Source organism: the organism of the source record quoted next, unplaced genomic scaffold (assembly GCF_019419815.1).
Source record: "Pyrus x bretschneideri cultivar Hongxiangsu unplaced genomic scaffold, Pyrus_bretschneideri_v1 Contig7, whole genome shotgun sequence".
In the NCBI taxonomy this organism is placed as follows: Eukaryota; Viridiplantae; Streptophyta; class Magnoliopsida; order Rosales; family Rosaceae; genus Pyrus; species Pyrus x bretschneideri.
In genome coordinates this window covers 3275284-3347372 of record NW_025999809.1, presented here as the reverse complement: position 1 = coordinate 3347372, position 72089 = coordinate 3275284, and the positions used below count along the sequence as shown (strand labels likewise).

At 37.5% G+C, this 72089-nt stretch overlaps 4 protein-coding genes and 5 pseudogenes across 4 annotated transcripts; 6 read left to right on the top strand and 3 right to left on the bottom strand.

Moving 5' to 3' along the window:
• Positions 1-850: 850 nt before the first annotated feature.
• LOC125472455 lies at positions 851-1619 on the top strand (annotated as a pseudogene).
• Positions 1620-1900: 281 nt separating this feature from the next.
• LOC125472426 lies at positions 1901-8666 on the bottom strand (annotated as a pseudogene).
• A 12186-nt stretch (positions 8667-20852) lies between these two features.
• LOC103934388 (probably inactive leucine-rich repeat receptor-like protein kinase At5g48380) lies at positions 20853-21967 on the top strand. Its single transcript, XM_009344132.2, has one exon. The coding sequence runs from the start codon at positions 20963-20965 to the stop codon at positions 21812-21814; it is 852 nt and encodes a 283-aa protein (XP_009342407.2). The 5' UTR covers positions 20853-20962; the 3' UTR covers positions 21815-21967.
• Positions 21968-26463: 4496 nt separating this feature from the next.
• LOC125472428 lies at positions 26464-30207 on the top strand (annotated as a pseudogene).
• Positions 30208-35649: 5442 nt separating this feature from the next.
• Positions 35650-36186, bottom strand: LOC125472454. Its single transcript, XM_048573926.1, has one exon. The coding sequence runs from the start codon at positions 36184-36186 to the stop codon at positions 35650-35652; it is 537 nt and encodes a 178-aa protein (XP_048429883.1).
• A 1099-nt stretch (positions 36187-37285) lies between these two features.
• LOC103934384 lies at positions 37286-38140 on the top strand (annotated as a pseudogene).
• Positions 38141-43675: 5535 nt separating this feature from the next.
• Positions 43676-45770, bottom strand: LOC125472344 (annotated as a pseudogene).
• An 8185-nt stretch (positions 45771-53955) lies between these two features.
• LOC125472453 (uncharacterized mitochondrial protein AtMg00810-like) lies at positions 53956-55947 on the top strand. The gene is made up of 3 exons (XM_048573925.1): positions 53956-54241; positions 55537-55634; positions 55822-55947. The coding sequence occupies exons 1-3, from the start codon at positions 53956-53958 to the stop codon at positions 55945-55947; spliced, it is 510 nt and encodes a 169-aa protein (XP_048429882.1).
• A 2796-nt stretch (positions 55948-58743) lies between these two features.
• On the top strand, positions 58744-59859 carry LOC103949619 (disease resistance protein At4g27190-like). Its single transcript, XM_048573924.1, has one exon. It carries the CDS (start codon positions 58744-58746, stop codon positions 59857-59859), a length of 1116 nt encoding a protein of 371 aa, XP_048429881.1.
• Positions 59860-72089: the final 12230 nt, after the last annotated feature.

Below are 72089 nucleotides of genomic sequence, written 5' to 3'. Positions count from 1 at the left end.
GAATTGGATGAGGACCCTAGTTGGAATCCGAAGAGTATCCAAAGTTGGAATTCATTGCAAACTTGAATTGAAAGAGATTGAATTGAATAGATTGAATTCAAAGTTGTGTGAATTATAGCCCAATATCCACCATATTTATTGCAAAAAAAATTCAAATCAAACGGCTGGCTGACATCACTGAGCCGTTGGATTTGAATTTAAGTTGTTGTTTTTAAATAACAAATTATGTTTGGCCCTCCGTTGGAGATGGAGGCAAATATGGCCATGTACTGTTCATTAAAATATAAATATCTTGGAAGGCCAGAGGGCTAAAATGAGTCATCTGGTCAGCCGTTAGTTAGAGATGGCCTAAGAGGGTGTAGTCAAACTAGGATTTGAGAGGATTTTAAAAGACTTAAAAATCCTAGTATAGTCAATTAAAAGATTTTAAAGGATTTTAGAATCCATTCAAATCTTGGTATAGTCAATTAAAAGATTTTAAAGGATTTTAGAATTCATCCAAATCTAAGTGTATTAAAAAAATTAAGATTTTGGAGGATTTCAATAAGTTGTGGATTTTGTGGGATTTGAGAGCAAAAAGTAGATATAACCAAGATTAAAAAGAATCCAACCTCACCCTCTAAGATTTCAAATCTTTCCACCACAATCCATTCAAATTCTTTAAAATCCATATGAATTTTGTAGGAGTCTTAAATTCTCTTAAATTCTATCAAATCTATCACTTTTAAAATCCTTCTGTCCGGACACTATAGATCAATAGTAACACAAAACTGGATTATATATAATATTACAATTCTTTTCTATTTTTATAAAAAAAATTCTCTTTGATATGGTAGTCGAGAAAAAAAACATGAACGTACAACCGCTCTTGCATTTAACTTATGTCTTGACCATATGGACATTAATTTTCTGGTTGAACTTTCTTTCCGAGTCAAATTTCTGGGATTTTAGCAACACCACCGAAGGCTTCATCTGCAAATTTCTTGGAATCGAGTGCTGGCACCCAAACGAGAACAAAGTTTTGAACATCAGGCTTTCGGATTTGGGACTAAAAGGTCAGTTTCCTCGGGGCTTATCTAACTGCTCAAGCTTAACTGGCCTAGATCTTTCCGGCAACAAGCTCAGTGGACCTCTTCCTGAAGATATTGGCAGAATCCTTGCGTTTATTAGGACTCTTGATCTCTCATCGAACAGCTTCTCGGGGAAAATCCCCCCAGAGTCTTTCGAATTGTAGCCATCTGAATGTGCTTAAGCTTGAAAACAATGAGTTCTCGGGTGAAATTCCTGCACAACTTGCCCAGCTCAAAAGGCTCTAAACATTTAGTGTGGCCAACAATAGTCTTTCCGGTCCAGTCCCAAATTTCGACGGTCCTGTTTCATTCGGACCGGAAAGCTATGCCGGCAACTCCGGACTCTGTGGAGGCCCGTTGAAGCCTTGCCAGTAGAAGCGTGGTACTATGGTCAAAGTTTGGAAGTCGAATGATGTAGTTATGGCAGCAGCTGGTTTTGGTTTTCCCCTTTTTTTTCTGTTTTTCCCTGCGAGCTGCTAGCAGTGTGCTGTATTTCATGGTGTCTCACGAGGATTTAAGTCGAAATAAATCTGATCAGTAATTCGTATCCAATCGTGTATGCAAAAAATCTTGTACTTGAAAATGAGAAATTTTTCGGCGTGACTTGAAAACTATGCACATGATTAATTATTGATCTCGTAAACTTTGCACATTTTACAAAACATAGATTGTGTTTTTATTTTTTATTTTTTGTTGGAAAAAAATCCATTGCCGGACTACAAGTTCATTGAATTGCACAAAAAAGGTAACCGGATAAATTAAAGAACATCCATTTGTATACCCAAAGACATGAAACGCGTCCTCTTATTTTTCAAACACCAAAAGTAAACCTAGTTGTATACTAGTTTTGCAATGAACTCATCGATGTGTTTATCAGAACTTCCACCTTCATCCACTGCCGTTGTAGCCAACCTTTTCCACTTCAAAGCGTTCATTCGAATTTCCGTCCCTCTATCCCCTTCCAATATTTCCTTCACACAACGTGCGATTTCTTCTTGTCTCACTATTCCATTCTCATCAGCTGAAGCTGTAAGCCCCATTTTCCACACATCCATAATAAACCTGGCATTGGTGCTTTGGTTAGTCCACTGCGGCACTGCCACCATTGGAACACCCAAACTCAAAGCCTCCAATGTAGAATTCCAACCACAATGTGTCATAAAGCATCCCACAGCCTCATGTGCTAAATAAACCTCCAATAGGGGGCGCCACGAGACCACGAAACCCTTCTCCGATGCCTCCTCTACAAATCCTTTTGGTAGCTTAGCCGCTTCTTTTTCTCTAACCACCCACAAGAAGTAGCTTTTGCTCCTCTTCAAACCCCGACTTAGTTCCTCCATTTGCTCAGCTCCAAGTTCTGCTAAGCTGCCAAAGGACACACATAAGCTACAGACTCTTTTGGCTTTGCATTTAGCCATTTCATACAGGCATCAGTGTTTGGATTAAAAAGACTAAAGCCATATTCTGTGTCATCTTCCCGCCGCTTATCCAAGTACTTTGATGGTATGGTTGGTCTGATCGTCCTCGATGGCCAAAACTTTGCCATCCAATCCACCACCTATATATGCACAAACAAATCAAAACACCAAATATAAGCTTGGAATTAAATTTAATGTTCGTAAGCTCAATTACTCTCTTTTTACATGAATTCAGTTTCATTTCGTTCGGAAAACGCTCTCTTTTTCTTAACAATGTCTTTGTCATTTGATCCAATAACGAACTTCCATGAGATAGGAACAACTTTGATAAATACTGATAACTCTCAGTTTGAGTAGAATGAAAAGAAAATCCATTAGATGATGAACTATTGGTTTTGTGCCATCTTTGCGATGAATCAACAATTCAAAGCACCTATCGTACATATTCCTGATTGTTTTGTACTTAAGAAAAAAGTTAAACTACTTAGTATATCTATCCTCTCCAGGAATGAATTTGGAAAAGAAAAACCATGAAAATCGTTCAATTTAATCATGATGTTGCACATCACTACTAAAAATCATTTAATTTGTCAAAAAGTTGTCACGCTAGAGGTTACATGTTTCTCTTTGCACGGTTCCTGTGATCAATACTGTGTTTGTGTCAATTATTTGCTGCATTGGGCACAATACATAGTGCCTTATATTGAATGGATACTGCTTCACCCTATTAGTGTTTAATGTTGTTTAACGAGACGCAAACTTCTCATTTGCGTCCTTAATTTTGTAATTAAAGCCCAATTTTTTGGTAGTGTATATGCACAATCCCAACATGTTTATTGATCAATTACCTCTTCTTCCAGCTCATAAAATGTGTTGCAGAGGATCCAATCAGCTTTGTCAACATTAGAGAATTGATCATCCACAACCATCTTGTTAGACAAATAAGGAATATGGTTGGAATCCTTGTGTAATTGTATATAATATTAGTATTGGAAGAATAAGCCGTCCTACAGCCGTCAAGCCATCCTAGCTTGTCTCCTAGCCGTCCTAGCTTGTCACTAGCCGTCCTAGCTTGTCACTAGCCGTCCTAGCTTGTCTCCTAGCCGTCCTAGCTTGTCTACTAGCCGTCCTACCTTGTCCTACCTACACATTTGTATCATGTATATATATCCTTGTAATCTTGTAGAGAAAGATAATGAAAAAATAAGCATTCTCTTCCATTTGCATTCTCTTCCATTTTTCCACATTCATGTATCAATAACAAATATAATTTTTAGCCTACATACCTTTTTCTACATGGTATACAGAGCAGGTTTATAACCCTAGCCCTAATTTTTTTTTCGGCAGCTTTCTCTGCCGTTCCCATGGCTGTTCGTGGCCCGTCCCGTCCCTCCTCTGCTCGTCCTCCCCTCCACTGCACCTACTGCAATTTTGATTATAATACCCGAGACACCTGCCATAAACTTCATGGCTATCCCGTTGGCCATCCCCTCCATGGCCAACCGTGGCGACCACCGCGCCGTGCCACTGCTTCCAGTTCTTCCCGCAGCCATGCACCTTCCAGTCCTCCCCAGCAGCCACGGTTTTCTGCTTCCCGGCCCCATAATTTCACCCAGGCCCATCACGTGCAAGGCACCCAGGCCCCCGCCTCCTCTTCTACTCCAGCGACCCACCAAGTGCACGGGACCCAGCCCACTTTGCATGACTTGCAGCTTGCCATGCCTGACCTCTCTGCCGAGCAGCACTCCCGTGTTCTAGCTGCTCTACGTGACACCACCACCCCTCCTCAGGCCAATGCCGTGCTCACTACTGATTTTGCCCAAGGTTTGTTACCTGTCACCTCTCGTCATGGTCAATGGATTCTTGACAGTGGTGCTACGGATCATATTACTTCTTCCGCTTCATGTTTGGTTAATCGTTCTCCTTCACATTTGCCGCCTGTTTCTTTGCCTAGTGGTGCTTCCGCTCCCATTACTTTTACCGGCACTCTTCCTTTAAATTCCTCAGTTACTTTGAAGGATGTTTTATGTGTCCCTAATTTCCGAGTGGACCTTTTATCGGTTGGTAAACTTACAGATGGATTATCCTGTTCCATAACCTTCTTTCCTTCTTGGTGTGTTTTGCAGGACTTGGTTTCGAAGGCGATGATTGGTGTGGGTAAGCGACGTGGCGATCTGTATTACCTTGTGGCCCTTACCTCTTCTCTCCCTACCCATCAACCTCTCTGCAACATCATTACCATCCCCTCCTCCCTCTGGCATAGGCGTCTTGGTCACCCCTCCTCCACTCGTTTGCAAGCTTTAGCATCTAGCTCTCTTAATTGCACTTTTGATTCTAGTCATATTTGTGATGTTTGTCCGTTGGCAAAACAAACTCGTCAACCTTTTCCTTTGAGTTCAATTTCATCAACTTTCCCTTTTGCTTTAATTCATTGTGATATTTGGGGCCCGAATCGTCAATCTTCTCTTTCTGGTGCTAATTATTTCTTATCCATTGTGGATGATTTTTCTCGATTTACATGGGTCTTCCTCATGAAACATAAATCCGACACTCAATAATTAATTAAGGATTTTTTTGCTTATGTCACTACCCAATTCCGCACTACCATCCAATGCATTCGTACTGACAATGGTGGTGAATTTTTATCTCTTCGTAGTTTTTTCTCTGATCATGGGGTGCTTTTACAAACTTCTTGTGTTTATACCCCCCAACAAAATGGCGTTGTTGAAAGAAAACATCGTCATCTTCTTGAAACCGCTCGCGCCCTTCGTTTTCAATCCCATCTTCCTATCAAGTTTTGGGGGGAATGTGTTCTTACCGCTACTTATCTCATCAATCGTCTCCCTACCCGTCTTCTCCATCATAAATCCCCATTTGAGGTTCTCTTTTCGAAAACCCCATCTTATGACCACTTCCGCGTCTTTGGTTGTCTGGCATATGCCACCTCTGTCACTCCCACCACCAAATTTTCCCCTCGGGCTCATCGTTGCATTTTTCTCGGTTATCCTCATGGACAAAAGGCCTATACCCTTTACGATCTCGACAATCACCGCATTTTCACTAGTCGAGACGTCATCTTTCACGAAAGTACTTTCCCTTATGCCGTTTCTCACCCTCCTATCACATCCTCTTCGCCTACCCTACCCATCCCACCCCCTCTGGACTTTACATATAACCCACCCCTTCCTACCCCGACGCCTCACCCTCCTCCACCTTCCTCCCCTTCCACACCTCCCACAGATTCCCTTGCTGCCCCATTACCCGTTCCTCCCCATGCCCCTGCCCTCTCGGCATCCCCTCATTCCCCCCCCGCTACTTCCTTACCTTTCACCCTTTTACCCACGGACATCCCTACCCCCCCACTACCTACCAATCCTCCCCTTCCCCGCACCTCTTCCCGTGCCCATAAACCTCCATCCTATTTAAAAGACTACGTTTGCTCGCAGGTGATTCTGCCATCCCACCCATCTTCGACTTCGCAACCCGGTTCTACACAAGGTACGCGATATCCACTTTGTAATTTTCTCTCTTATCACCGTTACTCTCCCCGGCATTTTTCTTACATTAACTCTGTCAGTCGGACTGTGGAGCCTTCCTCCTTTGTCGAGGCTGCCACTGACCCCAATTGGCAACGTGCTATGACTGAGGAGCTTCAAGCTTTACATGCTAATGGTACTTGGACTTTAACTTCCTTGCCCCCTGGCAAAATTCCCATTGGTTGTAAGTGGGTGTACAAACTCAAGCACAATTCCGACGGCTCTATTGACCGCTACAAAGCTCGTTTGGTTGCTAAAGGCTTCACTCAGGCTGAAGGTATTGATTATCATGACACTTTTTCTCCTACTGCTAAGATGATTACGGTGCGTTGTCTTCTTGCTCTTGCTGCTAGTCAGTCTTGGTCTCTTCATCAGCTTGATGTTAATAATGCTTTCTTACATGGTGACTTACATGAAGAAATCTATATGTCTCCTCCTCCTGGTCTTCGGCGACAGGGTGAGAATCTTGTGTGTCGCCTTCACAAGTCACTTTATGGTCTTAAGCAGGCTTCTCGCCAATGGTTTGCCAAATTCACTAGTGCCATCATTTCTGCCGGTTTTCAACAATCCAAAGCTGACTATTCATTGTTCACTAAAAAGTCTGGTATTTCTTTCACAGCTTTGCTCATTTATGTGGATGATATTGTGATTACAGGTAATGATGCTAGTGCCATTAATTCTCTGAAGTCTTTTCTCCGTGATCATTTTCGGATAAAAGACCTTGGTGATTTAAAATATTTTTTGGATATTGAGGTTTCTCGTTCCAAACAAGGGATTTATATTTCTCAACGCAAGTATGCATTAGAGATTCTTAAGGACTATGGTTTTTTGGGAGCACGACCCATTGCTTTTCCTATGGATGACACAAAATTATCTGATAAAGGAGAACTTCTCAAGGATCCTGAAAAGTATCGACGATTAGTAGGTCGGTTAATATATCTCACTATCACTCGGCCGGATATCACCTATTCTGTGCATGTTCTAAGCCGTTTTATGCACGAGCCAAGGATATCTCATATGGATGCTGCGCTTCGTATTGTTCGTTATTTGAAGGCTACTCCAGGTCAAGGTTTATTATTTCGTTCTGACAACCAGACCAAGTTAACTGCGTTTTGTGATTCTGATTGGGCAGGTTGCCCTATCACTCGCCGTTCGACTACTGGGTATTGTGTATTCTTGGGCGGTTCTTTGATTTCTTGGCGGACGAAACGACAGAAAACCGTTTCGCTCTCTTCAGCAGAGGCGGAATATAGGGCCATGGCAGGTGCTTGTTGCGAGATAGTTTGGCTTCATTTTTTGTTGAAGGATTTGAACATTCCTTTGGATGGTCCTTCCATTTTATTTTGTGATAATCAAGCAGCGTTACATATAGCTGCCAATCCTGTTTTTCATGAACGAACTCGTCACATTGAGATGGATTGTCACTTTATACGAGATAAGATTGTAGATGGCACAATAGAGACCAAGCATGTGGGTACGGCACAACAGTTGGCAGACTTGTTTACCAAACCTCTTGGGAAAGAAAAGTTTTCGGGTATGTTACGCAAGTTGGGAGTTCTTGACATCCACTCTCCAACTTGAGGGGGAGTGTTAGACAAATAAGGAATATGGTTGGAATCCTTGTGTAATTGTATATAATATTAGTATTGGAAGAATAAGCCGTCCTACAGCCGTCAAGCCGTCCTAGCTTGTCTCCTAGCCGTCCTAGCTTGTCACTAGCCGTCCTAGCTTGTCACTAGCCGTCCTAGCTTGTCACTAGCCATCCTAGCTTGTCTCCTAGCCGTCCTAGCTTGTCTACTAGCCGTCCTACCTTGTCCTACCTACACATTTGTATCATGTATATATATCCTTGTAATCTTGTAGAGAAAGATAATGAAAAAATAAGCATTCTCTTCCATTTGCATTCTCTTCCATAAGCATTCTCTTCCATTTGCATTCTCTTCCATTTTTCCACATTCATGTATCAATAACAAATATAATTTTTAGCCTACATACCTTTTTCTACACATCTTGAAGAAAGCCGGGTACGACCCAAAAGCATGGATGAAAGAAGGTATGTCTGAGGGCTGAAGTGGTGGCAATCCAGGAAGCAGAATTTCACAGTCAGGAGGCAGATGAAGTTTGAGCAGTCCTTGTTGGACATGGTAGTAAATGTTGTCCACTGCACAAGACTGAGTGAGAAAAACTGCCCCAACAATTCCAAACTTTTTAGCAACATCAAGAGGCCAAGGCATGAATGCATCATAAACAATACAATCAACGGGGTTCCCTGAGCACGAAAGCTTTTCGAGAAGCTCGATCAATGTATTTGTCCCTACCTTCTGAAAGCTGTCCAAATAGGCTTCAGTGGTTTCAGCTTGGAGAATCCCACCTTCGTCGTAGCTGTCGGAAATGGTTTCGAATGCAATGGAGGTGAATGGTGATCTATGCATGGTGCTGTTGAAACGGTGAGTAGTGACGAGGGTGATTTTTAGTCCTTTGTGTTGTAGAACCTTGGAGAATTGGAGCATGGGATTTATGTGGCCTTGGGATGGATAGGGCAACGCCAAGCAGTGAGCCTTGTCATCTCTCTCTTTCTTTTCCTCTGTTTTTTCTATGTTTTTTGCTAGCCAACAGGATCCTCTCCGAATCCTCTTTGTGGGATCCGAGGATCCGTGAATCGTGTTTGTTCATTGTACATCGTGCAGTCAATTTTCGTTCGATACTGTTTGTATTCAATTTTAAATAAAAAAATTTTAAATTACTTCTAACTGCATGATGTACAATGAACGGATACGATTCACTGATTCTCGAGATTCTCACAAAAAGGATCCGGATTCTTTTGCTAGGGTTTTCAATTCTTTGCTGTACTCAGCAAGTTATACATACTCGGTATTAATTGTATGCCTCAGTTACCAATGTTCAGTCAAAATACCAGTATGCGTTTATATTCCGTCTAAAAGTTGAACGTTAGGTCATCACATGCAAGAGCAAAAGTACACATGAAATGACATACTGTCATGCATGAGAGCTAGAAGTCCAACTTTTCAATAAAACTTGGGCTATATACTTTTATTGAGATTGGTAATAGAATCCACTATATGTGTATTTTTTAACAAAATATATACATGAAGGCGCAAAAATACACATGAAATGACGTATTTTTACCATGCATGAGAGCTACCTGTCCAATTTTCAAACAAAACATGGGCATCAATCTCGAAATTTGACTGTGATTGGTAATAAAAACCACCACAAGTATCATTAATTGTTTCTTATTTCATATGAGAGCTGGGGGTGATTTGTGCGATTTTCCTGTCAAAATGTTTAAAGAACCGTGCCCTGCACTGGGTTGCAAAACTCCGAGTGTCAAATATTTGTGTGACGATGACCACACAGATTGGATTGATGAATCTCAATCTTAGGATAAGGGATAGTAAGAAGCAACAGAACCTTGTATGAGAGAAATTAGTAAGGAAGAGGGAGAGAGAGAGAATAAATCCAAAAATTGCCGTCACAAATGGAAAATATTGGTCAGTGGACAGGAAGGTAGTGAATGATGAGTTCGTAGCAAAACGGACTACGTGATAGTTTTGAGTCGGTTGTAGTCAATGTTCATCAGGTTCAAGCTGTGATGTTTTGGTAGATATCTGAAAATTTTCATATTAGAAGTAACTAGAAATTGATGCCCGCGCGTTGCTGTGGGATTAAAAGAATTATAAGTCATAGTTTTATCTCTATCTTTCCAAAAGCATTTAAATTGAATTTCTATCAACAATCTGAAACAACACAATCGTAAACATAAAGTTAGATGATCTAATGGTTAAAAACTATGTAAACCACCTAGTAAACATCAAAAAATAAAATGTACATGAAAATTAAGGACTCGATTTACCTCAGAGTTCATAGGATTAACTTAAGTAAATCTCCCCCTAAGATCCTTAGATGTTATTTCTGCTATGTATACAAGTATGTTAGAGCAGTTATGTTTTTATTTAAATATTTAAATATATTTATGTTTTGTTTTATTACCAATATTAAAAGTCAATTAATTTTGGTTTAAGGAGTTATCTCCCCTAAATATGAAACATGCAATTGAACCGTTTTAGTTTTAATTTTCAGTTTGAATTGATTTTTGTTTTGTCCCGTTGTGGTTTTTATCCGTTTTGATTTCAATTGCCATTATTCCTTGTGGTTTTGATTTCAATTGCTTTGATTGATTACAGATTGCAATCTCAACGTATTTTTTTATATTATAATATATATTTATATACACACACACCAACATATATAAAAAGATAGAAAGATACAATTCATGCAGATGCAAACAGGCTAAGAGAGAAAGAAAAAATAGTTTTACATATTGATTTAATAGCAACATATCGAAAGGGTGTAAGTTTGAAAGTTCTTCCGTTGTGCAAGGAAGAACCTTATCGGAAGAAGAAGGTTCTGAGTTGTTTTATCCTGGAAATGACGTGGTGTTTGTGAACTACTTGCACACTTTGGGCAGAGCTGCGAAACGTCTTAAAGAGAGCGACTTAGTCCGCGACTCATCCCAAGAATCATTCACCACTCAAGGCTTCTACATTTTTGGGGTAACTTCGTTCCTTTCTATTTCAGTTTACAACAATTTTAAGACGGATTCAATCTGCCATGCTTTATAAGGAAAACTCTGCTTCTTAGGAAAATCTTTTTGAAGAGCAACTGATTGCAATGACATCAGAAATCAACGTAGTTGATGGATCCGAGGGATGGTGGGTGAACACTGGCACGTCTCGCCATGTTTGCTACGATTGTTCCTTTTTCAAGACCTATTCTGTGGCTGAGGGAAGGAAGGTCTTGTTGGGTGATTCGCACTCAACTGATATTGCTGGTATTGGAAAGGTGGAGTTGAAGTTCACCTCTGGAAAAACCATGATACTAAAAGATGTGATGGACGCTCCAGCGATAAGGAAGAATCTTGTCTCGGGCTTTCTTCTCAACAAGGCTGGATTCACTCAAACGTTTGGAGTAAATATGTATAATCTTACTAAAAATGGGGTGTTTGTGGGAAAAGGATATGCTATTGATTGAATGTTTAAATTGAATATTGATAAAATGTCTACTTCTGCTTACATGTTGTCTTCTTTTAATACTTGGCATGCTAGACTTTGTCATGTGAACAAACGCTTGGTTAAGACCATGAGTAACTTAGACTTTTTACCCAACTTATCATTGAATGATTTTGAAAAATGTGAATTTTGTAGTCAAGCTAAAATCACTAGAACTTCGCATAAATCTGTCAATAGAGAATCTGAACCACTTGACTTAATTCATTCTGATATATGTGAATTTGATAGAGTGTTAATTAGAAATGAAAAAAATTATTTAATTACCTTTATTGATGATTGTTCGAATTATTGTTTTGTCTATCTTATGCAAAATAAATGTGAAGCTATTGACATGTTCAAAACTTTCTTGACTGAAGTTGAAAATCAATTTAATCGTAAGATTAAAAGATTTCGTAGTGATAGAGGACAAGAATATGATTCCACTGAATTTGTTAATTTGTTTAAGTCTCATGGAATTATTCATGAAACTGCTGCTCCTTATTCTCCTGAAATGAATGGTAAAGCAGAAAGAAAAAATCAAACTCTTTGTGAATTGACCGTTGCTACTTTGCTTAGTTCTGGAGCTGCTTCTTATTGGTGGGGTGAAATTGTGTTGATTGTTTGTTATGTGTTAAATAGAATCCCTAACTCAAAAACAAATATTTCTCCTTACGAAATTTGGAAAAATAAGAAACCAAATGTGTTGTATTTCAGAACTTGGGGTTGCTTAGCTTATGTTCGTAAAGCTGATCCAAAAAGATCAAAATTGGCTAGTAGAGCATATAAATGTGTTTTTATTGGTTATGCATGTAATAGCAAAGCATACAGATTTTATGATTTGAAAAATCATGTCATAATTGAGTCACTTGATGCTGATTTTTATGAGAATAAATTTCCTTTTAATATTTGAAATAGTGGGGGTTCTCTTCTTCTAAAATTTATGAACCTACTATTGTAGGACATAGCAAATCTGCATTAGAACCGAGGAAAAGTAAAAAAGCTCGAATAGCTAAAGATTTTGGGCCTGATTTTCATGTGTATAACTTACAAGAAGATCCTAATACAATTCAAGAAGCTTTGACTTCCTTAGATGTAGATTTGTGGCAAGAAGCTATAAATGATGAAATCGACTCCCTAGAGTCAAATCAAACTTGGCACTTGGTGGATCTTTCACCTGGTTGCAAAACAATAGGTTGCAAATGGATTCTTAAAAGAAAATTAATACCTAACGGATTAGTTGAAAAATTTAAAGCCCGACTTGTTGCCAAATGCTATAGACGAAGAGAAAATATTGATTTCTTTGATACTTATTCACCTGTGACTAGAATAACTTCTATTTGTGTATTGTTTGCTTTAGCTTCTATTCATGATCTTGTTGTGCACCAAATGGATGTTAAAACAATTTTCTTAAATGGTGAATTAGACGAAGAAATATATATGGATCAACCAGAGGGTTTTATTATTCCAGGACAAGAAAATAAAGTTTGCAAGTTAGATAAGTCACTTTATGGATTGAAACCAGCTCCTAAACAATGGCATGCAAAATTTGATAGTTTGGTTACTTCAAATGGTTTTAAAATAAATGAGAGTGACAAATGCATCTATTATAAGTTTGAAAGTAATATATGCACTATAATATGCCTATATGTGGATGATTTGCTTATTTTTTGTTCGAATATTCATGTTGTGAATAATGTCAAATCTTTGTTATGTGCTAATTTTGATATGAAAGACTTGGGTGAAGCTAGTGTAATACTTGGTTTGAAAATAACTAGGTCTGAACATGGGTTTTCTTTAGATCAATCTCACTACATAGAAATTTTTTTAAGAAAGTATAATTATTTTGATTGTAAACCAGCATATACTCCTTATGATCCTAGTGTAAAATTGTTCAAGAACACTGGTAACAGTGTTAAACAATCTGAGTATGCTAGTATTATTAGTAGCCTTCGTTATGCTACTGATTGCACTAGGCCTGATATATCTTATGTTGTAGGAGTTTTATGCAGGTTTACTAGCAGACCTAGTTTGGAGCATTGGCATGCTATAGAAAGGCTTATGAGATACCTTAAAAGAACGATGAATTTCAGATTACACGATGAGAAGTTTCCCGCTGTCCTAGAAGGTTACAGCGACGCTAATTGGAATACTCTTTCAGATGACTCTAAAGCCATTAGTGGATATATTTTTAGTATTGGTGGTGGGGCTGTGTCATGGAAGTCTAAGAAACAGACTATCTTGGCGCAGTCTACTATGGAGTCAGAATTAATAGCGCTAGCTACGGCAAGCGAAGAAGCAGGATGGTTGAGAAACCTATTGTCAGATACCCCTTTATGGGAGAAACCGATTCCAGCAATTTTGATCCATTGTGATAGCACATCGGCAATAGCTAAAGTGCAAAATCGTTATTATAACGGGAAAAGGCGACAAATACGTCATAAGCACAACACTGTAAGAGATTATCTCTCTAATGGAGCTGTAAGAGTGGATCATATATGGTATGAAGAAAACTTGGCTGATCATTTGACGAAAGGACTAGCACGAGAAAAGGTTTGGAAAACCTCGAAAAGGATGAGACTAAAGCCCGTAGAAAATTGAGTCATTTGTGATAGCAACCCAACCTATAGACTGGAGATCCCAAGATATAGGTTCAAAGGGTAATAACAAGTCATAAGCGATATGAGTGAAGTCTTGCTAATTTTAATTTGGAATATTATTCCATGTCCATCCCTAAGAAGCATGACATCCTGAAGCGTTTTTAGGTTGAAATTTTTTTTCTCTTAGTAAGGTCTATACTCTATGTTGAGTGGGATATCTAGCCATAGGAATATCCTTGATAGTCTTACCTAAGTGAATGTGGAAGTGAGGCCACTTCCTATGAAATCTTGGGCAAGTTTCTAGAACGTTCACAATACTGGGATATAAGCACAAGGCCGTAAGTGCTGGCTTTTTAAACTCCACCTTAATAAAGTTATGTGTGTGGTGTTGTCAGAGATAGAGTTCAAAACTATAAGTTACTCTAGTAGACTCTGGATCACTAACACTATGTACAGGTTTAAGTTGAGAAACACCTTTACTTATGCATAGCTTTATGATATTGTTGACTCTAAAAATTACAAAACCTACGTGGTGTGCAGGCCGAGTAACTAATAAGCTAACTACGTCATTCGGTTGAATGCGGGGTGTGCCAACTCGTCGGCCGAGCTCGACCGAGGAGTAAAATTCGTTGATGTCGCGTTGAGCGCGTTGCTGACTTCTTTATCTTGCAACTACGACCGAGGAAGGAACACTCTCGGTCTTTGGGTTCTAGAGCCTAAAGACAAAGCTGCTAATTCTGCGAAGTTCACAAATCGTCGGCGCCTGATTCGGTCACCGTGACTATATTCGTAAGAGTATAAGCACGTCGAATCAACACCAGATTATACGGACACAAATATTCAAAGGTGATGTATGTCTTGATGGTGAACGTGGTTCGGCCGTCAGAATGCCGAACTCTAAAACTCACTTGTGAATATCCAATCATAAAATCACTCGGCGTTCGGTATGCCGTATATCGTAACTCGTAACACATTACTTCGTCGAGAGGGCTGATAAGATGACCCTTGCCAATAAGGATTCGAAAACCCTTCTTGGCCGAGACTTGGATGGGTAACCAGTCGGCCTCGACGCAGTGCTGTTTATCCAAACTGAAGGTGCTCCTTGGTCGGCTGATTCTAAGGCAACAGTGCTGTTTATCCAAACTAAAGGTGTTCGCCGGTTGCCTCCACAGTGCTGTTTATCCAAACTGAAGGTGTGTCGGCGGAAAAAAGAAAAAGACAAATCTTAAGATGTTTTAGAGGTTTTGTGCAGGGCAATTGTATGCTGAATTGAAGGTCTTCAATTGTTGCATGATTTCTTGTATTTATAGCACCAACTCCTTGAGATCGAATTAAACTCCTACCCTAATTGGGAGTCCTTGTTTCGTTCCGACTCTGCTTCGAACGACCCTATTCCCACTAGGACTTTGAACTCACCCCCTTTCGGGGCTTTATTCATTGTCGGTCGAGAATCCTAATTGCACCACGACTTCCTCGACCCTCTTTGCTTATCTGAACTACTCCTTCTTGCGATAGGACTCGACCATCCCTGCCAAATGGCCTGGAATCATCAGGCAGCCCATAGTATTTTTGACACAGCTTCGGGCCGAGCACAAACCTACACTCGGCCCAACAATATTATTTTGGGCCCAAACAGATATGTTGCTTGATATATATTTTAAATAAAAAACAAGTGGGGGATTGTTAGAGCATTTATGTTTTTATTTAAATATTTAAATATATTTATGTTTTGTTTTGTTTTATTACCAATATTAAAAGTCAATTAATTTTGGCTTAAGGAGTTATCTCCTCTAAATATGAAACATGCAATTGAACCGTTTTAGTTTTAATTTTCAGTTTGAATTGATTTTTGTTTTGTCCCGTTGTGGGTTTTATCCGTTTTGATTTCAATTGCCATTATTCCTTGCGGTTTTGATTTCAATTGCTTTGATTGATTACAGATTGCAATCTCAACGTATTTTTTTATTATAACATATATTTATACACACACACACACCAACATATATAAAAACATAGAAAGATACAAGTCATGCAGATGCAAAGAGGCTAAGAGAGAAAGAAAAAATAGTTTTACATATTGATTTAATAGCAACATATCGAAAGGGTGTAAGTTTGAAAGTTCTTCCGCTGTGCAAGAAAGAACCTTATCAGAAGAAGAAGGTTCTGGGCTGTTTTATCCTGGGGACGACGTGGTGTTTGTGAACTGCTTGCACACTTTGGGCAGAGCTGCGAAACGTCTTAAAGAGAGCGACTTAGTCCGCGACTCATCCCAAGAATCATTCACCACTCAAGGCTTCTACATTTTTGGGGTAACTTCGTTCCTTTTTATTTCAGTTTACAACAAGGTACCTGCTTATGAGAAAGAATTTAGTCATTATGTACGTGTTCTATGGATATTTTATAAACTAATACAAATTTTGAAGAAGCAGCAGAGTTTGTTTGCAATTTGCAATTACCACATAGATAACAGAAGGCAGACAGGAAAAGAAGAAGAAGAAGAAAGAAACAAAAACAATAAAAGAAAAACAACCATTTCAAGGAGAAAGAAATAGAAAACAACAACCAAGGAAATGTTACTTTTCAATTCTTAATAATGTCATCCCATCGTTCAGTATAAAGATCAACTGAATTTGCCGGTTGAAAATTTCCAGAAAATCTGCTATAAAATGTTACCACACATTAGACTTCTTAATTGCATTCATCATATGTATATGGGGATGGGAAGGAGAAAAAAACCTTTGCAAATGCTATACTGACCCGCCCTACAATACTGAATATTTCAGATAGCCACATTGTCTGTTTCAAGATACCAACACGAAAAGAATGAAAAATACCTTAACAAATGCAGTGCATACTCAAAATTATGTAAAGTTCCAAAAAAAAAAAAAAGCATTATATTTCAGAAAATTGTGTTCAAATTTCAAAGTTGATATAACTAAGGCAGCACTAAAACACAATAATTTAGAACAGAAAAGGAAATGTAACTAAAAAAAAAGTTAACCGATGAAATTATGGAGAAACATGCACGAACCTTGAAAGCCTTTTTGTTGAATTCTTTAACAATCTAATGCGACTGAAACACTAAAGCTGAAAAGAAAGAAAAAATCATTCACCAAGGGGACTAAGTTTTAAACACAAGCCAAATACAAAGTTGCATTTACACCATTGCAACATGCTATCACTATGGAATTCTCATGTAAAACCATACAATACAAAATATAAAGTGAATGAACAGAAGTGAAACACTAATATAAACTAATAATGTCTAAATTGCTTTTTCGAACTCTCTATAATAGAGATATCCAGTCCAGTTTGTTAGATATTTTGGTCCCAAGGTATTGCACTATCTTTCATATGACCAATGAAAAATAAGCAAAATTGAAAAGGTATGATAAGCAGAAAACAGAAGGCTGGATGGGAATGGGTATTCCTTTTACTGTTTGTTTTGTTGAAGGATTAATTACATTTACCATTTCACACATCACTCAATGTATTCATATAAAATTCCTTCTTGGTGTAGAAGCACCACATTGTAACTTATCTACCTCATGAAAACAACTACGTTCAGTTAAAGAAATTCCCTAGATTTTATCTTAAACTACTTCTTAACTTTGTCAGCCATACCAATCTAATAAAAAATCCATGTTTCATTCAATCCTTATTAATTCTAACTCCAAGTATTTCAGCATGCAGATTATAGAAAAATCATAACAGAACGTATAAATGAATTAAAAAACAGTGAAATCCAAATATACAAACTGAATATAACTTCAAGTATAAATGAATTAAAAATCATAACAGAACATATAACTTCAAGTATTTATGCAATAATATAAACTGTGCTTTAGCACCACACCTCATCCTTACCTTAATTCTCAGAACACCCAGATTCCCAACACCAATTTGACAATCCAACCATGAATTTCCAAAAGTGTCCCAAATCCCAATCTTGAGCATGCATTAAATCCTATCTAAAACTTGAATTCGTTTTTACAGAACAAAAAGTAGAAACATTGGGAATGCCTAATTTCCTAAACTGGCTTTTGCTTTCTCACTCTTCCGCAAAAAAAAAAAAAAAAAAAAAAAGTAAAAAAAGGGAAGGAGCCTCTTACTCGCCTTCCCAAAATCTTCCTACAATAGAGAAATAACACCCACTTAACAAAACGTGCAATGTCACCCCACAATGTGATTCTAACATCCTCTTTCGGGGATCACCATATATGAAATAAATAAAATACTTTAATAAGAGGTGTAACAAATTGAAAATTTATAGGTGCTTTATTAACATTTGTACCTGATATTTTCAATATAAATTTCACATTTGTCTCAATTTTTTCATTGGCCACCATTTTTCCTTCCAAATGTTGGTGCTGCAATAATGTGTCCCAAAACATATTGCAATTTGACAATTAGCGTTGTGAGAATATTAAAACTTGTAGAAATTTTTGATAAATACATATTGAATATTGGTGCATATTTTTCACGGATATCTAGATTATTACCTGTGAGAATGTCGTTCTTAACTATGCGAGACCACAGTTGGGAATAACTGAGAAAACAAAAATGATATCATGGAATGTGTGGATGAACATCTGACAAATGCTTAGACCTATTGTGGATGAACATTTGACGAATGCTTAGAACTGTTTTTCCTGCATGTTTATTAATGAAAAATTAGATTAAGTGAGCAAAAATCCCCACCATTGTTGTTGCTATGACCGCCACTAGCCCTGCGACTGTTGTCGTTGCCACCTCCCCTGCCATGTCCTTTTTTTAACCATGACTTAAACTAAGCAGAAAATATTTAAGGGTTCAATATTCCCATTTTGCTGGCATTAGGATCCTCTTTTCCCATTATACAAAATCAGAAGGTTAGGAACAAAAAAAGAAAGGGTAAAAACATGGTGATCTTATTTTGAGGTACCTTATGAGCTCTGTTAATCATTATTTGTTGGCATTTTCGTCATGGTACAAAATGATTTACTTGCAAGAATTGCAAAGTACCATGACGTCTTGACAAAAAAAGAAAGTGCTTCTTGCAAGAAGCACTTCTAGTGTTTTTTAGGATTTATTTGCATTTTTACTAAAAATTAGTTTCAAAAGCATTTCACAAAAAACACTTTTACCTATTTTAAAAGTAGTTCTAAACGAACCATAATAAGAATGTGTGATGTGTAAAAGTGGATGTGTGAGTAGCACTATCCCTGAAAATAACATAGAAATTGAGCCGAAAAGAGACTTCACCAATTGGGCCTACAACATCGTGGTCCCAGGTCGAATCTGGCTCCACCAGTACAATCCTAAAAGCCCAAAAAAACAATCCCAAAAGCCCAAGATAATAAAGAGAGGCTACGACCCTCCTATTTATTTATTTATTTTCCTATGAACAAACGGTAGGAAAAAAAACAAAAAAACTGAATTAAGTTTAGCTAAGTTGATTAGTTGATTAATATATCTCTTTTTTCTAAATTTGAAAGAGGTTATCAAGTTCTATATCTTTTAATGGCCTTATTATTATTAACAATTGCATGTTCATTTTATTAGCTCATGATTGGTAGCTTTTGAACAATGAAGAAATGATTAGCAAGCATCATGCCCCGCCACACCTAGAGATTCTGCTTAGTCTTCAATATCCTTACGAGTTCATATTATTCTCCATATAGTACGCGATCAAATTATGTGATGAGCGTTGTAAATTCATATCTTTAATGAGAAAATGTTTTGGGTTTGAGCCCTTTGATATGATATATGGTATGCTCGAATGGGTGATTGTACGCTTAGGATCCGTCCGGTAAGGTTTTGATTACCCTTTGTTTTGGATTTCTCTTCTTGATGTGCTATTTCTTCTTGTCTCACTATCCCTTTCGTATAAGCTTGAGCTTTAAGCCCCGTTTTCCACAAGTAGCAGCTTTTGCTCTAGCAATTTTCAGTACTAATAATAATTTTGCCACTTAGTTTTACAATTAACAGTGTTCCTCTTCACTTGTAAGTGAAAAAGTCTTAGGTTCGATTATCGTCAAAGGTAAATTTGAACCTCATTATATTGCTAGTTCATTGTGAGGCTTAGCCTATCATCTCCCCTTATTGTAGATAATATCGTTTGTTTAAAAAAAAAATTTATTATGCATGGGCAAGAATTAGCTTTTGCCCCGTTTTCCATAAGAAGTAGCTTTTGCTCCACCAATTTTCAGTACTAATAATAATTTTGCCACCTAATTTTACGATATTCATCTTCACTTATAACTGAGAGATTTTAGGTTCGATTCTTGCCAAAGATGAATTTAAACCACATTATTGCTAGTTCATTATGAGGCTTAGCTATCCCTTTCTCTTTAGTGTAGATAATATCATTTGTTAAAAAAAATATTATGCACAGGCAAGAAGTAGCTTTTGCTCCACTAATTATCAGTACTAATATTATTTTTGCCACCTAATTTTACAGTTTAGTACTATTTCTCTTCATTTGTAAGTGAGAGATCTTAGGTTCAATTCTTGCTAAAGGTGAATTTGAACCATATTATTGCTAGTTCATTGTGATACTTAACATACCTCTCTCTCTTAATGTAGATAATATCGTTTGTTAAAAAAAATATATATATGCATTGGAAAGGGAAGTGTGATTCACGTCTGAGAAGTCAAAGTTTATAATGAAAATGAGTCATCTCAGGAAGCCAACCAACAACTTCCTCAAAGACACTAGCAGGGTCTGGGAGTGCCCCAGTCAAGCAGCTAATTATCCAAGTCGTCCCTCAGCATTTTACCAAAAGGAATGACCTCAAAATGAAGAAATTATTGAGTGCTGGCATATTTAACAATTTTGTCGTCTTTTTATTTTATAACACGTTATTTTGTTTATTATATTGATTTTTCGTTGGGTTGAGATCCTGAATGACATATTTTGTTAAAGGATATTATGAGAGAATCGTACATAGTTTCGTTTGACCGAGATGTGTTTTTGTCTATTTCCATAAAAATATAGACACTAATATTGTGTACCGTTGTGATAATTACGCTGAAAAATTTTCCTTTCACATAGGGGTCAAGGAAAAAAAAGATAGACGTATAAACCACTCTGGCATTTAAGTTATGTCTTGACCATGGACATTAATTTTCTCGTTGAACTCTCTTTCCGAGTAAAATTCCTGGTTTCTTTCACATTCCCCAGTGTTATTAAAAGCTAGAGAATTTGTGGGTTTGATTGAGCACTATCTCTAGCTCTGGTCATTTGGCTTCAATTTTATTAAAACAGTAGAAATTTTTAAGATCGTTTTGATGGCTTTCTTAATACGTGATACCTTGTTGAGCAAACAAAATCTTGGCAACATTTTTATTTGTTGCGTCTTATTGCTAAGTTGTAGTTTCAGCTCTGCTGTTGAGAGTGATGTCAACTGCCTCAAAAGCATAAAAGCATCACTTCAGGACCCTTTAGGTTACTTAAACTCTTCATGGGATTTCAGCAATGAAACAGAAGGTTTCATCTGTAACTTTCTGGGAATCGAGTGTTGGCACCCTCACGAGAGCAAAGTTATAAATATCAAGCTTTCGGATTTGGGGCTCAAGGGCCCGTTTCCTCATGGTGTAGCGAATTGCACAAGCTTATCTGGATTGGATCTTTCGAGAAACGAGCTCAGTGGACCTCTACCTGAAGATATCGGTAGAATTATTTCGTTAATTACAACTCTTGATCTCTCTTCTAACAGCTTCTCAGGGCAAATCCCACCAAATCTTACCAATTGTAGCTATCTGAATGTGCTTAAGCTTGACAGCAACCAGTTCACCGGTAACATCCCTCTAGGGCTTGGCCAGCTCAGTAGGATTAACATATTTAGCGTGGCAAACAATCAGCTCTCTGGCCAAGTCCCATCCTTCTGTAACAATTCTGCAGTTACAATAGAAAGTTACGCAAACAATGCTAAACTTTGTGGGAAGCCTCTAAAGCCTTGTCGATCGTCTCAAGTGAAGTCCACTAGTACTCTAGTTAAGGTTTTGAAGTCAAACAGTGTTGTTATAGCAGCAGCAGCTGGTTTTGGATTTGCTTTTCCTTTTTCTTTCTGTTTTTTCCTTCCAAGAGCTCCTAGTGTGCGTCGCTTGTGGGTCTTCTATCGAGGATATAAACTGAGGTAGCCAGTAACCTTTGTCCTTTTATGTTATGTTTCAGTGAAATATATGCAGAGTTCTTGTTTCGGAGCATTTTCAGTGTACCATGAAAATCCTCATGTGATGTTATTATTATTATACTCAAATTATAATTTACATATGTGGATCTCTCATTGAACAGCTTCTCGGGGAATATCCCCCCGAATCTTCGAATTGTAGCTATCTGAATGTGCTTAGATTGAAAACACTGAGTTCGCGGGTGAAATTCCACATTTAGTGTGGCCAACAATCGTCTATCTGGTCCAGTCCCAAATTCCGATGGTTATGTGCAGTGGTGAAACCAGAAATTTACAACAATAGGGTCATAAAATAGAAGCGTCCAAAAATTCATCAAACTTTTACTTATAATTGTTAACTTATCATTTTTTTTCTACAAAATATTCATGAAGGGTGCTTGAATTGGATTCACGAATACAACCAAGTGCGATGAAGGGTGTTTGAATGAACTTAAACCTCAGGGAAGCTTTGAATTAAGAGATATAAAGTCTAGATGGAAAATACATTTGAGAAAATTAGAATTAGATGCCTCATTTTAGACTTTTGTAGACTAAACATTTATGTTTTTTGAGTTTTTGATTAAGCTTTTGAAACATTTGATTAAGATACTCAGACTTGAACTACTTCAGATTAATTGAAATTAATTTACATTTAAATATCTGCTATATATTTTAAATAATTTCAACTATATTTAAGTTTAAAAATTTAAACATTTCAAATCTAAATGTACACCCACGCCAAATGGAAACGTACCAACATTAAATGAAAACGTACGTCAAACGAAAACGTACCAACCCCGAATTCAAACGTACCCAATTATAAATTATATTAAAATGAATATTCATCTTTTTGAAATGTTTAAAAATATGTTTAATTCATACATAATGCTCTAGATAGTCTTGTTTTTTGGTTGATAAGTCTCTGGAAAAACTTTTAGTTGATCGGAGATAAATCATTATTATTGTAGATAATGCTAAATAATAAAATAAATCATATAATTTTGAATTAACAAAAAAGTTATTATCCGTTGATTAATGGCTCTTTCTAGAAAGAAAAAATAATTAATTAAAGTAATTCAAACTTTTACATTGTTAACTACTCTTTCTATAAATAAAAATAATAATTAATTAATGTAATTCCTCATTATTAGAAAAAAAAGTAATAAAACTTATGTTTTGAAAACAAACATACCAAAAATTCAAATGTACAAAAAAACTAAATGTACTAAAAATTCAAATGTACCAAGAAGCCAAATGGACCAAAAATTCAAATGTACCAAGTAATTAAATGTACTTGTACCATTATAATCAAACGTACCTAATTAACAATGAATTTTGTTACATTCTATTTAATTTACTAAAATAAATATTTTAATAAAAAAAATCATTATAATAAGAGATGCATAAAAATAGGAGAAAAAAAAGGAATGCTAACGTGAATAGACTTCAAATGAAATAAAATTAAAGTACCAAAATTGTAGGAAAAATGTTTAATCAAATTTGCAAAAGGAATAGATGTTTAGTCTATATTTCAAAACGAGGCTTCTAGTTCAAAATGTCCCAATACGTTTCTATGTTTGATAAGTCTTCAGCTTGTTTGATAAGTCTCCTTATTTCATGATGTGTTGACACATATAATATAATAACGAGAAGAATGTCGAAAATCGGTCAATAATATGTCGGATTCTTTTTGTTGACAATAATGATTAGTCTTTTTTTTTCTTTCTTTCTAATCGACAATTAGTTATTTAAAAAAGAAAAAGAAAAAGAAAAAAGGAACATATATTCAACAACCGAAGTAATGGAATGAATATAATAACGGGAAGAATGTCGAAAATCGGTCGATCATATGTCAGATTCTTTTGTTGACAATAATGATTAGTCTCTTTCTTTTTTTTTTTTTCTTTTTTTCTTTTTTTTTTCTAGTCGACAATTAGTTATTTTATAATAATAATATTATAGAAAAAAAAAAAAGAAAAAAAAAAGGAACACACGTTCAATAGCCGAAGTAATGGAATGAATATTTTTCTCCTTCTCGTCCTCTTTTGTACCATTGTATGTATAGTTATAGTTAGACTTTGTGGCTTTAGGAACTTGCTTATCGACTCTATATTATGTTGTGGTTTGTTCTTAGGTATTTGTCAATTTCACCGTATGCGTAAGGAAATTGGCCACTTTTGCTGTCTCTGCATCATTAATCGATCTCCTCATATATGATAGATATTGAAGCAAAAGTGGAGAACTTGGACCACTTTTCGGGTTTAAGAAATAGATAACTTAAGAGTGAAGATTAGAGATGGGCAAACGGGTTCTGGACCTGCGGGTCAGGGCGGATCCTTACGATTCGGGATGGGTAATGTTTGGGTCCAAAAATTATAATTACAAAACGGGGCCGGTCTTTGTAAAAAACGGAGCGGGCCGGTTTTAAAATTTGGAAAAAAAGGGGGCCCCTGGCCCGGACCGTTTATTTCCTACCCTCTCTTAGTCTCAGACCGAAATCGCTCAACCTCAATACCACTTCTTCCTCATCCTCAAGCCTTTTCTTTCTCCATGGACCTTTAACAACAACCCAATCTTCTCCGGCAACCCCAAACCCAATCTTCTCCGGCAAACCATCTTCTTCCTCCCTTCGGTGCAGATCTCACACTGAATTACTCTTTTCTCCAGCAACCCACCTCCAATCCTTCTATTTTGTAGCAACTACATATCGTCCTCCTCCGTCGTGGACGACATCGATTATTAGATGTCTTCTATCGTCTTCCTCCACGAACTTCAGGCCACCGATGATTAGCCATGGCCAGAAACAAGAGGGGAGGCCTTGGGGTTTTGAATCTGGCTTCTGGGTTTTGCGTTTTGAGTTGAATCTAGCTCCTTTGATCTTTAATTACAATCACATTTATACAGATATAGATATTAGATATATATATATATATATATATATAGTGTGAGTGACTGATTTAAAGAAAAAAGAGGGATCCGAAAAACGACGGATGTGTGGAGAAATAGGGGCCAAGAGTTGAGAGGGTTTGAGAGAGAGAGCTGCGACCTTAGGGTTTCGAAGGTAGAAATGGAAGTATGGACGGTGGCTGTGCAATCTGTGCCACACCTTCGTTTTCAGGTTCCGTTTGGACGGCGATCGGGAGCGAAGCAAGATCGAGAGTTGCAGAGGAAGCTCGGTTTCTGGTGATTCCACCAAGTCCTGTCTTTGATCACTAGATTGGGAGCGAAGCATTGGGAGCGAAGCAAGATCTAGAGTTGCAGTGGAAGCTCTGTTTCTCTTCCAGTTTTTTAGTTTCTGTTTGGTTTAATTTGTGCATAACCTGAGCTCAATTCCAACCGTAGTTTTGAATTCGTGCATAATCCCATCCGGGTGGCCTTTTCAACTCTGAATTCCAATTGTGATTTCCGAGTTCGATGGAGAGGACGTCGTGGCCCTGGCGGAGGCGGAGAAATAGAGGAAGATGGCGATTTAGTAAAAAAAAAAAAAAAAAAAAAAAAAACCTGTGGACCCGGCCCGTTTCTAACGGGCCGGATTAGATCCACTTTTTGTATTAAAATATGATGTATCCGGTCCGGCCTGGTCCGTTCCTTTTAAATGCAGATTTGGTCCGGTTCCTTTAAAATTGGGTCTGACCTAGGCCGTGCCTAGCCCTAATGAAGATAGGGCACTGATGTAGCAAAAGTACTCATGATGTAGGACAAGAATTAAGTTATTTCATAAGTAATAAAATTAAAAGGAAGAGAGGACAATCAAGAAAAGTAATTGGGAATTGATAATTCACGTGTTGAAAGGTTATTTTATGGTCATATCGTAAAAGTGAATGTTTTGAACTTTTCAGACTATTCGGATTGACGTAATTTTAGTTTAGTATGTTTGTTTTGGATCTGTAATATATAGATTCAAAGAAAATGATGTGATCTACAAAACTCATTATGTTGCAACGAACCCATGCGGAATTCAAGCGAATTATGTTGTTTACCATCTTTTATTTGGATTTTAATAGTTTAGGATGTTTTCATATTTTCGTATTTGTTTATTTTCTTTCTTATTTGGTTTTCCTTTTTTTCTCTGTTCTTTCCTTTCGAGCTCCTACTGGTGTGCTTTATTTCATCGTGTGTCATGAAGATTGAAGTCGAAAGAAATCTAACCACTAATTCGGATCAAATCGTGTATGCAAATAATCTTGTACTTGCAAAAGAGAAATTTTACAAAACATTGATTTTTTTTTTTTTTTTGTTGGAAAAAACACGCATTGCCGGACTGCTAGTTCATTGAATTGCACAAAAAAAGGAACACAAATAAATAAAAGAACAATATTTGGATTTTGGGTCAAGCTGTCAATTGTACAAGTCGTCCCTCATCTTTTTACAAAAAGGAATGACCTCAAAATGAAGAAATTATTACCTGCGACATATTCAATCTCTTCATCTACTTACTTTATAACACCTTACTTTGATTATTATTTTACAATTCTTTTCTATTATTATAAAAAAAATTCTCTTTGATAATGGTAGTCGAGAAAAAAAAACACGAACGCATAACCACTCTTGCATTTAAGTTATGTCTTGACCATATGGGCATTAATTTTCTGGTTGAACTTTCTTTCCGAGTGAAATTTCTGGGTTCTTTCACATTCTCCAGTGTTATTAAATGCCAGAGAACTTGTGGGTTTGATTGAGCGCTATCTCTAGCTCTGATCATTTGGCTTCAACTTTATTAAAACAGTAGAAATTTTTAAGACCGTTTTGATGGCTTCCTTAATACGTGATACCTTGTTGAGCAAACAACATCTTGGCAACATTTTTATTTGTTGCGTCTTATTGCTAAGTTGTAGTGTCAGCTTTGGTTTTGAGAGTGATATCAGCTGCCTCAAAAGCATAAAAGCCTCACTTGAAGATCCTTCAGGCTACTTAAGCTCATGGGATTTTAGCAACCACACCGAAGGCTTCATCTGCAAATTTCTAGGAATCGAGTGCTGGCGCGCAAACGAGAGCGAAGTTTTGAACATCAAGCTTTCGGATTTGGGGCTAAAACGTCACTTTCCTCGGGGCTTAGCTAACTGCTCATATTTAACTGGCCTAGATCTTTCCGGCAACAAGCTCAGTGGACCTCTTCCTGAAGATTTTGGTAGAATCCTAGCTTTTATTTCGACTCTTGATCTCTCATCGAACAGCTTCTCGGGGAAAATCCCCCGCAGTCTTCCGAATTGTAGCTATCTGAATGTGCTTAAGCTTGAAAACAATTAGTTCTCGGGTGAAATTCCTGCACAACTTGGCCAGCTCAAAAGGCTTAAAACATTTAGCGTGGCCAACAATCTTTTGTCTGGCCAAGTCCCAAACTTCGGTAGCCATACTGCAATCACTGCAGAAAGTTACGCAAACAATGCTGGACTTTGTGGGAAGCCTCTGAAGCGTTGTCAATCGACTCTAGTTAAGGCTTTGGAGTCGAACAGTGTTGTTATTGCAGCAGCAGCTGGTTTTGGATTTGCTTTTCCTTTTTTTTTCTGTTTTTTTCCTTCCAAGAGCTCCTAGTGTGCGTCGCTTGTGGGTTTTCTATCGAGGATTTAAACTTTGGTAGCCAGTAACCTTTTTCCTTTTAAGTTATGTTTCAGTGAAATTATATGCAGAGTTGTTGTTCCGGAGCATTTCAGTGTACCATGAAAATCCTCATGTGATGTTATTATATTCCTCTCAAATTATATTATGCATACGTTGATCTCTCATCGAACAGCTTCTCGGGGAAAATCCCCCGAGTCTTTCGAATTGTAGCTATCTGAATGTGCTTAAGCTTGAAAACAATGAGTTCTTGGGTGAAATTCCTGCACAACTTGTCCAGCTCAAAAGGCTTAATACATTTAGTGTGGTCAACAATCGTCTATCTGGTCCAGTCCCAAATTCCGGTGGTTATGTTCAATGGCAGGACCAGAAATTTACAAGAATGGGATTATAAAATATAAGCTTCCAAAAATTCATCAAACTTTTACTTATAATTATTAACTTAGAATTTTTTTTCCACAAAATATTCATTCCAAATCTATCAATCAATACAAAAACCCTAAAAATCCCAATAAACCCAAGATGAGAAAAATATTGACATGATTTGGATTCACTAATACAACCAAGTGCAATGAAAGGTGCTTGAATGAACTTGAACTCCAAGGAAGCTTTGAATTAGGAGATATAAAGTCTAAATGGAAAAGGCATTTCTGTGTTTGATAAGTATTCAGTTTGCTTGATAAGTCTGCTTATTTCATGATTTGTTGACACATAATATAATAACGAAGAGAATGTCGAAAATCGGTCGATAATATGTCGGATTCTTTTTGTTGACAATAATGATTAGTCTTTTTTTTTCTCCAGTCGACAATTAGATATTTTACACACACACACAGATATATATATATATATATATATAAATATAAAAGCAACACATATTCAATAGCCGAAGTAATGGAATGAATATTTTTCTCCTTCTCGTCCTCTTTTGTACCATTGTATGTATAGTTATAGTTAGACATTGTGGCTTTAGGAACTTGCTCATCGACTCTATTATGTTGTGGTGTGTTCTTAGGTATTTGTCAATTTCACCATGTGTGTAAGGAAATTGGCCACCTCTGCTGTCTCTGCATCATTAATTGATCTCCTCGTATATGATAGGAAAGGGATTATCTTCAGATCTCTTCCATCAAATCCACCCCATCAATCAATCTGGACATTTAAAATTTGATCTAAAGGCTAAAAACAAGAGACCTCTTTAAAAGTTATAATAACTTTAGCTATGAGATCAAATTTCAAAAGCCTGAATTAATTGATGAGGTGGATTTGGTGAAAGGAATTTAGAAATGATCCCTTTCTCTCTTAGATATAGAAGCAAAAGTGGAGAACTTGGACCACTTTTTGGGTTTAAGAAATAGAGAACTTAAGAGTGAAGATAGGGCGTGATGTGGCAAAAGTACTCGTGATGTAGGACAAGAATTAAGTTATTTCACAAGTAATAAAATTAAAAGGAAGCGGGGACAATCATGAAAAGTAATTGAAAATTGATAATTCACATGTTAATAGATTATTTTATAATTATATCTTAAAAGTGAATGTTTTGGAATTTCTAATTGCCTGGATTGAAGCAAGTTTGGTTTGGTATGTCTGTTTTGGATCTGTAATATATAGATTCAAAGAGAATGACGTGAACTACAAGACTCATTATGTTGCAACGAGCCCAGGCTGAATTCAAGCGAATTATATCGTTTACCATCTTTTCTTTGGATTTTAATAGTTTAGGACATTTTCATATTTTTATATTTGTTTATTTTCTTTCTTATTTGGTTTTGCTTTTTTTTATCTGTCCTTCCCATTCGAGCTCCTACCGGTGTGCTTTATTTCATCGTGTGTCACGAAGATTGAAGTCAAAACAAATCTAACTAGTAATTTATATCAAATCGTGTTCGCAAATAATTTTGTACTTAAAAAAGAGAAATTTTATAAAACATTGATTTTTTTTTTTTTTGTTGTTGGAAAAAATACGCATTATCGGACTACTAGTTCATTGGGAAAGGGATCCGGATCCCTTCCACCAAATTCTACCAATCAACAAATCCGGACATTTGAAATTTGATCCAACAGCTAAAATTATTATAACTTTGAAAGGAATCCCCTATTTTTAGTCGTTGAATTAAATTTCAAAGGTCTAGATTTGTTGATTAGTAGGTTTTGTTGGAAGGGATCCAAAGAGGATCCCTTTCCGTTCATTGAATTGCACAAAAGAGGAACACAAATAAATAAAAGAACAATATTTGGATTTTGGGTTAAGCTGTCAATTGTCCAAGTCGTCCCTCATCTTTTTACAAAAAGGAATGACCTTAAAACGAAGAAATTATTGACTGTGACATATTTAATTTCGTCGTCTACTTATTTTATAACACCCTACTTTAGTCATTACTAACAACCGTGTCCGCGCGATGCTGTGGGTTTTTAAACAGCATAAAACATGTAGAAGGTTATGTATACAACTCAGCTTAATTCAATCTATTTCCAACTCTGCCTAACTCAAGTAATAGATAAAAGTTTGTTTCTTACCGAAATATACAAATTTGAATGAAATGTATCAAAGAAGTATAGAGTGGAGCAAACCTTGTAATTTCTGTAAGCTGGGCAGCTGGAATACCAATAGTGATATAATTTGACGGAATCTGGCTGTAATCCAGCTTGGTTGTTCCTTGCAAATTTGTTGGAAAATGTAGTAGTTGGCTTGAAAACAACAATCAAGAGCGTTGAACGAATCAAACCTGAATGATATCAAGTCCAATCTTAATTATGTACCAATGGTGAACTTATATTTCACAAGCACCATGAAGCATAAAAGTTTAACCAAACAATGAAAATCCAGCTAGAAGTGTCCATGTTTAAACATTTGAAACATATAAAAGTCTAGTGAAACAATCAAAACCCAGTTAGAAACCTCAATGGTTGAACTCACAAACTATGTAAGTTTATATTATATTAATTCATGCACATCATTGCCCTAAAACAACTGAAAATGCTAAGAAAGGTTAGATATAGATAGGATTTTGATGCTAAAAGCAGTACCTGAAGTGGGCAAAAAAGTTGGACAGTGCAGTGGACTTGAGAGCTTTTCCATGAGATATAAGACACATCATTATGGGCAAGAAATTCGGAATTTAGTGTTATGGTTGAGCGTATGGAAACAATATAAATTAGAAAGAGAAGGGGGACAACTTAAACACATATTGGAGGAGTTTTGACGCTATCTTTTATCAAATAGGTGTAAAATAACTATTCATATTTGCAAAGAACATCTAATAGAAACTGAGAAAAACAAAGCAAAGCAATTAAAACAATAGCAATTAAAACAATCTTATAATGCAGTTTCACACCAACACAATAAAACAGATTTGTAGAAAATGCTGGCAAAACAAAGAATAACAAAAAGAAAAAACATGCAATGATCATAATCCAAAATCATTTAAGTAATTAATCCACATTGGAAATCACACAATACAAACCCAAACCAAAATATATCATGCGAGACATTTTATTTCTACCTTTGTTATTAAGTCTTTATACTAATCAATACCAGAATTGCTTTCTTTTTGAACAATTTGCGAAGGTCAACTTTTTAAAAACCTGCAATCACGATATATAGTTTTAACACGATGAAGATAGAGGGACTTACAGTTTCAAGAATTTATAACAGCAAAACAATTACCCCATATCGATAACATTGATAATCAGAGACATATCTCTTAATCAAAAGGAAAGAATACACATCAACAAAAAATGTTAAGTTTTTGTCCTTCCTGATCAATACACCTTAAAAATTAAGTGATACAATGAAAGTGAAAAAGAATAGCCAAAAGTGATGAAAAAAACAACAGTCCCAACTCTTGGATCGCCGATGATAACAGAGACCAACACCTGAAGAACCAGATTCAATGAGAAGGAATAGGAGGAAGAAGAAACGACCCAAGTTTAAACATCATAGAAAAGAAACTGATTTCAGTACCATAGAGTTTGATTTGGGGATGTCTTTTCTTGTTAGACTAAACATATAAACCAAGATCGTGTAACATGAATCACAGCCATCCAAACACAAACTGTAGTTCATAACCTTTGTACAAAGTAGAACTCTTACCTGCAGATCCAGCTTTTACACAAACGCACAACCTCCCCAAAAACCAAAAATATGGAACGAAAATTTGGAGGCCAATTTTGTGAATATTTTGCCAAATAAAGCACGAAGGATTTGGGAGGAATGCAAGATTTTAGAAGAACAGAACACAAAATGAAGATGGATCGAAGCACAGATTGGCGAGAGAGAAAAGCCAACAGAAAGGTAAAAGGAAGAAAAAACCTAATCGTTCTTTGTACTGCTTCTCCTTATATCAATGAACTATCATATTTCTCAAAAAAAAAATATATAAATGTAATTATAGTAATGCAGGAGAACTTGGTCCCTTACATGATAACATTAGATGCTTAAACAATGAAAAACAAATGTTAAAAGCCCATCTGCCTTCTCAAATTTTAAGATATCCATCTAAATGAAATCACACAAAATCAACAAACAATTCATCAAAGCACTCCTGCTTTCTTAAACTTTGACACATTCATTAAAATGAAATCATACAAAATGAAACTTCAAAAACAAAAACACAAATACACTTATTCAAATAAGAAATGCATACACAATTACGAAGGAGTGGAACCAAGGAAAGCAAACCCAAACCAACAGCAGCCTTCCAACTCCTATCAAATCTCAGTGGAGGGAAATCATACCCAAACCAAACACAAAATCCGCTTTTAGCAGGCAAAGCCTAGATAAACTGGCACAACTCACCGCAAAACCAAACAGTTAATGTTTCATCCAAATCAACACAAATTCAAAATAACAACTCACACACAGGTGTTAGAAAACCAACCTGAGTTGAATAAAACTTGTTTGAACAATGATCTGAAGGTAGGCTGTGCCCAGATTACACTAAAAATTCGTCAAAAGGCCGGTCAAAAACCCAGAATTGCGACGGAAAAAGAGGAAAACACTCTGAAACTCTCGCGTCAGCGATCGCAAAATTAGAAAGAAAAAAAAAACGTTTGATACAAATTTTATAAGCTTTCGCAAAACAACGATAAATCAAAGGTTTACAGCGATGCAGAACCCTTTGGAAACATAGAACCCAAACAATCAGTGAATCCAAGATTTTAAACTCGGGGTCCCAATAATAAAGGTCAAAAAATTTATAGATAAAAATAACATCGAAAAGTTAAATATAATATATTTCATTCAAAAATCATATGCAAAACAACATTACAAGCTATAAAATCCTAATTCAAGCGTCCACGACGAGGTTTCATAGTCTGAAAATGTTCCATAATAGCTTCATTACCAATACATGAAAAACATCTTTCTCAATGTAAACAACTAAGCTGTCATTCAACCATTGATCTCCTATTTTGTTGCAAAGTGGACTCTTAATGATATTCATAGCGGAAAATGCCCTCTTCACTGAAGTAGTTGCAACTGGTAAAACCAAAGCCAACTGAACAAGCAAATATACATATGCAAATGTTCGATGCATCCCTTTCTCCACCATTTTCTTAGCAAGCTCATTAATCTCCGGCAATTGAGAAAAATCATTATCAGAACGCACAAAATGGGAACTCATACTTTGTAGGCCTACAAGGTCCCATTTGCAAATATGCTCTTCGGACCTCATCTTGAATATTAGAAGGGCGAATTTTTTTTCCCGGGTCTCTCTCTCAAGATTATTAAAATCAATGTCACACTCATTTTGTCGTGAGCTCGAACTACCCGAACAAGTAGATGGTGCTACTGGCTTTGGCTTGAAAAATCTTTTCATATTTCTTATTTCTAAACTGCACATTTAACCAAAAACACAAAACATATACCAATCAACCAATAAACAAAAATTCCATCTAAATTTCAATGATAAAATGAGTATACAAAACATAAAACATATCAACAATCATATCAATAATAGACTAAAAACTCCACCAATATCTAATATAATTTAATTGAGATTAGATTAGAATACCAAAATATTTACTTGAATTTTAAACCAAATGGTGGTGGCTTGGAGAATTGAAACAAGTGGAGGTATGATATTCGAGTAATGTAATTATAATATGGGATTGGGTGGGATTAGAAATTTAGGGTTTTGGAATTGGGTGAATATAAGAAAGATGGGGGGATTAGGGGGCAAAACAGAGGAATGGGGAAAGGATTCTCGGGAAAGATGGCCCGTGTGGGGCTAGGCCTTAAAAAAGAGAGTATGGAATCATGGACAAACAACACCGTTTGTCTCAGGCTTTAAACAAATAAAAAATAAAAAATTAAACAAATTAAACAAATTGGCCAAAACACTGCGTTTTGGACCAATTTTTTAAAAGGCTTGTTTGTTTTCTTTCTTCTCCCCCGCGGCCCTACTGTCTTCTTCTTCGTTGCAAGCTGCAACCTGCAGCACAGACGTCGTGGTCAAGTACGAGGGGTCCTCCAAAAAATTTCTAGCAGAATTTTAGAATCGTCGAGGGGTCTTGGGATCTCCCATGTCCCTCTATAGATCCATCTCTGCAAACAATCCCCCAAAAAAGAAAAACCAAAATCTGCAGTGAATATTTTACCAAAACTAAGAACAGAAGATTTAAGAGAAACTAAAAGCAAGAGCAAAACCAGGAGAGAAGCAGAGATTGGCAAGAGACAAAACACAAACCGAATGGTAAAGCGATGAAAACCCAGTGGAATCGTAGAGATGAACGATGATCGACATACGAATCAAATGGGTAAAAGCGGCTTTTGATTGTAGAAAAAGAGAAAGCAGCATGTTCTTACTAAGGCCATCTCCAACAGAAGGATTTAGAAAGCCAGATGACCCAAAATAGCCTGAAATCATCTCTAACCGAGGGCTAGGCCAGAAGGCTTGTGGGCCCCACGGAATCTGAAAGGGCCAAAAGGCTGGCTGGCTGGTTAGCCAGAAAATAGAGCAATCATGTTGGTTAATATATTTCTGTCGGTTATAACTGATAGGATTGCTTAAAAAAAATTTGAATCCAACGGTTAGCTGAAGTCAGGTAGCCGTTAATTTTGAAATTTTTATTTTTTATTTACAAATTTTTTTCCTATAACTTCTATTTTTAAATTCTATTTTTTTTATAACTTCCATTTTACAAAATTTGTTTCATATTTTTTTAAAATTCTATTTTTTTTCCTATAACTTCTATTTTACAAAATTTGTTTCATATATTTTTTTATAAATTCCATTTTTTTCCTATAACTTCTATTTCACAAAATTTGTTTCATATTTTTTTTAAATTCTATTTTTTTCCTATAACTTCTATTTTACAAAATTTGTTTCATAATTTTTTTTAAATTCCATTTTTTCCTATAACTTTTATTTCACAAAATTCGTTTCATATTTTTTATAAATTCTATTTTTTTTCCTATAACTTCTATTTTACAAAATTTATTTCATTTTTTTTAAATTCTATTTTTTTTCCAATAACTTCCAAAGCCATTATACAACATTAAATTAAATTAAGTAACATGAAACAACATTAAATAACATTAACCAACATAAAAATTATACAACATAAAAAAAAACATTTAACAACATGAAACTTAAACAACATTTTTAAAAACATTTAACAACATAACGCCTACTCCATTCTTTTGGCCCAAAGATGTGCAACAAGATCTTGTTGTAGGTACTTGTTTGTGGCACAAGAACGTATCATTTTATAGCGCCTCATGTACTCATTTATAGAGATACTATTAGTTCTTGGATTGAAAGGAAAATTAGGCCCATCATATATTTTTTCATGAGCCTTTCTTGACCTATTTGGATCTTCTTGGTCGTCATCAGACTTTCCATCAATATACTCATCTCGCTCATCCTCCACTATCATATTTTGTAATATGATGCAAGACATCATGATGGAGTCCAAATTTTCTTGACTCCAACCTCTTACCGGTTCGCTGATGATCTTCCACCGTGCTTGTAAAATATCGAAAGCTCTCTCAACATCTTTTTGGTATGCCTCTTGCTATAAGGTAAACAATTTTTCTGGGTCATTCCTAGGGTTTGGAATTGCTTGGACAAGTGTCGCCCACTTTGGGTAGATGCCATCTGCCAAGTAATACCTCATATTGTATTGACGGCCGTTGATGTAGTAGTCAAGTTGAGGTGCTTTACCTTCCATCAGGAGATTGAAGAGGGGTGAACGCCCAAGAACTGTAATGTCATTTTGGGATCCAGGGATTTCAAAGAAAGCATGTCAGATCCATGTGTTATATGAAGCAACCGCCTCTAGCACAACAATTGGCTTTCTCGACCTTCCGCTAAAGCCTCTTTGCCATCTAGTGGGACAATTCTTCCAATCCCAATGCATGCAGTCTAATGGCCCTATTATGCCCGAAAACCCACGGTCTTCAGCTTTGCAAAGGACCCGATTCAAATCTTCTTGATTTGGCTCGCGGAGGTACTCTTCTTTGTAAACCTGAAAAATTATGTCACATAATTGTTCAAGAGTATCAAGGCATGTGGACTCTGACATACCATGGGTTTCATCCATCGAATCAGCTAAGAAGCCATAGGCCATCATTCGGAGTGCAATGGTAACCTTCTGATAAGGTGAGAAATCAGGGCGGCCTGCTCTGTCCCGCTTCTGTTTAAAGTATGGATTGACCTGCTGGACATCATGAAGTAAACGCTTGAAGACATGACGCCTCATCTGGAAGAGACGTCTGAAATCCTCTTCTATGTACACTGAGTTGGGGTTGAAGTAGTTGTTCATCAGATTGGCATGCGTCATTGCTTTGTTTCGGTGGTTTGTAAGAGCGACCAGCAATAGAGCCACCCCATTGAGGTTATTCCTCAGTTGGCTGACACACCATGGCTGCAGCCATGACTGTTGCTCTGTTTTATTTGTTGCACCTTACTTGAACTTCTTCATTAGACTCCTCATCTTCTTGTCTCATTTGTGCCCATTTTTCTTCTAATTTGGAATTGGATGAGGACCCCTAGTTGGAATCCGAAGAGGATCCAAAGTTGGAATTCATTGCAAACTTGAATTGAAATAGATTGAATTCAAAGTTGTGTGAATTATAGCCCAATATCCACCCTATTTATTGCAAAAAAAAATTCAAATCCAACGGCTAGCTGACGTCACTTAGCTATTGGATTTGAATTTAAGTTGTAGTTTTTAAATAATAAATTATGTTTAGCCCTATGGCCATTTGGCCCTCAGTTGGAGATGGAGGCAAATATGGCCATTACTGTTCATTAAAAAATTAATATCTTGGAGGACGAGAGGGCTAAAATGAGTCATCTGGCCAACCCTTGATTAAAGATGGCCTAAGGGGGGTGTAGTCAAACTTGGATTTGAGAGGATTTTAAAAGACTTTAAAATCCTAGTATAGTCAATTAAAAGATTTTAAAGGATTTTAAAATCCATTCAAATCTTGGTGTAGTCAATTAAAAGATTTTAAAGGATTTTAGAATCCATCCAAATCTAAGTGTATTCAAAAAATTAAGATTTTGGAGGATTTCAATAAGTTGTGGATTTTGTGGGATTTGAGAGCAAAAAGTAGATATAACCAAGATTAAAAAGAATCCAACCTCACCCCCTAAGATTTCAAATCCTTCCACCACAATACGTTCAAATTCTTTAAAATTTATATGAATTTTGTAAGAGTCTTTAATTCTCTTAAATCCTATCAAATCTATCACTTTTAAAATCCTTTAAAATCCTTCCGTCTGGAAACTATAGATCAATAGTAACACAAAACTGGGTTATATATAATATTACAATTCTTTTCTATTTTTATAAAAAAAATTCTCTTTGACATGGTAGTCGAGAAAAAAAACATGAACGTACAACCACTCTTGCATCTAACTTATGTCTTGACCATATGGACATTAATTTTCTGGTTGAACTTTCTTTCCGAGTCAATTTCTGGGTTCTTTCATATTCTCCAGTGTTATTAAAAGCCAAAGAACTTGTGGGTTTGATTGAGCACTATCTCTAGCTCGGGTCATTTGGCTTCAATTTTATTAAAACACTAAAAAAATTTAAGCCGTTTTGATGGCTTTCTTAATACGTGATACCTTGTTGTGCAAACAACATCTTCTTGGCAACATTTTCATTTGTTGCGTCTTATTGCTTACTTGTATTTTCAGCTTGGGTGTTGAGAGTGATATCAGCTGCCTCAAAAGCATAAAAGCCTCACTTGAAGATCCTTCAGGCTACTTATGCCTTTTATGGGATTTTAGCAATACCACCGAAGGCTTCATCTGAAAATTTCTTGGAATCGAGTGCTGGCACCCAAACGAGAACAAAGTTTTGAACATCAGGCTTTCGGATTTGGGACTAAAAGGTCAGTTTCCTCGGGGCTTATCTAACTGCTCAAGCTTAACTGGCCTAGATCTTTCCGGCAACAAGCTCAGTGGATCTCTTCCTGAAGATATTGGCAGAATCCTTGCGTTTATTATGACTCTTGATCTCTTATCGAACAGCTTCTTGGGGAAAATCCCCCCAGATTCTTTCGAATTGTAGCTATCTGAATGTGCTTAAGCTTGAAAACAATGAGTTCTCGGGTGAAATTCCTGCACAACTTGCCCAGCTCAAAAGGCTCTAAACATTTAGTGTGGCCAACAATAGTCTTTCCGGTCCAGTCCCAAATTTTGACGGTCCTGTTTCATTCGGACCGGAAAGCTATGCTGGCAACTCCGGACTCTGTGGAGGCCCGTTGAAGCCTTGCCAGTAGAAGCGTGGTACTGTGGTCAAAGTTTGGAAGTCGAATGATGTAGTTATGGCAGCAGCTGGTTTTGGTTTTCCCCTTTTTTGTGTTTTTTCCCTGCGAGCTGCTAGCAGGGTGCTGTATTTCATGGTATCTCACGAGGATTTAAGTCGAAATAAATCTGATCAGTAATTTGTATCCAATCGTGTATGCAAATAATCTTGTACTTGAAAATGAGAAATTTTTCGGCGTGACTTAAAAACCATGAATTAAGAAAGAGCTAGGTAGTTCCTGGGATTGACATATGAAGGAATAATATGGCTGAAATATTTCATATATTGAACAGGGGGTAAGTGGCCCATATATATACAAATACAAATAGAAAAGTCAAACCCTGATTCTAATCCTATAAAGCTGTGATCCACAATTCATGGAATAGCCTTCTCTAGTTTAGACTAATACAATATTATACATTAATTACAATATATTCTTAATACTCCCCCTCAAGTTGGAGAGTGAAGATTACGAACGCCCAACTTGTCTCGCAGCTTCACAAATTGATCCTTCCCTAAAGCCTTTGTAAAAATATCAGCTAACTGAAGGAGTGTAGGCACATACATAGGACGAATTATACCAGCTTGTAATTTTTCTTGAACAATATGGCAATCTATCTCAATATGCTTGGTACGTTCATGAAAAACAAGATTTGCTGCGATGTACAAGGTTGCCTGATTATCACAAAATAATGAAGCGGGAGTTTTCTGGGGAACACGTAAATCTTGTAATATGTATCGTAGCCAAGTTATTTCTAGGCAAGTATTTGCCATAGCACGGTATTCCGCCTCAGGTGATGACCTGGACACATTATCTTGCTTCTTGGACTTCCAAGAAATAAGTGAATTGCCAAGAAAAATACAATATCCCGTAACTGATCTTCTGGTGGCACGATATCTTCCCCAATCAGAATCACAAAAAGCTTTCAAGTCTAGATTATTGTTGGCTGAAAATAGTATACCTTGACCTGGAGTGCCTTTGATATATCTAAGGATTCGCATAACTGCATCCCAATGCGGTTTCCGTGGCTTGTGTATAAATTGGCTCAAAGTACGAATGGGATAAACAATGTTCGGTCTAGTAACAGTGAGATATATCAGTCTTCCAACTAACCTTCTATATTTAGTTGGATCATTCAACAATGCTCCATTTGTGGGTGTAAGTGCTAAGTTTTGTTCCATTGGAAAAGGATCTGGCTGTGCATCGAGTAACCCTGAGTCTTGTAGAATATCAAGTGCATATTTTCGTTGTGACATAAAAATTCCCTTTTCCGAGCGTGCGAACTCAATTCCCAGAAAATACTTTAGATCACCAAGGTCTTTGATGCGGAAGCGTTTGAAAAGGAAGGCTTTGAGTTGTTCCATTTCTTGGATATTATTTCCTGTGATACGTATGTTATCAACATAAATAAGAACAACAGTGATTGAAGTACCTCGAACCTTGGTGAACAAGGAATAATCCGCTTTTGATTGATGATATTTGGCTTTTTAAATAGCATCTGAGAAAGTGGTGAACCAAGTTCTAGATGCCTGTTTGAGTCCGTAAAGGGACTTTTTGAGCCAACATACAAGATTCTCCCCCTGTTGGCGAAGACCTGGAGGGCGTTCTATGTAGACTTCTTCATGAAGAGTGCCATGAAGAAAGGCATTCTGAACGTCTAACTGGTGAATGAACCAAGTACGGGCAGCAGCAACGGTAAGGAGACAACGCAGAGTGGTGAGTTTGGCAATGGGTGAAAAGGTTTCCTGGTAATAAACTCCCTCAATCTGTGTGTATCCTTTTGCAACAACACGAGCCTTGTAACGATCAAGAGAACCGTCAGACTTGTACTTTTTTTTGAAAACCCATTTGGAATCGATAGGCTTATGACCAGCAGGAAGAGGGACCAAGTCCCAAGTGTGATTACGTTGTAACGCATCTAATTCTGTGTGCATAGCTTGTTGCCAGTTTGGATCAAGGATAGCATCAGCAAATGTGGTGGGCTCAGATAGACCTGTAATGTTAGCTAAAAAGGAACAATGGGCAGAAGAGATATGAGAGTTGGAAAGAAAATGAGATATGGGATAACGGGTACCTTGTGCAGAACGTGGTGCCAGAGAAGAATGATTGACGTGGTGAGACATATGGTAGTCTTTAGTCCATACTGGTGGCTATTTGGGACGAATGGAATGCCTGAGAGAAGGGAGAATGGGTGGTGAAGAGATGGGAATATTAGGGTCAGGATGAGAGGCATTGAGAGGGGTAGGAGAAGATGTAGGGGGTGCAGGATGGGTGGGTACATGTAGTGAGGGAGAAGAGGTAGGCACGAGTTATGGAGGAATGTCGGTGAGGGATGAAGCATGTGGGATATTGGGAGTGGGAGTGTCGGCATGTGAAAGAGCAGTATATGGATCAGCGCCAGGTGGGGTTAAGGTAGGAGGTTGATCAATGTGATTGGTAGGTGCATGAAGCGGTGGAAGGAAATAGGAAATAGGAGAAAAAAGGGTGAGGTCCTGATTTATGGGGTTAAGGGTAGTGGTATAAGAATCAGGAGATGAAAGATTGGAAAATGGGAATGAAGTCTCATGAAATATTACATCACGGCTGATCAAAAATTTTTTAGTGTCCAAGTTGTAAAGTTTATACCCTTTGTGACTTGTGGGATAGCCAACGAAAACACACCGGTGAGCTCTAGGTTCAAATTTGTGGGTAGGGTGGACAACAGTAGCATAACTAAGACATCCAAAAATGCATAGATGCTCAAGGGATGGTAGACGTTTGTATAATAGTTCAAAGGGTGATTTGTTGGAAAGTAAAGGAGAAGGTAAACGGTTGATGAGGTAGACGGCAGTGAGTACGCATTCACCCCAAAATATGAGGGGTATGTTAGACTGAATGCGTAAAGCACGTGCCACTGCAAGAATATGGCGATGTTTGCATTCCACGACCCCATTTTGTTGAGGGGTGTAAACACAAGTGCGTTGAAGTTCAATCCCATTAGATTGAAAATAATCCCTCATGGATAGGAATTCAAACCCATTGTCTACTATGATGGTTTTAACTGTCGCATGGAATTGAGTGTGAGCAAAGGTGATAAAGGATCTTAAAAGATGTTGTGTCTCAGATTTGTGAGAAATTAAAAACACCCAAGTGCATCGACTAAAATCGTTCACAATTGTAAGAAAGAAACGAGCCCCAGAGTGAGTGGGAATTTTGTAAGGACCCCATATGTCATAATGTAATAAAACAAACGGTGCATGAGTTGATATTGAACTTAAAGAAAACAGAAGTCGTGTTTGTTTGGCCAAAGGATAGACATTACAATTACTGTCAAAAGAAATAGCATGAGAAAATAACAAAGAAGAAGCTAATTTGAGACGAGAAGGGGATGAATGTCCAAGTCGTTGGTGCCATAAATGGGAAGGATGAGAAACTTGATGAGAGGCAGGTGTCCGGTGTATAGGTGACATGTAGTAAAGACCATCACGCATCTTACCCGAACCAATCATCTTCCCTAAAGCCAAGTCCTGCAAAACACAAAAGCTGGAAAACAAAATGGCACAACAATTAAGAGAGTCAGTGACTTTGCTAGCGGACATGAGATTGAGATTAAAGGACAGAACACACAAGACATCGGCTAAAGTGATATCAAAATTAAATGGTATTGTGCCAGTGCAAGTGATTGGGATTGAAGAACTAGTGGGCAAGTTAACAACGGGTATAGATGGAGGTTTGATGGTAGTAAATAAAGTGGAATCAGAAACGATATGGTCGGTAGCTCCACTATCCAAGATTCATGGCTTAGTAAACACAAAATTAATGGCAGTAATAGAAAGAGAATTTGGACCTGCGGCATTTGCATAAGCGTTTCCATTACCAAAAGAAAGCAAAGAGAGAGCATGAGTTAGTTGTTGAATTTGATCTGCAAAGAGGGTACTCAGCGGATTGGTACTGGTGGATGCAGAAGGGTATGTTGGTTGCGGCATAAATGGCCCTTGAAGACTTGGCGTGGTTTCCGTTGCATGGGCGGCATGCAAAGGACGTGAAGAAGAGCCCCGTTGCTTTCGACCATTTTATTGCCATTTCCTCCATTGGGATTGGGCACCCATGTGCCATTCTTGATTTTGCACCTGTCCTATGTATGGCCTCTTTTGTCACAAAAATTGCAATGGTATTTTAAAGTGCGGCAATTATCGACGGTGTGTCCCCTTCGGTTGCAATGATCACAATGCTGGTCAGAACGAGTTTGACTTTTCTATTTGTATTTGTATTTGTATATATATGGGCCACTTTGTATTTTTACAAAGGCTTTAGGGAGGGAAGGCTTTAGGGAAGGATCGATTCGTGATTACTGACAAAGGAATAAGCTTGAAGAATATTGGGCAATGGCGTCATCATGAGAATGCTGGTGCGAACGATGTCATGAACATCGTTGAGGCCCATAAGAAATTGCATGATTCGGTATTTGTCTCGTTTCTCATGATGCTTATCCATCATGTTGCAAATGATGGGGTCTTCATATGCATCGAGTTGAGTCCAGAGATGCTTGAGTTCTGTAAAGTATGCTGAGACGGTCAGGGAGCCTTGTGATAGAGAAGCAATCTGTTTCTGGATTTGGTAAATTGTTCGTGTGTTTTGTTGGGAAAATTGATGCTTGAAATCCTCCCAAATCGTGTATGCAGATTCGGCATGGACAACTCTGTTAGAGAGATGAGACTCTACGGAATTTGAAAGCCATGATAAGATCATGCGATTGCAGTGTGCCCATAGGGCATAATCACTTGGTTTTTCATCTTCGGGAGGGGGTTTAATGGATCCATCAATGAATCCAATTTTATTTTTGGCTCGTAATGCATGAAGCATAGATTTGCTCCAAGAGGAATAATTGGTGCCATTCAATTTTTCAGAAACAAGAAAATGGCCAGGGTGATCTGAAGGATGAATATAGTATGGATGTGATAAATCCATACTAGGATTGTTGTTTGTGTTGGCGTTGGGTGTTGGATTGTCTGTCATGGTGTTTGTAATTTTGCTAGGGTTTGATGAAGTGGATTGAAGAGCCTGTGTTGATACCAAATTAAGAAAGAGCTAGGTAGTTCCTGGGATTGACATATGAAGGAATAATATGGTTGAAATATTTCATATATTGAACAGAGGGTAAGTGGCCCATATATATACAAATACAAATAGAAAAGTCAAACCCTGATTCCAATCCTATAAAGCCGTGATCCACAATTCATGGAATAGCCTTCTCTAGTTTAGACTAATACAATATTATTCATTAATTACAATATATTCTTAATACTCTGCACATGATTAATTATTGATCTCGTAAACTTTGCAAATTTTACAAAACATAGATTGTGTTTTTATTTTTTTATTTTTATTTTTGTTGGAAAAAAATCCATTGCCGGACTACAAGTTCATTGAATTGCACAAAAAAAGTAACCGGATAAATTAAAGAACATCCATTTGTATTCCCAAAGACATGAAACGCGTCCTCTTATTTTTCAAACACCAAAAGTAAACCTAGTTGTATACTAGTTTTGCAATGAACTCATCGATGTTTTTATCAGAACTTCGACCTTCATCCACTGCCTTTGTAGCCAACATTTTCCACTTCAAAGCGTTCATTCGAATTTCCGTCCCTCTATCCCCTTCCAATATTTCCCTCACACAACGTGCTATTTCTTCTTGTCTCACTATTCCATTCTCATCAGCTGAAGCTGTAAGCCCCATTTTCCACACATCCATAATAAACCTGGCATTGGTGCTTTGGTCAGTCCACTGCGGCACTGCCACCATTGGAACACCCAAACTCATAGCCTCCAAAGTAGAATTCCAACCACAATGTGTCACAAAGCATCCCACAGCCTCACGTGCTTAAACCTCCAACTGGGGGCACCACGAGACCACGAAAGCCTTCTCCGATGTCTCCTCTACAAATCCTTTTGGTAGCTTAGCCGCTTCTTTTTCTCTAACCACCCACAAGAAGTAGCATTTTCTCCTCTTCAAACCCCAACTCAGTTCCTCCATTTGCTCAGCTCCAAGTTCTGCTAAGCTGCCAAAGGACACATAAGCTACAGACTCTTTTCGCTTTGCATTTAGCCATGTCATGCAGGCATTTGGATTAAAAAGACTAAAGCCATATTCTGTGTCTTCTTCGCGCCGCTTATCCAAGTACTTGGATGGTAAGGTTGGTCCGATAGTCCTAAATAGCCAAAATTTTGCCATCCAATTCACCACCTATGTATGCACAAACAAATCAAAACACCAAATATATATAATCTTGGAATTAAATTTAATGTCCATAAGCTCAATTAAATTTTGAAACTTAAAAAAGGAATGGGAAATCTCTCTCTTTTTACAGGAATTCAGTTTCATTTCATCCGGAAAACGCTCTCTTTTCCTTAAACAATGTCTTTGTCATTGATCCAATAGCGTTCCATTAGATAGGAACAACTTTGATAAATACTGACTTTCAGTTTGAGTAGAATGACAAGAAAATGCATTAGATAATGAACTATTAGTTTTATGCCATCTCTGGCGATGAATCAACAATGCGAAGAATCTATCTCATGTATTCTTGATTGTTTTGTACTCAAGAAAAAAGGTTAAATTGGCTAGTATATCTATCCTCTCCGGGAATGAATTTGGAAAAGAAAAACCATGAAAATCATTTAATTAAATCATGATGTTGCACATCACTATTAAAAATCATTCAATTTGTCAAAAAGTTGCCAGACTAGAGGTTAAATGTTCCCTTGTACAGTTCCCGTGCCCAATACTGTATTTGTGTCAATTATTTTTTACGTTGGGCACAATACCTGGTGCTCTATTGAAAAGGCACTGTTGTTTAATATTGTTTAACTAGACACAAACTTCTCATGTGTCCTTAATTTTGTAACTAAAGCCCAGTTTTTATTGTACACATATACACAACCCCAACATGTTTATCAATTACCTCTTCTTCCAGCTCATAAAATGTGTTGCAGAGGATCCAATCAGCTTTGTCAACATTAGAGAACTGGTCATCCACAACCATCTTGAAGAAAGCCGGGTACGACCCAAAAACATGGATGAAAGAAGGCATGTCTGAGGGCTGAAGTGGTGGCAATCCAGGAAGCAAAATTTCGGAGTCAGGAGGCAGAGGAAGTTTGAGCAGTCCTTGTTGGACATGGTAGTAAATGTTGTCCACTGCACAAGACTGAGTGAAGAAAACTGCCCCAACAATACCAAACTTCCTATCAACATCCAGAGGCCAAGGCATGAACGCATCATAAACAATACAATCAACGGGGTTCCCTGAGCATGAAAGCTTTCCGAGAAGCTCGATCAATGTATTTGTCCCTACCTTCTGAAAGCTGTCCAAGCAGGCTTCAATGGTTTCAGCTTGAAGAATCCCACCATCGTCGTAGCCATCGGAAATGGTTTCGAATGCAATAGAGGTGGATGGTGACCTATGCATGGTGCTGTGGACATGGTGAGTAGTGACGAGTGTGATTTTTAGTCCTTTGTGTTGTAGAACCTTGGAGAATTGGAGCATGGGATTTATGTGGCCTTGGGATGGATAGGGCAACACCAAGCAGTGAGCTTTGTAATCTCTCTCTTTCTTCTCCATTTCTCTTTCTTTCCTGTGTCTTTCCTATGTTTTTTTGCTAGGGTTTTCAATTCTTTGCTGTACTCAGCAAGTTATATATACTCGGTATTAATTGTATGCCTCAGTTACCAATCTCAGTCAAAAAACCAGTTTGCGTTTAAATTCCGTCTAAAAGTTGAACGCGAGGGTCACATGCAAGAGCAAAAGTACACATGAAATGGCGTATTTTCATGCATGAGAGCTACGAGTCCAATTTTTTAATAAAATTTGGGCTATGTACTTTTATTGCAATTGGTATCAGAATCCATCGTATGAGTATTTTTTAATGAAATATACACATAAAAGCGCAAAAATACACATGAAATGATGTATTTTTACCATGCATGAGAGCTACATGTCCAATTTTCAAACAAAACTTGGGCATCAATCTCGATTTTTGATCGAGATTGGTAACAGAATTCACCACATGATCATTAATTTTTCTTATTTCATATATGAGCTGAGGGTGATTTGTGTAATTTTCCTGTCAAAATATTTAAAGAGCCGAGCCAAGCATTGGGTTGCAAAACTCCAAGTGTCAAATATTTGTATGACGGTGACCATACATATCGGATTAATGAATCTCAAGCTTATGATAAGGGAAAGTAAGAAGCAACAAAACCTTGTATAAGAGAAATTAATATGAGAGAGAGAGAGAGTGTGTGTGTGTGAGAGAGAGAGAGAGAGAGAGAGAGAGAGAGAGAGAGAGAGAGAGAGAGAGAGAGAGAATAAATCCAGAAAATGCCTTCATATGGAAAATATTGGTCAGTGGGCAGAAGCAACAAAACCTTGTATAAGAGAAATTACTATGAGAGAGAGAGAGAGTGTGTGTGCGTGTGTGTGTGTGTGAGAGAGAGAGAGAGAGAGAGAGAGAGAATAAATCCAAAAAATGCCTTCATATGGAAAATATTGGTCAGTGGGCAGGAAGGCAGTGAATGATGAGTTCATAGCAAAACTGGCTATGTGATAGTTTTGAGTCGGTTGTAGTCAAATGTTCATCAAGTTCAATCTGTGATGTTTTGGTAGATATCTGAAAATTTGCCTACTTGAAGTAATGAGTGTTTCTTCTCAATCATTTGCCTGCATTTCCAAATAGCAAAATGAGTTATGTGCATTTTGTCTGTTCTTTGTTATAGAACAGACACACATAATTTAATGTGGAGAAATTTGAAATCCAGTTGATACTTTTTTTTGACGATAATGATGGTTTTTTTAATTTTATTTAATTTTATTTTTTTCTAGTAGACAGTTAGTTATTTTATATAAAACTGAACACACATTTCATAGCCGAAGTAACTGAATGAATAGTTTTCTCCTTATCGTCCTCTTATGTACCATTGTATGTATAGTGGTAGTTAGACTTTGTGGCTTTAGGAACTTGCTTATCCATTATTATATTGTGGGTTGTTCTAAGGTACTTGTCACTTGTCACTTGTCAATTTCACCATGTGCGTAAGGAAATTGGCCACCTCTCTGCATCAGTAATCGATCTCCTCATATGATAAATATAGAAGCAAAAATGGAGAACTTGGACCACTTTTTGGGTTTAAGAAATAGAGAACTTAGGCTATCTCCAACCGAAGTGTCCAGAGGGTCAGATGGCCGAAAATAGTCCGAAAATCGTTTCCAACCGAAGGCTAGACTAGAGGGCTCGTGGGCCCCACGGAGTCTGAAAGGGCCAAAAGGCCAATGGCTGGCCCAATGCAGCCAGCCTCGGGCTAGCCATAAAATGAGAGCATTCCTGTCGGATATAACCAACAAGAATATATTTTATATCCGACATGAATGCTTAAACAAATTTTTGAATCCAACGGCTAGTTGATGCTAGTTTCCTTACGTAGTTGGAGATGGCCTTAAGAGTGTAGTAGGGCATGATGTGGCAAAAGTACTCATGATGTAGGACAAGAATTGTGTTACTTGGAAAGGGATCATCTCCGGATTCCTTCCATCTAATACTTCTCATCAAATAATCCGGACCCTTGAAATTTGATCCAACGGCTAAAAACACAGACCCACTTTAAAAGTTATAATAACTTTAGTCGTTTAATCAAATTTCAAGGGCCCGGATTGTTTGATGAGGAGGATTAGGTGGAAGGGATCCGAAGCAGATCCCTTCTTGCGTTACTTCACATGCAATAATTAAAAGAAGGAAGCAACGAGCAATCAAGAATTGGTAATTCGCGTGTTGATATGTTATTTTCTGGCCATATTTTGAAAGTGGATGTTTTGAACTTTTCGGGTTGTCCAGATTGACACAACTTTGATTTAACATGTTTGTTTTGAGCCCGAAATATATAGATTCGAAGCGAACGATGAGATCTACAAGATTCATTATGTTGTAATGAGCTTAGTCAAAATTTAAGCGAATTATGTTGTTCACCATGTTTTATTCGGATTTTAATATTTTAGAATGTTTTATATTTTGTTATACATTTATTTCCTTTCCTATTTAGATACCTAGGGTTGACATTATAAATAGTTCATCTTTACCATTAGATTTGTAATCTTCTGCTTATTATCATATGTTGATAACATTATTATGACTAGGTCTATTTCCACTCTGGTGCAGTCAATTATTGATACTTTAGGAGAGGTTCTTGAACTCACAGACATGGGAAAACTCGCTTACTTTCTTGGATTAGAAATTAAGTACAAAACCATGGATATCCTTTTGTTAATCAAGCTGAGTACTCAAAAATTTGACACATACGGCAGGAATGGATATATGTAAACCTTGTTCCACTCCATGTAAACCTCATAACCAAGTGATGTCTTATGAAGAAATATTATTGCCTGATCCAACTTTGTATAGAAGCCTTGTGGGAGCCTTGCAATATTTGACTTCACAATGCCTGATATAGCCTTTGCTGTCAATACGGTGTGTTAGTTTATGGTAGCTCCTTCAGATGTTCACATGGATTTGGTTAAAAGAATCCTGAGATACTTACAAGGTACTTTGTCTTGTGGATTGACCTATACTGCTTTGTCTTGTGGATTGACCTATACTGCTGGGACACCAATGGAAATTCAAGGTTATAGCGACTCCGATTAGGCAGCTGATCTTAACACTAGAAGTTCTGTTACTGGTTATGTGATTTATTTAGGGGAAAATCCAATTTTCTAGCTGTCTAAGAAGCAGAACTCTGTCTCTCGGAGTTCCACTGAAACTGAGTACAAACCTTTAGCGCATGCATCGGCTGATATTGCTTGGTTAATTTTGGTTTTGAAGGATATGCATATGTGATTGCCCAATCCTCCTGTTCTTAATTATGAAAATCAATTTGCCATTGCACTTGGTCTTAATCCGGTTTTTCATTCAAGAATAAAGTATGTGGATTAGGAGTGGACCCGGGGTAAGCTGGGCCAGGCACAAATTTAGTGGGATAGACCAGATTCGTTTGAAAATGGAACTAGACCTAACTCGATCGGTTTAAAATGGACCCATTCCTCCGGGTCCAGAGTCATTTTGTTTATTTATTTATTTTAATTTTACAACTTTAGGAGATATACAACCACAACAATGAAGCATCCCCGATGAAAATCCAATACCTAGTAAAGTCAGCTTAGTATTAAAGCTAAGATTGTGAGACTATAAATACTCTATTCTCTCGTTTGTATAAGATAAGATCAATTGTAAACTTTCTCTTTCACTGCGAAGAAGTATAGAGCCTTTACTTCCCTCTTCAACTCTTTTCTTCTCTTACTGTTATGATTACCACGAAGAAAGTTGAGATTCCACTATAAAACTAATTGGCAATATAGTGAGTAGCCTAACTTACTTACAAATCGTTGCAAGATTTCTCTTTTTACCCTAAACCTTCACATTCTCACACGCCCTTTCACATGTGACAAATTTTCAAGCCAAATACATGAACAACACATAAATTGGTGTCGTAAAGCACGTGTGGTCGTTGGACTTCACACATGGTACAACCTAGTCTTATATCATAAAGAAGTAGGGGTTCCACCATAAAACCAATTGACAGAATAGAGAGTAACCCAATTTACTTATAAACCCATACACGGTCTATTGAAAGACCTTTGGTTAGTTAGGGTTTCTCTGGATTATCTGGGTAATAGGGTTTGCATCAACCTTATTAGTGTTTTACCTAGTTAATAGCCGTTTGTTTTCTTCTTGTTCTTCTCAACTTGTATAAGGGTCTTATCTTGTTGTCATCTCCTTAATCCAAGGAGCCTAGTTATGTTTCCTGTGCCGGCTACATAGCGTGATTCAAGGAGATCTAGGATAGATTCTTGAGTGTTGAGTGTAGTTTGCAACTCACTCAAACTCCTCTATGTATTTGTAACTTGTGTTTGTTCTCAATACGATTAACATAATACAAATATTAGAAACTTCAAAAGTCAACATGGTATCAGAGCAGGCATCCCTCTGAGCCTGTCTTTGTATATCTCACTTGTTGTGATTTTCCTTTAGCAAGAATATGGCTGATGAGAATTCAAAGGATGAAAGTACCATTGCTTATCCTTCTGTTTACATCTCTGAAATGGATATCAATCCAAATCAACGACTTAGTTTAGTGTTACTGAATGAGTTTAATTATTTTCCACGGGCAAGAGCGGTTAGTCTTGCACTTGGTGGAAGATCCAAACTTGGTTTCATCGATGGCAGTCATCCTGCTCCTGGAGTTACTTCTCTTGAATATGGAGGGTGGCTTTGTAAAGATCAACTGGTCATGTCATGGCTGCTTAATTCTATGGAAAGGAAGATTGCTGAAATCTTTAGCTATTCTAAGTTATCTCTCACTCTCTGGACAACTGTGAAGGAGATGTATGGTAATCAAAACAATTCTGCACGCATCTTTCAACTCAAGAAGGATATCTCCAACATTCAACAAGAAGGTAAAACCTTTGTACAACATCTTGGTTCTCTGAGAAGCATGTGGAATGAGCTGGATGTCTATAGACCTCACACCATTGATCCCACTGTGCTTCTTAAAAGAGCTGAAGAAGATAAGATGTTTCAAAGCTTGAGCTCAGAATATAAGGATTTGAGAAGCCATATCCTCATGAATCCTGAGCTACCATCCTTCACTAGCATTTGTGCAACCATCCAACGTGAGGAAGTAAGAAGAAAAGTCATGAACAGTGGTACAAAAACCATTGTGACTGAAGCTAGGGTTTATCTGACAAATGAAAAAAGGAAAAAACCCTCATCTGAAGTGCCTACACTGTGACAACATCGGGCATGTGAGAGATAAGTGCTGGATCCTGCATCTAGAACTGAAGTCGGATTTCATGAAAGATAAAACTACGCAGAAGACAAGTCGAGCATATCCTCGTGCCAACACTACATCATCTTCATCTTTCAATAGTTTTGATCCATACAAACAGTTCACTGCAAATCCTGCTACTCTTATAAATGAGTTCGCAGCCTATCTCCATCAGAAGAAAGGTAAGGAAGATCGAGCTATTGACCATGAAGATGGAAGTGCCACTGCATTGCTTGGCAAGTTTTCAGGGTTTCTGGCCGATGCTGATTGCTTACCTCAACAAGACATGAAAGGTATCGTGGATGCTTTCAAAACTGCTCTTAAAATTAATGAGTTGCATGACTTTTGGGTTGTAGATTCAGGTGCCACATATCATATGACTAATCAAGTGTCAAAATTGCATAAATTTGAGAAACTTCATAAACCATCACATGTGTCTGTAGCTAATGGTGAAGGTGCTAGGATTGTAGGAAAGGGAAAAATTCACTTGATATCAGACCAAGTAGAGTCTATGGCCTTATATGTTCCTTTATTTCCATTTCAACTTCTCTTAGTGGGACAAATCACAAATTCCTTAAACTGTTTAGCCATATTTTCACCAGAAAATGTCATTTTTTAGGATCGTGTCACCAAGAGGAAGATTGGTGAGGGATTTTACCTAGATGGTCTCTATTACATATTGAAAAGCTCTCCCATTGGATTACAAGCCAAGTCTATATCCATCCATGCCTCCATTCAAAATCATTTTTTGTGGCACCAGCGACTAGCTCACCCTTCTCAACATGTTTTGTCCACCTTGTTTCCTAACTTAGGCAAATAACCAATTCATTGTGAAATTTTCCATATGTCAAAGGCAACTAAACTACCCCTAGGTTCATCTTTGTCTAGGGTTTTTCATCTTTTTGAACTTGTACACTCAGATATATGGGGACCAACTAGTGAGTCTTTTGATGGTTACAAATATTTCATAACGTTTGTTGATGACTATTCAAGAGCAACTTGGCTATATTTGTTAAAATCAAAGAGTGAAGTGATGGAAGTGTTTAAAGATTTTCATAGTCTTGTTAAAAATCACTTTTCCTCTCAAATCAAAACTCTAAGGTCTGATAATGGCACTGAATACATGTCCCAAATCATGACTCAATATTTGAGCAACAATGGCATCATGCATCAAACTAGTTGTGTTGGCATACCTCAACAAAATGGTATTGCCGAGAGAAAAAATTGAGATCTTCTTGAAAAAACTAGGTCATTGATGTTCCAAATGAATGTACCTAAACGTTTTTGGTCTCAAAGTGTTATGGCAGCAACTTAATTGATCAATAGGTTACCTAGTAGGGTTTTGGGGTTCAAATCACCAATGGAAATTGTCAAAAACAGAAAATTAGACTTGTCACACCTTAAGGTCTTTGGATGCATTTGTTTTGTCCATGTTCAGTCCTTGCATCGAGACAAACTTGACCCTAGGGCAACCAAATGCATTTTCCTTGGTTACTTATCCACACAAAAAGGATACAAATGTTACAATCCACAACTTAAGAGATTAATTGTTTCCAAGGATGTTGGATTTCATGAAACTAACCCTTATTACAGCAAGTCTCTGGATAGTACAAGTGAGGGGGAGTATTGCTTGGATATGTTTCCATTGCCAAGAACTGAGACCCTTGCCATTGAAGTCACTCAACCTAATGCAATGGTGCCTGTACATCACACAAAGTTCCTCGCTAAAATTGACAACCCAGCTTCAAGTGATGAGACCAACACTTCTGTTGAAAATGAATCTCTCCACAGTATTGCTCCTGAGGAATCTTCATACGAGTCTCATTCTACTGCGCCTCGACACAATCCCATTCGTAAAAGATATGCTCCAGCAAGACTGCAAGACTTTGTCACTTACAAGCCACTCCCACTACGTGTCCTATAAAAAATTGTCACCTAAACACACTGTTTTTCTTTGTAATATATCTGAGCATGTTGAGCCTCAGTCATTTCAAGAAGCAAATCAATCACAGGTTTGGCAGCAAGCTATGCAAGATGAACTGCATGCTCTTGATCAACATAAAACCTGGAGCATTGTGACATTGCCTAAGGGAAATAAGACAGTAGGTTGCAGGTGGATATACAAGGTTAAATTCAACTCAGATCAGTCCATAGAAAGACACAAGGCAAGATTAGTGGCTCGTGGCTTTACTCGAACATTTGATGTGGACTACAAAGAAACATTTGCTCTTGTTGCAAAGATGAACTCTATGAGAGTACTCCTTTCAGTTGCTGGTAACAAAGGGTGGCCTATGTATCAAATGGATGTAAAGAACGCCTTTTTACATGGTGAGCTTAAAGAAGAAGTCTACATGACGTTACCCCCAAGTCATCCTCAAAGTCATGAACCTGATATTGTGTGCAGATTGCACAAATCAATTTATGGTCTTAAACAGTCACCGAAAGCTTGGTATGCCAAGCTCAATTCAGTCCTCACAATTGTTGGTTTTAAAGGAAGCAACGCAGACTCCTCATTGTTCGAGCGCATTGGCACTGCTGGGAAATTGGTCGTCCTTGTATATGTAGATGATTTGATCATTACAGGAGATAACCCTGACGAAATAACTAGCTCAAGCATTCACTACAACAATGTTTTGCAATCAAAGATCTTGGAATACTCAGATATTTTCCTGGCATCAAAATGGCTACCTCTCACAAGGGTTTCTTTCTCAGCCAACGGAAATATGTTCTGGACCTTCTTAAGGAAGCAAACATGAGTGATGCTAAACCTGTCCATACACCTCTTCACACAAAGCTCAAACTTAGCTTGTAGGGGCAACCACTTCCAAACATAAGCTATTTATCAGCGTCTTGTTGGTAAGCTGATATACTTGACTATTACAAGGTCTGACATAGCTTATTCAGTAAGCATTGCTAGCCAATTTATGCACTCTCCCACGATGGATCATTTTAATCTTGTCAAAAGACTACTTCAGTACCTAAAAGGTTCAGTGGGTCGTGGCATCATCATGAAGAAGAATGAGAGCACTCAGATCACAGGTTATTGTGATGTTGATTGGGCTGGTAACTCTATTGATCGTAAGTCTACAACGGGGTATTGCATATTTGTGGGAGGCAACCTTGTTACCTGGAAAAGTAAAAAGCAAGCAGTTGTTGCAAGATCCAGTACTGAGGCTGAATATCGAGCCATGACATCTACTGCATGTGAACTAATATGGCTAAAAGGTATACTATGCGACTAGGTGTCTTCACTCCTCAGTCCATGTATCTTTTCTGTGACAATCAGGCAACAATCTACATTGCTTCCAACCCTGTCTTCCACAAGAAAACCAAGCACATTGAAGTTGACTGTCACTATGTTCGTGCACAAGTATAATCACAGGTCATCAAAACTCATTTTGTCAAGAGCTACGATCAACTCGCAGACCTATTCACTAAACCATTAGCCTCTCCTCAATTTCAACGGCTTCTCGGCAAGCTTGGATCCATCAACCTTCTGGATCCAGCTTGAGGGGAAGTATTGAAAGACCTATGGGTATGTAGGGTTTCTGTGGATTAGGGTTTCTCGGTATTATCTGGGTATTAAGGTTTGTGTCAACCCTATTAGTGTTTCACCTAGTTAATAGCCGTTTGTTTTCTACTTGTTCTTCTCAACTTGTATAAGGGTCTTATCTTGTTGTCATCTCCTTAATCCAATGAGCTTAGTTATGTTTCCTATGCTGGCTACATAGTGTGATTCAAGGAGATCTAAGATAGGTTCTTAAGTGTTGAGTGTAGTTTGCAACTCACTTAAACTCCTCTATATATTTGTAACTTGTGTTTGTTCTCAATACAATTAACATAATACAAAGATTAGAAACTTCAAAAGTTAACACAGTCCTTCCTTCTATTACTAACAGCATCGTCATGTTCGATTACAACTCTGGTGATTGGCTACCTTACCATGAAGACGTTTGTTCTATCATTTGTAGCTATGGGACCAACTGTTAATTTCCAAATCACATTTTCAATGAAAAGGTATGCACATGACTCGAATTCTATGCCTGCAAGTTTTAGTTGTTAACCATTGTTGGTACTAATAACATTCAATAGTAAATTGTAGCAATGGTCCCTCAACTTTAATCAAATTGGAGCATTGGTCTCTCAACTAAAAATCCATTACCATCGGTCCCTCAACTTATCAAAATGTGTAGCTATAGTCATTTTCATCAATTTCGTCAAGATAAGTTATGTTGGAATAACCATTTATATAATAAGGGTCCCTCAACTCATCAAAGTGTGTAATTATGGTCATTTTTGTTAACTACGTCAAAATTTTTGTCAAAAAGAGTTATGTTGGAAGGACCATTGCTACAATTGGGTTAAAGTTAAGAGATCATTTCTTCTGTTTAATTAAAGTTGAGGGACCAATGGTAATGGATTTTTAGTTGAGGGACCATTGGTCCAATTGAGTTAAAATTAAAGAACCATAGCTACAATTTACTTTAACATTCAATGTAGTTTTCACGTTGATTTTCCAGCTCTGAAGACGCTAGAAATTCGTGATATGGACAACTGTTATGAAGTAGGCAGCTTCTGCCTTACTCCTTCTGTGAACTTAGAGACCTACACGTATACGGTTGCGATTCGCTGACTGGAAGAGATTTTTGAGTCCATAGGTCAAATACCAAGGAAGAACACGCTGCAACACTTTCTCATTTGGGCGAAACATCTTCAATTTCCCAACCTCAAATGATTCAAATCAGGGAGTCCAATTGAATCCGAGTCTTTCAATTAACATCATTACACATTTCTGGTTGTGGCAGTTTGGAGTTTATGCTCTCTCCTTCCATTTGCCAGAGGTATATATGGTGAAGCTCAAAGGTCTATCCATAATTTACTGCAAGAAGATGGAAGTGGTAGTTGCAAAACCGCTAGCGGGTGAAGAATAAGAGGATAACAGCTTGCTCCCTCAGCTAAGTTCTTTGGAAGTTGGCGCTCTACCAAATCTCATAATATTTCCTCAAGAAAAAATGTACTTTAGATTGGCCATCACTTCAAGAGTTAAATTGTCGAAGAATGCCCTCCTACAGAGAGATTCTGTGTAGGTTTCTTAAGGAGCTGAACGACAGTCAGAAAGAAACTCAACTGGACTTTTGGACTCATGAAAGGTCAACAATTGCATTTCTGTTGTCCAGTATACAATTTCCAAGTTATATGTTGATTTCTGCCTTCTAGAGTTATAGGCTGAACAAATCCACCATTAACATTAATGATGTTGAATATCTCAAGTTAATGAAAAAGATGAGTGCAACAAGAGTAGTTTTACCAAGCCAAACATAAGGCTTGATGGATACAAGAAAGTAGAACACACACTTTCTATCACTCTAAACTTCACTCACAATGTGTGGTGGAACACTCTCACTCTTACTTTTGGAGTGGAACTCTAGCTTTGGACTTGATCCTTTGCCACTCACTTCTTTCTTGACTGGTTACATCACTACAACATCACACCCATATTTATAGGTGAGGGCTTGGCATTCTACTAGTTTCTAGTTCCTTCTACAAACCTCTAGCTTAGATAATTCTAGACTAGCCACAAAATTGTAGCTTCTAGATCTTTCCATTTGCAACCAAGGAAGCTAGTACTTTCTAGCTTCTTCCACCAACTTAATAACTTGCTAAAATCGTCTAGCATGCTCCAACCACCTCACTTGCTTACTAGAATAATCTAGAACATTCATCATGGGCTGGACCATATACCAACAAACTTAACCATCTATTACTAGGTGCTGAGTTTTATCACAAAAGTGTGAGATTGTGAGGACAAAGTCCCACATTGATGAGGGACCAAGCCATGCAAGAGCTTGTAAGTAAGTTGGGCTACTCATTATATTGCCAATTGGTTTTATGGTCGAGCCCTAACTGCTTCATGGTATCAAAGCAGGTTGGCCCACTGTGAAGCCCAAGGGGAACACATGCTCCAAGTCACCTCGTTCGTGTTGTCCATGTGTTAGATTTAAAATTTGCCACAAGTGATGGGTCATGTGATTTTGAGGACAAAGTCCCACATTGGTAAGGGACCAAACCATGCATGCTTATATGAGGTTGGGTTATTCCTTACATAGCCAATTGATTTTATGGTGGAACCTCAACTTACTTCAAAAAGGCATCAATGATATTACTGGTGAAAGCTCATTTATTAATTGTATATTATTTTGTCATATAACCAATGTGATATCTTATTCTCCAACTCAAGCCACTTTCTTCAAAAAGGCCTCGATAATATTACTAGTGAAAACTCACATATGTCAATTGTATATTATTTTGTCATATAACCGATGTGAGATCCTATTCATCAATGTATGCCACTAGCTATAAAAAAAAAAAATTACACTAAGAGGACATGGTTTGTGCTAACAAAACTTTAGAATGGTTTTCAAATAGGTCATAGGATTTTAATTTTCTTATTCGAGATTTCAGAATTGCATGAATGTATTGTATACCCTTGGATTTTGGTTTGGTCAGTCGTGTCTTCAACACAACTAATTCGAAACTTAATAGGCAAGGGATTAATCCTGGCCCGCATGACAACTAATTCTAATAATAATAAAACTAAATTCTACGATGTATTGTATACCCTTGGTTTTTGGTTTGGTCGGTCGTCTCTTCAATTCTAATATTACGTTTGGATGAAAAAAATAAACTTAGAATTTGGATACAAGTTAAAATTTATAAATTGACATGCACCAATTCTTTTGTTTGGATTCATAAACATATAAATAGGTGTCATTTCCCAATTTCTATGATTGAGAGTTTAAAAATAACAAATTTCGTATTCAATTCTATTGTTCTTTTAGTTAACCAAACAAGAAAATTCACAAATTCTTGAAAATAAAATCCTGTCATTTCAATTTCCATCATATTAAAATTCCGTAGCAATCTTAAAATTTCTTCATCCAAACATAGAAAAGTTTCAAAATTATTTCAATTTATACCTTTTGTTGTGTTAAACATTTGTTAATTGTTAACGGCTGGCATGGAAAATGCAGGACATGTGGGGTGCATTTTTGGAATGCAAAACAATCGGCGCGTAAATTAGTTTTTATTTTAACAAACGATTTTTTTATTTTTCATTTTTTTTAACAAACGATATTATCTACATTAAGGGACAATGAAGTAGGCTAAGTCTTACAATGAACTAGTAATAATATAGTTCAAATTCGTTTTTATCATTCAACTCCAGATAATTCCAAACCCTTAGACCAAATCCCAGTCGTGTTACTAGTTATTTCTTTCCTTTGCAGACAATATTAATTAACAAAAATTCCTCCAACAAAATGCACCGCGCCATGAATTAGGTTTTGTATAATTAATTGTTAGTTGTCTAGAGAGCCTTGGCTGCTACCTTTGACTGCTAATACAATGACATAGACATACTTTGACAAGAATCTTCCAACAGAGCCGTGGCTAATTACTTTTCAAATTCATGTTTGTTCGTAAAATAAAAAATATTAACTGCTTGATTTTGAAAATGTAGACTGTAGACTTGACTAGCCACAGTTTCCTTTTTTCTTTTGCTGACAAATTAAGTTGATTTTGTGATAATACTCTGCATCAAGAACGTATCTCTATTTAGCAAACCATTCAACGGAGGGAGGTGTACACCGTATAATCAAATCGATATTGTTCTTTACCAGCTGCTTATTTTCATTCTTCGTTTCTGTCATTGTATGATCAAATCTGTTATGGCTCGTGACGGGGCTAGCTCCTCGAGAAGATCCAACTTTACTGCTCCACCAGTAGCCATGAAACTTTCCGAGCGCTTGGAATACAGATTACCGTGTACAAGGGAGGTCTTGAGGGCTCTGCAGGATGAAAATATCAACTTGATTAGCATTGATTGTGGGAAAATTAACAGAGGAAATACAGTAACGACGAAAGAGTTCATGATGAGAGTCAAGCAGCAAGGTTTATTTGAAGAAGTTATCATGACTGTTGCGTCCCTTGATCCGAACTTGAGACGAATACAAGATGAGATTGCAGATAATCTAGAATTGAATTTGGGAAATGGGAGTTTGTTTGAACGGGCAGAGGTGCTGCGTGCTAGAATGTCCAAAGACTCTAGGAGGTTGCTTGTAGTATTGCTTGATGTCCGGAAAATGCTTGATCTTGAGGCCATCGGAATCCCTTATGGATCAACCAACGGAAAGTGCAAGATCATCTTTATGTTGGGACTCCTGGATGCATTTAGAGTTAGCATGAGAGCTCAAAGTAGCTTCCATCTGGCCGGAACCAAAAAGAGTTTCCCGATTGGTGTTTTGCCAGAGCAAGAAGCTTGGAGTTTGTTTAGAGAGATGGCAGGCAGTTCGATTGAATCTCCTGAGCTACGTGTGGTAGCACAACAGGTTCTGACTGAATGTGCTGGTTCGCCACTTGTAATTTCAGCTGTTGGAGGAGCACTGCAGAACCAAAGCAAGCAAATGTGGGATGATGCACTTAGACAACTAAGAAATCCTTGCCCACGAGACATTCCAAAACCGATACAAGAAGTGTATCGGAAAATAAATTTGTGTTACGAATGTTTAGGGAGTGAGGAAGCGAAATCATTGTTTCTATTCTGCTGCATATATCCGAAAAGCAGTAATATATTGGTCCATGATTTAGTGAAATTTGGGGTTGGACTTGAGCTGTTTAAAGGCATCGATTCAAAGAGGGAAGCAGGAAAGTGTGTGGAGACATTGATTGACATACTCAAAAGTAGTTTTCTGTTGTTAGACAGTGACAAGGAAGGATGTGTAAAAATGCACCATATGGTGCGCAATGTAGGCTTATCAATAGTAGCTTCAAAGGGGTGGTATTGAAGGGTGGGCCTTTAAAATAAGGATTTTGGGTACACATATACATTCAAAACCAGTGATCACCATAGTGATCTATTGGTTAAAGATATTTTAAGTGTGTTGTATTGATTTGCGAGGAACTTGTAGCTCAAGTGATTAAGAAGTATTTACTTTTGTATTCGTAATTTATGTTTGAATTCTGTGGATGACGAATTCGTTACCAATTTATTTCTTCACTTGTAGGTTTTATTAGTTAATTTCACACATTAAATTGGTCCAACAATTCACAATCAGATTACATGAAACAAATTAAGGAGGTTTTGTTTATGAATGTTTTCAGTTTACAACCCATGCATGTTCTCATTAGATTTCAAATGAAGCCACAAAGAAAAATTCAAGGTTGAAAGTGGGTACCCAAAACTGCATTTTATTTGGAGAAGTTTAAGTTTTGTTTTGATTTCAATTCAGTACTAGCCAACAACAAAACCTCAAACTTATTTGAAATTGTCAGAAAAGCTCCGTCTGTTAATAAATCTTTAAAAACCATTGGCAGTAAATCTTTTACCCCTCCGCCTATTCAAGTGGAACCTGGTATGCTAGCCTGTCCACTGCTCCAACATGTTTCTTCCTGGACTTAGGCTTCAAATTCCCGGGAAAATTAAACTTTGATCCGATAGAGCACCAGTGGCCTCTCTCTGCAGCTTTGACATCTTGAGACATTTAATTTCCACCGTCTTCTCTATTTCTTCTGCAGCAGACTTGTGATTACTACTCGCGGTGGCCCTACGGACGATAGTCTTAGGTAATGCTTCCCAACATTTCAGTTATATCCCCAGCTCTGTCATCTCCGGTAAACCCTTTTCCACTGTGTGAAGTTTACGTATTCTCATTCAATTGTATAACTGAGCTTTACAACGTTTATATACAATTAGGGATAAGGAGTCCTAGTCAACATAAAGGAGTACAGTTGAAATTCAAACTTATAAGTAATATAATAGATATAATACATTGCACTTAAGTTGTCGCAATGCATCAAAACAGGAAGACGAACAGGCACCCGTAGTTCATGTAGTAAACTGAGGATGGTATCGGCACAAGCAAAGGCAAGAGCCCTATACTCCGCTTCAGCACTAGAGCGAGACACTGTCCGTTGCTTCTTGGCACACCAAGAAATTAAATTATTCCCCAAGTAAACACAAAAACCAGTTGTAGAACGGCGGGTGTCTGGACACCCCGCCCAATCCGCATCGGAATAGGCAGCAAGCTGAAATGGTTGAGCAGAGGGTGTGAACGTAATTCCCATGCCCAAAGTCCCCTTAAGATATCGCAAGATACGTTTAACAGCATCCATATGGTCAGTGGTAGGACGTCCCATAAATTGAGCAACAGTTTGCACCGCAAAGGAGATGTCAGGACGCGTTAACGTGAGATACTGAAGTGAGCCCACAATTTGTCTATAAAGGGATGCATCTGGAAGAGGTGAACCTGAGGTAGCAGATAAAGAAGTCTTGGCAGCAACTGGAGTAGGGCATGGTTTACACTCAAGCATATTACTACGTTTCAAAATATCAAGAGTATATTTGTTTTGTGTCAACCGTAGGCCAGAAGATAGATGGGAAACTTCGACACCCAAGAAATAGTGTAAACGCCCTAGGTCTTTAAGTTCAAACTCCTTACCCAAAACTACAATAAAGGTTTGAAGTAGAGAAGAAGCATTACCCGTCAACACTATGTCATCAACATAGAGAAGAAAAATCAAAATTGTAGAACCCTGATGAAAAGTGAACATGGAGCTATCCGCCCTACTTTGAACAAAGCCAGAATGGACAAGGAAAGCACTGAGGCGTTGAAACCAAGCACGAGGTGCTTGTTTAAGACCATAGAGTGCCTTGTGCAATTTACACACATAATCAGGGCGAGTGGGATCAACGAAACCTGGCGACTGCTGCATATAAACCTCCTCCATAAGAGAACCATGAAGAAAAGCATTCTTCACATCAAGTTGATGAAGAGGCCACCCAAAGTGCACTGTTAAACTCAAAACTGTGCGAATTGTCGTAGGTTTAACCACGGGACTAAAAGTTTCTGAATAATCAACACCGGCTTGTTGGTGAAACCCCTTGGCGACAAGACGCGCCTTATGACGTGCAATCGAGCCATCCGAATTCTGTTTCAACTTAAACACCCATTTACAACCGACGATGTTGGCACGAGGAACCGGAGGAACCAAAGACCACGTACGTTGTTTTAATAAAGCATTGAATTCATCTGACATCGCTTGTCTCCATTCAAGGGACCTAGATGCTTGGCTGTAACATGTAGGTTCAGAATCTTCCCCAACCAAAGCAATGAAGGCATGAGGAATGGGATGACGCGATGCAAAGGAAGACCAAGCTTTGGGTTTAAAGATACCCGATTTGGAGCGAGTTTGAGGTCCAATATATGGAACTGGGGCAGTAACAATAGCTTGAGATGGCTCGCTAGCTGACGGGAGTAAGCTACCAGATGCAGGTGGAGCTGTGACGCCAGGACCAGAGGGAGGCACAACACCCTGTCCAGTACCAGAATCTGAAGCAGCTGCTGCAGAGAGAGGAGCAACAGGTGGTTGCAGAGAACTAGTAGATGGCGGTGTAGGCAGAGTTTGCGTCTCAGAGGGCAGCGAGTAAGGTGCATGAATAATTGGCACAAATGCAAAGTCTGATGGTGGCATCGTGGAAGAAGCAGCAAGATCACCATAAGGATATGAGTCCTCATTAAAAATAACATGACGAGAGAGATATACTCGGCCAGTCGGAGGGTGAAGACATCGATAACCCTTGTATTGGCCACTGTAGCCAAGAAAAACACAAGCCAAAGATCTAGGTTGTAGTTTATTAGTCATATAATCACCAAGATACGGAAAGCAAGCACAACCAAAAGTTCGTAAAGCCATATAATCTGGAGACCGTCCAAATAACATTTGGAATGGAGAGGCCCACTTAAGAACATGAGAGGGTAACCGATTCAAAACATAAACAGCAGTGCAAAGTGCCTCAGCCCAAAATTTAGGAGGAAGATTGGCAGCAAGTAACAATGTGTGTCCCATTTCAGAAATATGACAGTGTTTGCGTTCAGCAAGTCCGTTTTGCTGCGGGGTATGCGGACAAGAAAATCTGTGGTGAATCCCTTTTTGCGCACACAAGGTCCGAAACGATAAATTATCATACTCCTTACCCCCATCACTTTGGAATATTTTAACCATTTTCGAAAATTGATTATAAATAAGAGTGAGAAAATTATTAAAGTGAGTAAAAACATCTGACTTATTACGCATAGGATAAATCCATGTATACCGTGTGTAGTCATCGGTAAACAAGACATAATAACGAAAACCGGAGATTGACAAAATAGGAGACATCCAAACATCAGAATGAATTAATTCAAAAGGAGACTGAGCATAATGTTCAGAAGAATGGAATGACAGACGATGGGATTTAGCCAACGCACAATGATTACAAAAATCTTTATTTGAAACTGAAAAAGACGAGCCTAATAGATCACTAGAGGCTAATACACTAAGAACTTGACGAGATGGATGCCCAAGACGACGATGCCAAAGTGATGACGACGCTAAAACGGAAACAAAAGCACGTTTGGGAGCTGACCAATTCCTAGAGGCAAGACCAAGCTTAATGGGATAGAGGCCATCCTCACATGGGCCCTGAAAAAGAACAACACCGGTTTTTAAATCACGGATGACAAAACCCCAAGGAAAGAATGTTAAACTAACAAGATTATCACGTGTAAACTTAGCAACCGACAATAAATTCTTTTTAATTGCTGGAACATGTAAAACTTGTGATAAGTGAAAAATAAACGACCCAGACTCAAAAGAAATATTACCAGTGTGCGCAATAGGGAGGGCCTCACCACTACCAACAACCACCTTGTCATTAGAACCATACCCAGTAGCCGAAGTCATTGTTCGAGCATCACTCGTCATATGATGAGTAGCCCCAGTATCAGGATACCATGTTGGATCAGAGGGAGAAGCAATATGCATACCAGCAAAGGCACGAGAGATATCATCATCTGAACGAGTAGCTTGAGGACACAATGCAGCAATGTGGCCAAATTGGTTGCAGACCCAACACTGAGGACCACGATTGACAGGAGCAGGTCCAAGAATACCAAGGCGTTGTTGTACAGCACCACGTTGACCATATCGCCCAACACCTCCATTTTGATTCTGTTGGCCACCACTAGTGTTACGGGGAAACCGATTGCCACCAGAAGCACCATTGGGGCGAGAAGAGTGACCACCGTGTCCATTAGACGAACCACCGACCGTATGACGGGCAGAATAGAAAGCAGAATGGGATGATGCAGCAACCTGTTTCATTGTGTGCTTGGACTCAAAGACTAGGAGACGGGTACGCAGATCATTAAAAGATGGCAGAGGTGGAAAATTGGTCAGTGCCAAGACAAGCATTTCATATTCAGGCCCCAAGCCGTTAAGCACATACGTAACCAAATCATCATTCTGAACAGGTTGACCAATGGAGACCAATTGATCTGCCAAATGCTTGGCCAGACCCAAGTATTCTGCAATTGTTTTGTTCCCTTTCTGAAGAGAAAGCAACTGAAACCGATTATGGGTAGAATTGGCAAGGGAATGTTAAGAAAAATTCTGACGAAGATGCTCCCATATCTCACGAGAAGTGGACAGCCCAACGGTCAAAGAAAGAACGGGCTCAGTAAGCGTAGCACGTAGCAGGCTCACAAGTGATACCATGTGAAGTTTACGTATTCTCATTCAATTGTATAACTGAGCTTTACAACGTTTATATACAATTAGGGATAAGGAGTCCTAGTCAACATAAAGGAGTACAGTTGAAATTCAAACTTATAAGTAATATAATAGATATTTAAGATAATTATCGTTGACTAACAACCTTATCAACACACTGCCACAAGAATACGATACCCGATTGATTTATTTTCTCCACTGTTTCCCATTAAGGCCATGGCATCATTTTACTGACTCAGTTCTTAGGTCATTTACTATTTCCAGACTAGCGAACGGTAACATTGCCACAAGTAACATGTGTATGAACAAAATTGACCGCTTCATGGTTGGCCTAATATTATTAAGAACATTGCCACAAGTAACAATGCAACTGTTGATCATAGGTATACCCTCTTCGGCATCAGATAAATCTCTCCGGGCTGATAATTCACTTTGGGTTATTCGAAATTCAATCATCTTTTCTGCATCCTCATGCAGACCATGCAGTACAGCTCTGTTGGAACTTGCGTGTTTATGAGGGACCTCCCAGTCTCACATCGTCCATTCTTCTTCCAAAGATTCACTTTATAAGTGTGTTCCCACACTTATGGTTTGAAAAGAATTGGGCTAAAGCCATGGACTTTGGGCCTTAAACTTGGAGGGTTTGGATGTATATATTAAATGTCAAAGATGGGCTCTTGGGCTCGGATGGACGAAAACACAAGTTACGTTTTTTTATTTTTTGGATTCAGTTTTTTTCAAAAGGATAAAACTGATTGACAGTTACGTTCGGTTTTAAAAACTGATAAGCATAAACGGTTACATTTGTTCAAGTTATGCCATTATATATATGGCAATAAAATCAGAAACTCGATCATCAATTTCGTTTTCCTTTCTCCATATTTCGAAAAGAACCGCACAATCAATTCGCCAAAAATCCAAGTTCGTGTGCAAGAACTTGGATTAGATAGTTGTATCATGCAAGATAGACGTCCATTGAACTACTGCACTGGTGTAGGGGCGTATTTCTGTCTTAGGAGATTGCTACTGCAAGCCTCTATCTTTCTAACCAAGTCAGTGTTTTGTGATTTATTATTCAGTTTTATTAATTGTGATTTATTATCCTTGTGAAATTTCTTTTCGAAATAAACTGTGCAATTGTTGTATATTATTTACTTGACATTTGATTGGTTTCCAACAATCTAAGACAGAAATATGGATCAATCAAATGTTGGTGTCGTCAAGCAACACGTTGAGAAACCTGAGAAGTTCAAGGGAGTTGATTTCAAACGTTGGCAACAGAAGATGTTGTTCTACTTAACAACTCTAAACTTGAGTCGTGATTATTTCTGAGGCCCCTAAAGCACCAGAAGAGGGAGATATTCATGCCAAAATTCTGCAGGCTATAGAAGCCTGGACTCACAGTGAATTTCTATGCAGGAACTACATTCTGAATGCTTTGGATGACGCTTTGTATGATGTTTATTCATCATATAAGACAACGAAAGAACTGTGGGAGTCTCTGGATAAGAAGCACAAGTCTGAAGTGGCAAGTTCCAAGAAGTTTGTAATTGGAAAATTTCTAAATTACAAGATGAGTAACACTAAGTCTGTTGTCAAGCAAGTTGAAGAACTCCAAGTGATTGTTCAGGAGTTAGATGAAGAAAACCTTGGTCTAAAAGAAGGTTTTGTGGTTGGCTTTATCATAGAAAAACTGCCTTCGAATTGGAAGGACTTCAAGATTTATTTGAAGCATCTAACTGAAGACATAAGCATGGATCAATTGATTCTCAAACTGCGTGTGGAGGAGGATCATCACAAAAATGAGAAGTATGATGTCTCATCGCTGGAGGCAAAAGCTAATGTTGTGGAAGGAGGTGACTCACACAAGGCAAGGCACCATCAGAAAAACAAAGGTAAGGATGGTGCAAAGAAAGCAATGACTGCTGTGAAAGGGAAAACCTTCAAGAAAATCAAAGGAGGTTGCTGGGTTTGTGGAAAGACAAGTCATAGGGCAAAGGACTGCTGCCACAAGAAGGATCAGAATTCTAGAAGTTCCAATCAAGTAAATGTTGTAGAAGACACATTTGTTGTTGTTGTCTCTGAAGTCAATTTATTAACTAATTCAAATGACTGGTGGGTTGATACAGGACCAACAAGGCATGTGTGTGCTGATCAGAATTTATTTGTTGCTTACTAATCTGTTGATGGTGGAGAAAATCTGTACATGGGAAATGAAACTGCATCTGCCATTGCAGGGAAGGGAAAAATGAACCTCAAATTCACTTCCGGAAAAGAGTTTTCACCCACCATTGTTCTGCATGTTCCTAATATTCGCAAGAACCTAATTTCTGGATCGCTTCTGAGTAACAAAGGTTTCAAAATTGTGTTTGAATGTGACAAGTTTGTACTCACCAAAGGTGGGGTGTACGTGGGAAAAGGCTACCTAGCTGAGGGGCTCTTCAAACTGAATGTACTTTTTGCTAATGCTATTAATAATAATAACAAGCCTAGTGTTTCTTCTGCTTACTTGATTGAGTCCTCTACATTATGGCATGCAAGATTAGGTCATGTTAATTTTCGTTCTCTTCAAAGAATGGTTAACTTAGGCCTATTGCCCAAATGTTCCATGAACAAAGTATCTAAATGTGAGATTCACATAATCTAAATATGCAAGACACTCATATAAATCAGTGGAAAAATCCAATGAAATACTTGGTTTAATCCATAGTGATCTTTGTGATTTCAAATCCACACCAACTCGTGGAGGAAAGAACTATTATATCTCTTTCATTGATGATTGCAGCAAGTATTGTTATGTCTATTTGATTCATAGTAAAGATGAAGCTTTAAACATGTTTAAGACATTTAAAGCCAAAGTCGAAAATCAACTAGACAAAAGAATAAAAGTCTTAAGATCGGATAGAGGTGGTGAATACAAATCTAATGACTTTGCATAATTTTGTTCGACACATGGAATAATACATCAAACAATAGCACCATATACTCCTCAACAAAATGGAGTAGCGGAATGGAAAAATCGTACATTGAAAGATATGATTAATTCCATGTTGAACAGTTCTGGTGCACCACATGATTTATGGGGTGAGGCACTCCTTGCTACAAACATGATTTTGAACCGAATTCCACATAAGAAGACTAATCAATCTCCTTATGGAATCTGGAAAGATAGGTTACCTACATATAAAGCCTTGAAAGTGTGGGGTTGTCTTGCAAAAGTCCAAGTGCCTCTTCCGAAGAGACAAAAACTTGGACCAAAAATAGTGGATTGTATATTTATTGGTCATGCCAATAATAGTTCGGCATATAGATTTTTGGTTCATAAATCTGAAATTGCAGACATTCATATAAATACTATACTTGAATATGCAGAAGCTGAGTTCTTTGAGGAAATTTTTCCTTATAAAGATAGGTCATATGTTTTGAACAAAAGAGTACATGAGGTTACTACAAGATATGATGACGATAATCATGCTTCAACTTCTAGAGTTCAAAGCCAAGATTTGGAACTACGGAAGAGTAAAAGAGCAAAAATTGCAAAGGATTTTGATCCTGATTTCCTCACTTTTGTAACTGAGGAAAAGCCTTAAACTTATAAGGCTGCATTAGAATCATCTGAAGCACCTTATTGGAAAAAAGCTATTCAAAGTGAAATAGAATCCATCATGCAAAATAATACATGGGAATTGGTTAATTTGCCTCCTAGAAATAAACCAATAGGACACAAATGGATTTTCAAGAGGAAATTGAGACCAGATGGTGCCATAGACAAGTATAAAGCTCGTGTAGTAGCCGAAGGGTATCGTCAAAAAGAAGGATTTGACTACTTTGACACTTATTCACCAGTAGCTAGAATAACATCGATAAGGTTATTAATAGCTATAGCGTCTGTATACAATCTCGAGATACATCAAATGGATGTCAAGACTGCATTTCTAAATGGTGAATTAGACGAAGAAATATATGTAGAACAACCTGAAGGTTTCATTGTCAAAGGTCAAGAAAAGAAAGTTTGCAAATTGATTAAGTCATTATATGGACTTAAACAAGCTCCTAAGCAATGGCATGAAAAATTCGATCATAATATGATTACGAATGGATTTGTAATCAATCAAAGTGATAACATTTATGTTAAGCAAACGAAAAATACTTGTGTTATTGTATGTCTATATGTTGATGACATGCTTATAATGGGAACAAATAAAGATGTGATTAACTCCACAAGGGAAATGCTAAATTCTAGCTTTGATATGAAAGATATGGGATTAGCTGATGTGATTCTTAGAGTTCGAATTCTAAGGAATTCAGATGGATATGTCCTAACTCAATCACATTATGTTGAAAAGGTTCTAAAAAGGTTTGGACATTATGATTGTAAACATGCAGTAACTCCTTTTGATCCCATTCATAAACTTACTAAAAACGAAGAAGATAGCGTATCTCAATTGGAGTATACCCAAGTTATAGGTTGCTTGATGTACATTATGAATTGTACAAGACTTGATATTGCTTATTCAACAAGCCAACTTAGTAGGTGTTCAAGTAATCCTAGAAGAGATCATTGGAATGCTTTAATAAGGGTATTAAGATACTTAAAGCATACAATGAACTATGGTTTGGATTACACTCAATATCCCCCGGTATTAGAAGGATATAGTGATGCAAATTGGATTTCAGGGAGCACAGACAGTAAATCCACAAGTGGATATGTATTTACACTTGGTGGAGCAGCTGTGTCATGAAAATCGTCCAAGCAAACATGTATAGCACGTTCAACAATGGAATTAGAGTTTATAGCCTTAGATACAGCTGCTGATGAAGCTGAATGGGTTAAACATTTTCTAGAAGATATTCCATTATGGCCGAAGCCTGTGACTGCAATATGTATACATTGTGACAACATGGCTGCACAAGGTCGAGCCAAAAACGTTGAATATAATGGGAAGTTGAGGCATATAAGGCGACGACATAAGACCATTAGACAACTACTCAAGAATGGAACTATTTCCATTGATTATATTAAATCTAAGGAGAATATTACCAATCCTTTGACAAAAGGCCTATCCAAGGATCAAGTGGCATTTACATCGAGGGGAATGGGTTTAACGCCAACTCAATGAGGTCTAACTTGACGGAAACCTAACCTAGCTGATTGGAGATCCCATGGTCCAGGTTCAATAGGCAAACTAGTTGAGGAAAACTCAAAGTAAGAAACACACAATCTTTACTCATTCTTATGATGGAAAACAATGTATTGCCTGTAAGACGAAGAGGGTGAATAACTATTCTTAATAATGCTAATATCTTATGGTTAAGATGAATAGAACAAGATATTCTTTATTAGCATTACCTATATGAGATTGATGTGGGGTCGCATCTTTGAGAATTGGTCTGGCTACAATTCTCTAAAGATCTCATGAAATCAGGATATGTTCAGGACCAAAACGAACACAACCGTATGAATTGACGTGTGTCAAGATGTGATATGTGTGATACTTATTGTTTCGATTTACTACCAAGAATGATCAGTTCAAGATATTAAATTCACTGCTTCATTAGGTAAATCCGATAAGTACTCACTAGAGACGGTTCAAGTCCAAAAGACACCTATCCCGATGCGTATCATATCTAAGTTCTCTGGAAAGCCATTACTAATTTAGTAAGTATCTTATTTTCTATTCAAATGTGGGGTATTGATAGAGTTTGAATAGAAAATGTGGGGTATTGTTGGAACTTGTGTGTTTATGAGGGACCTCCCAGTCCCACATCGTCCATTCTTCTTCCAAAGATCCACTTTATAAGTGTGTTTCCACACTTATGGTTTGAAAAGAATTGGGCCAAAGCCATGGATTTTGGGCCTTAGACTTAGAGGGTTTGGGTGTATATATATTAAATGTCAAAGATGGGCCTTGGGCTCGGATGGACGAAAAACACAAGTTACGTTTTTTATTTTTTGGATTCAGTTTTTTTTCCAAAAGGATAAAACTGATTGAACAGTTACGTTTGGTTTTAAAAGCTGATAAGCATGAACGGTTACATTTGTTCAAGTTATGCCATTATATATATGGCAATAAAATTAGAAACTCGATCATCAATTTCGTTTTCCTTTCTCCATATTTCGAAGAGAAACACACAATCAATTCTCCAATAATCCAAGTTCGTGTGCAAGAACTTGGATTAGATAGTTGTATCATGCAAGATAGACATCCATTGAACTACAACACTGGTGTAAGGGCGTATTTCTGTCTTAAGAGATTGCTACTGCAAGCCTCTATCTTCCTAACCAAGTCAGTGTTTTGTGATTTATAATTCAGTTTTATTAATTGTGATTTATTATCCTTGTGAAATTTCTATTCGAAATAAACTGTGCAATTGTTATATATTATATACTTGACATTTGATTGGTTTCCAACATGCTCTTCCCCCAAAAGTAAATGAGCCAAGCTGTACATATCACTTCAGCAACGAAAAAAAATATTTGTCAGCTGACATAAGATATGTCTTCCATCTTTTTTCTTAACACAAAAAATAGAGACATCATAACAAAACGGGAAAGGATTAAGGCTTTGTATATTCAAGAGGAAAGGCTTTTCTGCTCCCAAAAAAAAAAAAAAAGAGGAAAGGCTACTGACCACTTTTAAACTATAATTCGTATCCTCCTCTTCGGTAAGTTTTGCAGGAAATATTAAATGCATCTTCTCTACAATTTGTGTAAGATGTTAACTGTGTGATTCTGTTGCACATATTAAATTTTAACAATAATTTGAACTTACACTACTAGAATTATGGCTATAGGATGCTAATGTTGGCACACTACTTGAAATTGGTTACTGTAGACATAGAGCAAGCACTCTTAGCTAGTCAACCTCATGTTTTCACCTAACCTTGGCCAGGAAACAAAATTGGTCGAAGTTATACAAGTAATTTTAGAACTTAGATGTTTTATGAATAACAATACATTTTTTTGTCCATGATGCACTGAATATTATGAGAAACCAGTTTTATTAAAAAAGTTAATATGTAAAAGAAAGAAAAAAAACTCCAGAATAGGGGTTAGATAATACAGAAAAATACCTCTAGAAATCGTTCTAGGTTTACGTTCGCTCAGTTACGCAAAACAGTATCTTCAACCTTAATACAATAGTAGTGAAAAAGTTGGATGAACAAAACTGGATACGATTCAAAATTACAAATTGGGAACAACCCTCTAGAGAAGCCAAATCCATCAAACCAATTTCAACTGAAACTTTACTCTCAATGTATCCGTCCCTGATGCGGGTGCGTAATTCCCGAAGTAGCCTACCTTTCTCTAGATCGACACAACAAAATCAAGCTTTATGATTGCGAGAAATGAAAATTAAAATCAGATATAGAGATAGACACACAACTTTCATTGGTATAACTGTAAACTAAACCAGCTAACCAATATCGCAAGGATCCTCTTCACCTGCTTTGTCTTCTTTCT

Coding starts and splice junctions, on each gene's coding strand:
- LOC103934388 (XM_009344132.2), top strand. CDS start 20,963: ATGGCTTTCTTAATACGTGATACCTTGTTGAGCAAACAAAATCTTGGC.
- LOC125472453 (XM_048573925.1), top strand. CDS start 53,956: ATGGATCATTTTAATCTTGTCAAAAGACTACTTCAGTACCTAAAAGGT. Junction 54,242..55,536: donor TGAACTAATATGGCTAAAAG/GTATACTATGCG, acceptor TTGATTTTCCAG/CTCTGAAGACGCTAGAAATT. Junction 55,635..55,821: donor TAGAGACCTACACGTATACG/GTTGCGATTCGC, acceptor TGGTTGTGGCAG/TTTGGAGTTTATGCTCTCTC.
- LOC125472454 (XM_048573926.1), bottom strand. CDS start 36,186: ATGACGCATGCCAATCTGATGAACAACTACTTCAACCCCAACTCAGTG.
- LOC103949619 (XM_048573924.1), top strand. CDS start 58,744: ATGGCTCGTGACGGGGCTAGCTCCTCGAGAAGATCCAACTTTACTGCT.